This window comes from Podarcis bocagei (genome assembly GCF_964188305.1).
Source record: "Podarcis bocagei genome assembly, chromosome: 5".
NCBI classification, from domain to species: Eukaryota; Metazoa; Chordata; class Lepidosauria; order Squamata; family Lacertidae; genus Podarcis; species Podarcis bocagei.
The window spans coordinates 73,562,001-73,634,089 of record NC_138129.1 but is presented as its reverse complement, the minus strand read 5'-3'; the positions used below and the strand labels follow the sequence as shown (position 1 = coordinate 73,634,089).

Genomic DNA, 72,089 nt, shown 5'->3' with positions numbered 1-72,089 from the left:
TTTTACATATATATAAAAAAAAGTTTGTTGTCTTGATTTCTTATTTTTCTGGTAAGTTTCACCATTTCTGCATAATCCATGAGTTTTTGTATCCAGTCTTCTTTCGTTGGGACTTCTTGTTGTTTCCGTTTGGGGGCAAATAACATTCTTGCCGCTGTAGTCGCATACATGAATAAACTTCTATACTGTTTAGGTAGTTCTACCCCTGTAATGATGGAGGGCACAAGGAGAAGGGGACGACAGAGGACGAGATGGTTGGACAGTGTCCTCGAAGCTACCAGCATGAGTTTGACCAAACTGCGGGAGGCAGTGGAAGACAGGAGTGCCTGGCGTGCTCTGGTCCATGGGGTCACAAAGAGTCGGACACAACTAAACGACTAAACAACAACAACAGAAACACCCCTGTAATTCCCAGAAGGAAAGCTTCTGGGGGGGTTTTACACATGTGATTTTAAACATATTTTCCGATTCATTCTATATCGTTTCCCAATAAGCTTTAACCTTACTGTGAGACCACCACATACAATATAAAGTACCTTCTTTCTCTTTGCATTTCAAACATTTATTCAATTTTGATTCATACATAAATAAATAAAACATATAAAAATGTATATATATATTTTTTTAAAAAATGTATCTCTGATGTATTTTTAAATACTGTCATGCCAAGATTGCTCAGTCGGTAGAGCAGGAGACTCTTAATTTCTTGGTCATGAGTTTGACCCCACATTGGACAAAAGATTCATGTGTTGCAGGGACTTAGACTAGATATCCCTTGTGGTCCCTTCTATCGCGGCAATTCTATTATTCATCACTTTGATGTGTGATATTACATGGTTTATAACATAAATAAATAAATAAATAAATAAATAAATAAACAAACAAACAAACAAACAAACAAACAAACATAAATTTATCTGTTTATCAAGTAAATCTTACAGGACTAATTATTTTGAATTTTCATTAATTGGGTTGTGGTCCTATTTAGGAGGTTTCTACTTTTGAAATAATAAGTTAACAGCCGGCAGCCAGTATAATAGGATAAACATGGCAGGCTTGGGGATGCATCTTAGGGACTTCGGTCTGACCTACCCCACACATTATTCCAGCTACATGTAATCCCATCTGTTGATATGTTTTAATGGAGCCATCTATTCTACTGTGCTAAGGGATTTTGTTGAGATGGCAGAGATGATGAAGCCTCTGGCCCTGATTGGTTGAGCTGATTTGATGTCTTGGAATACTCACGAAATTTCAATGCCTCGGAAAATGCAACTGACTACATAGAATGCTCTGTAATGGATGTGGGAGGCCGGTTTATCTACCAGGAAAAAAATCTCACACAGGAGAAGTTGGGGCAGACTGAGAACTAGAAAACTGAGTTAGTAAAGTGTGGGAAACTGAGTCACTTGGGGCCCTAAGAAGTAGTGGAGCTAAGTAGCAGGAAACTCAGAGACAAAATGATTGAACAAAGAGAATCAGCCCAAGGTGTACATGAGTAGGCTTTGTACAGACCTTCGTCTGACTGTGTGAAGGCCAAAAACAGCACCATCACGATCCCACTCCTTCTTCCTCCACACATTCATTATACCTGATGGATTGTTTTAACAGACCTAGAAAAACAAGGAAACGAGACAAATAGGATGTTGCTGGAAAATCTATGATTCATACCTGCTACTTATAGCAGGGAGATTTGTTTTTGGAGTCTGCAGGGCAATCAGAGGTCAAGTCGAGAGCTTTGGTCTATGATTTCCTAGTCCACAGATTGGCCTTTTTTCTAAGAATAGCTGAGCAGTATGCTCACTTCCAGGATTCCTGCACAGTTATGCATGTGTTGTCATATGCATCCGTAACTGAAGCAAGCTGATTGTTTCATGAAGTTACTGAGATTACATGTCATGGTTCCATGTAGCTGAATCAAAACCTAGATTATCAAATTACTACTTGACAGAAATGTGCCAAATAATTCCATGGCCGTCAATGGTGCGATTGTGCTGGTAGTTTGTTGCAGTTTTACTGTCAGCCAGGATAGCTCAGTTGGTTAGACCGTGGTGCTGATAATGCCAAGACTGCAAGTTCGATCACTGTATGGGACAGCTGCATATTTCTGCATTGCAGGGGGTTGGACTAGATGTTCCTCGTGTTCCCTTCCAACACTACTGGCCAATGTACAATAAAGTTACTTGGATTGGATTGAGCTCTACAATTCTTCAATTCCAAATTTGCCCCATTATCTGGCGAGCATAATCAAATCGTAGTAATTTGGCATTTCATGATTACTTCCTCCCATCTAATTTAGAATGACTTGGGACACAAAAATAAATTTCCAAGTCTCTTTACTTACTTACCGTAATTTTTGCTCTATAAGACTCACTTTTTCCCTCCTAAAAAGTAAGGGGAAATGTGTGTGCATCTTATGGAGCGAATGCAGGCTGCGCAGCTATCCCGGAAGCCAGAACAGCAAGAGGGATTGCTGCTTTCACTGCGTAGCGATCCCTCTTGCTGTTCTGGCTTCTGAGATTCAGAATTTTTTTTTTCTTGTTTTCCTCCTCCAAAAACTAGGTGCGTCTTGTGGTCTGGTGCGTCTTATAGAGCGAAAAATACAGTACTAATTCTATCCAGTTCTTCTTTCCCCAAGAGCCTGGGTTGGCTCATATGGGAAACCTATGGCCCTCCTGATGTTATTGGACTAGAAATTCTATCATCCCTGACAGTTGTCCATGCTGGGAGTTGTAGATCAACATCTGTAGGAACACAGGTTGTGCCATTCCTAATCTAGACAGTCTACCCAGTTTCAGGCTTACAGTGCAATCTTAGATATGCCATCACAGGAATAGGTTGCGTTGACTTTAATGGGACTTACTGCCAGGTAAGCGTAAGCTAAGAGTTTGTGGCACGGCAGATGCTTTGCATTCAAATGGCCCCAGGTTCAATGGTCCCTGGCATCTCCAGGGAGGGAAAGACTCTTAGAGTCTTTGGAGAGCAGTTTCCAATCAGCAAAAACAATGTTGAGTTGGACTGTTAACCTGACTCGGTCTAAGACAGCATCTTACATGTTTAGGGCTGCAGCCTCCATTACAAAAATCCTAAGCAGTCCTTAATGTGGGGGCTTAAACTGAGAGAGCAATAATTTGAACATCTTGCTAAAATCACGAGAAACATTTTATAAAATCTCAGCATATAGGGCTTGACATCTTTACTGTGTTTTCTGCATAGATGCAGTAACTCATATGCTGTTGCTGAGAAATCATTGTAATACGTAGGGAAAGGAGCAGCATGAAACCTGATACAATTTCAGCCTTAGCTTCTCTCTGTGGTGGATTTAAATAGGGCCTCTGCAAGAAGTTTAATGTACCCTTTGTGTAGATTACTCTGATCTCTCGTCATAAAGTTCACCCGCCCAGATAAGTATATTCAAAATAGGCTTTCATTAGTCCAAAATAACATACAGCAAAGCATTTCAAGGGGGATTAAAGCGTATCCTAGCCCAAGATTTGTCTTTAAGACAATGAAAAGGAAAATGTGAAAAGATAATGCTGCGATTCCGTCTGTCTCAGAGAATAAAAGTTCCTCTTAAAATGTACGGGTGGCTTAAGCAAGCACATCAGAGCAGATGAGAGCACACTTGCAGTCCATGAGGAGCACATTACTCTGCAAGAAAGCCCCTGTTGAACTCCCATGGTAAGGAGGTACTTAGCATGAATAAAGGAGGCCGATTCGGGCTCAGAGTGAACACAGAGCTATTCTGCGAAGCACCTTATCAGCGCTTAAATGTGGCTGATGAATATCAGTGGCGTAGCGTGGGTTGTCAGCACCCGGGGCAAGGCAAGTAGTTTGCGCCCCCTAACCCGTGGATTTGCGCCTCCTAACCCTAACCCCCAGATGTTCCGCCCGGTACGGCCGGGCCCCCCCCCCTGCACCCCCCACGCTTCGCCACTGATGAATATTTAGATTTTCATTGTCGACAGGCAGTCCTGAAAGGGATGTTATTTCCCAGCTAAAGTGCTGTCTCGTTTCATAGAAATCACAGGGCATCTGAGATTTTAGCCTGAAGTCGTCCAGCCTGTGTCCACTCTAGGTATGGGCCACCATCCCTTAGCCAGAATTCTTGCACAGCCAGTAGCAGAGCAGCCTAGGTGGACGAGAGTTGTTGAAATGTTTCAGTCTTCTTAGCCAGGCGTGGGCTGAGAATCATGGAAATTCTCTCCCCCCCCCTCCGCCCCATTATTAATGCTGCATTATTTTGTTCTATAGGTACCACTTCACTCACTCCTTTTCTGTGTACGTTTGTTTGATTGTTGTTATTTTTATTATTTATACAGTTTACACACTGCCCTTTATCAGAAGATCCCAGGGCACCTTCCAACATTAAAAACACATTACAGAACATCAGTGATAAAAACACAATAAGCAGCATACTGGTAAAGGGACCCCTGACCATTAGGTCTAGTCGTGACCGACTCTGGTGTTGCGACGCTCATCTCACTTTATTGGCCGAGGGGGCCGACGTACAGCTTCCGGGTCATGTGGCCAGCATGAATAAGCCGCTTCTGGTGAAACCAGAGCAGCGCATGGAAACGCTGTTTACCTTCCTGCCGGAGTGGTACTTATTTATCTACTTGCACTTTGATGTGCTTTCGAGCTGCTAGGTTGGCAGGAGCAGGGAGTGAGCAATGGGAGCTCACCCCGTCACGGGGATTTGAACCACCGACTTTCTGATCGGCAAGTCCTAGGCTCTGTGGTTTAGACCACAGCGCCACCCGCGTCCCTAGAAGCATACTGACAGACAGCCTAATAATAAAATAGTCATCCTATTTTATTCCCCCACACTTTCACAGGCCATTGATTATTTGTTAGTCAAAGAGGAATGTTTTTGCCCAGTAATGATGGCACCAGGCAAGCCTCTCTAGGGAAAGCATTCCACAATCCACAATATGTCACTTTATGATCTGCATGGCATGGGCTCACCTGTCAGGGGGGTGGGGGCTGTTATGTGTTCAGAGAGCTCATGTGCCATTATGGCTAGATGGAGTCTCTTCCATTCATTTCATTCCATGAATCTCCGAAGCAGTTTATTCTCCCGTTGAGCAGCCGCCATATTTAATCCTAGACCATACAAACCTTACTGTACAGAACACCTCTTTCCCCCCTCTCATTGTGGATTTCTACAATCAGTTAAGAGCAGCCTATCATACATGCCACATCCAGAGCACATAGAGATGCAACCTCACTGTTTATTCCACAACTCTGGAAATTCCCTACACTTGAATTTCACCAGCGCATAAGGCTAGGTTTCTTCCACATGCAATATTTTACTCCGGGTCAACATTTTGTATTCTTATATAAGTTGTTTTTTTTAAGTTTAGCAGTATATTTTTTTAACTTGTGTTTTTCAGTAGCAAGCGTATTCTGGTGGCTATGAACTGGCCTCCCCATTAACAGGCTGGGTCAGACTGATCAAATTTTAGATTTTTATTTTTTTTAGCTTATATTTTTATATTGGCTTATATTTTATATTATATTTTTATATTGGCAGAGGGCCCTCTCGGCAGTAAATAAACAACTGTCTGACTTTTAGAAGACATCTGAAGGCAGCCCTGTATTGGGAAATCTTTCATTTTTGATGCTTTATTGTATTTTTAATATTTTGTTGGGAGCCGCCCAGATGGGCAGGGTATAAATAATAATAATAATAATAATAATAATTATTATTATTATCATCATCATCATCATCATCATCATCATCATCATCATCATCTAACAGTTTATTAATCGGAGTACACATGATCAGGGCAGAGCCCAAACCTAAATAAATAAAATAATGCAAATAATACTATGAATTCTAATAATACTATGAAAACAGCAATCTGATTTCGGTTAGCCTGCTCTGAGTATGACGCCGTCGGATTTTATTTGCACCTACTCAGGTACAAAGTTACAGGTTGCCTTTACCATGGATGCATGGCAGAGCCATGTGGCCTCTATCATGTTGACGAATTGCATTGCAATGTGTAGTTCAGTTACAGGATCTCCAATGCAGTCCAGTGCACTTGCAAGAAGGAACTCTCGGCCACCGTCACCATGATGGGAGGGCTAAATCCCTGCTATGTTCCTTGTATGCCTTTGCCCTTTGAGGTCTAGAGCCACCCATCTTCTCCAGTATGGCAGTCCCACTATGGACTGGAGGGTGCAGTCACCGCCACCTTTCACTCGCTGATAATGTCACTGTGCAAGAAAAGGGGTTTCTGCCCCTTTTCATGCATTCCTTTCACGAGAGGCGCGCGGAACTTGCCAAGCCCCGATACAGGAGATTTCCATTTTGTAAATAAAGTTGAAAAATAACATCGCTTCTCCAACAAGAGTTGGCAAAAATTAATAGTAATGAGTTAATTACCATTGCCAGCTGCCTGCAAAAAGGGAGGAGAGAGATGATGGGGGAGAACGAGGTCCTGTAGGCAAGAGCCTTCTGCCTTTCTGCCTGCTGGAAAAAAAATTAAAATCTACATTCTAGAAAACATAAAACAAAACTTTTGTGGCTGTGCATTTTGTTTAGACATATATTACATAGCACCTTTCGATGGCCCACAGCAAAGCTTTTAAATTCTCCATATCCAGCCAAATCTCTCTCTCCTTTCATATTTATAACACATTTTACTAGCTCTAAAAAGGTGAAAAACAATCACCCGGAGGAATCGGCGGTTGTCGAGTTGTACCACCCTCGCCGTGGAAAAAGGACCATCTGCAACTTTTAAATAATGTCTGAATCCTATTTAGAATTTCCAGCCCTTTGGATATCAAGTCTGCGTATGTCTGGCTGATTGATTCACTTTTTAATGAACTGGGAAAGCTTGAACAGTCAAAACCTGAAATCTGTACCTCCCCACCTCCCTCTTCATATCCCCCTGCAGTAGCTGACTGATTATATTTCAAGTCATTACAGGATTAATACATCTGGCCTAAAATATCTTTTCCCCAAACTTCATCAATAAAAAAAAAGTTGTATACCAGTCTTGCTCCTGCTATCTCAATTTCACACCGGATCTGCTCGCTTTTACCTGTAAAGCGTCGGTATCGTATCAGTTCTTCAGAACTGCCAACTCTGCTGATGTCTAAAACCTACTAATGTCAAGGCCTTGCATAAGCTTAGAGTATTTAAGAGCACATCTTGAGCTTCTGCTATGAACCACATCAGCATACTGAACTGGCAGCCTAGGCATGGCTTTATTGAAAGTAATGAAATAAGATAATCCACAAAAAGCCACTTAAATGGAATGAAGCTGGGATGCCTTTCCTCTGAATTCACAGCGCAAGGGGTGTGTGGGGTGTGTGTGTGTGTGTGTGTGTGTGTGTGTGTGTGTGTGTGTGCTATTAAACCATTAGCAGCCTGATCTTAGGCATGTTTACTTAGAAGCAAGTTCTCCCAAGTAAGAGGCTGTGTGATCGCAGCTTAGGACTAGAGGGGAAGAGAGAGAGAGAGATCCATTCATTCAGTTCACACTCCTTATCGTTCTAAAAGGATCCTTTAAAAAAAACAACATTAGAAATTATTCCCCCCCCCCCCCGTGAAAGCTTACAATTGTTTACAAAAAATCATCTCCACACAAGCTACAAGCTGCCACCTTCACTACGTTGTGCAGGAAAGTTATGTGTTTGTTTATAACCAAGCATCAATTCTTCAATATATTTCGCTCTGGAACAAGATACATATAAAAATTCTTACTGAGCTTAATGTTGCAGCAAATAATGCAGATATAGTAAGCATGCAGGATTTATCGGTTGCCATAATGTCGTATCACATATTCTAAATATATATGCGCTGAGTGATATATACACACTCACGTGCAAACCAAATGAAAATATATTTAGTCGAAGAAGTGATGGATTGCGTTTGCTTTAATTATTCTACTCGGCAAGGAGGAGAATCTGAGATCAAGCACAGCCTGGATCGAGAGGTGCTTGATGGAAATAGGGCTAAAGGAACAATACACACCTCTAAACTGTGTGTGCTACCTTTTGCTTTGCTTTCTGTTCCTACAATTGGCTTTAAACACACACACACACACACACACACACACACACACACCAATCTGTGTGTTTCTCCTGCCCACTCATCAAGGTGACCATGTGCCCTTTTGGAGAGCTGTCCAGTCATAAAACCATAGGATTGTAGACTTGGAAGGGACCCTGAGGATCATCTAGTCCAATCCGCTGCAAAGCAGGAATATGCAGTTGTCCCATACGGGGATTGAACCTGCAACCTAGGCATCATCAGCACCTCGCTCTAACCAGCTGAGCTATCCAGCCAATTCAAAGAGAACAAACCTTAAGGAAGGAAAGCAAGAGGGGCCTTGAAGTTGCCCATCCATAAATAGTATCTAGACAGCAGACTCAGCAGGCATGTAGGACACCTGCTGCACTACAGTGAAAGGTAGTGTATTTCCGTTTACATTATACTATTTTAAAGCTATGTCCAAATTAGCATCTATGCGTATAAATTAGCATATGCAAATCTATACCCTCTTTTGTTATCTTGGTGAGACATTTCCTCTTTTTTACATGGCCAGCCTAATATTCTTCCACTTGAGCATTCCCTAGACTGAGGCACTCAAAGATATCGGGTGCCATCAGACAGACCAGTGCTCCTCGAGGTCCACTGGGCCAATAGATGCTCCAAGCAGTACCAAATTTAGTACATGTTGCACAGCAAGAAGCTCTCATCTACTCTACAGCACTGATCTTTCCTGCCAGCATCCTGATGCCCCTACTTTTATTCTGGGTACCCCTGAAATGGTTCCATCAAGTCCTACCATTACTGGCCAGAGGTTCAGATTATAGCTCACTGGTGGTTGACTTTGGATCCCATTGAAATCAATGACGGAACTTCATTGTGATTTAAGTTTCTATTGAAATCAACAGGAATGCAACTAACATAGTTTGGATTAAGGCATAATGCTTCTGACAAGTTGGCCTACCAGGTTCATGTTGTTAGAATTATGGGAGGAATTCAATGCCGCGCTCTGCCATTTCAACTTGCCCAACAGATATGACTTGATTGCAATCTGGCTTTAGGCTCAGATTTGGCACACAAATGGCCTTGGTCACCCTGACTGATTACTGCTATTTGGAGATGGGCATGGGGAGTGTAACACTATATTGGTTCTCCTTGATTTCTCAAGATCTTTCAGTACCATTGACCATGCACTGGTTTTTATGGTTTGGGAGTTTGAGGCACTGTATTACAATAGTTCTGCAAACAACTGATCCCAGAGACTAGCAGATGGAGACTCCTGCTTTACCTGATGGCACTTATGCTGTTGGGTTCTACAAGGTACTGTCTTGTCCCCGATGCTCTTTAACCTCCATATGAAGCTATTGGAAGCCATCACCTAGACATATAGAGTATGATGCCATTAGTATGCAGATAGCATGCGACTCCATTCCCATTCCATCTGAATCAGGAGAAGCCATTTAGGTGCTGGATAGATGCCTGCAAGCAGCAATGAACTGCATTAGGGCCAATAAACTGAAGGTGAATCCTGATAAGATCAAAGTACAGTTTGTGGAGCCAGGAGTTTGGTAGGCAGCCTGTTCTGGGTGGTGTTGCACTCCCCCCGAAGAAGCAGGCTCATAGCTTTGGGGGATGCTACTGGAGACGTCATTATCTCTAGAAGCCTGGTGGCAGAGGTGGTATTAGGGTGGAACAGCTGGTACAGCAAAACTGGGCACCATGCTGTAGGGGCCCCCACAAGAATGCTACAAGAGGCAGATTTTGAGAGCCCAACGTCCACCACTGCTAATGGCTTCAGGAGCACCAACTCTGGTTGGTTTCCCAGGTATGGCTGTTTCTGGACCAAGAAAAGCTTAGCTAGTGACCCCTCAATCTTTAGTCACCTCTCAGTTAGATGACTGCAATGCTCTTTATGCAGGGTTACCCTTGAATATGCTCCAGAAGTTGCAGCTGTGCAGAATGACTGGCACTGCAAGAAAAATTGGACCAGCAATGCAGTCTTCCAAGCCAGATTGTCATGGAGAGTTTCCTTCTGCTAGCCTTATAGAAGGCACACTCATTGTTTCTGAGAATTCAGTGCTGGGTGTAGTGGACAGAAAATTACTAGAAGCCAGGCACTAACCCCCCCCCCCACACACACACACACTCACACTCCAAAGTGCTGTTCTCAAAAGAGCCCGTCTCATTCCCTTCTCCTCTTGTCATTCTACTCTTCTACTCCCTGCACAGAGAGCTCCCAAGAATCCCAAGAGATGCAGCCTGATGCACAACCTAAATAACATTTTAATCGAGAGAAAAGGTGATATCTGAAGGAGTAACATTCTGGCCTCCTATTAAAGCCACCACCAAGCAGGTTTCAGTAACTCTGCTACCAATTTTCAACACCTTTTTGAGCCATAGCAATTAAACTGAAAATTGGGGGGCAGAGTCAGCTCGGCTTTGATGTAATTAAAGGTATTATCTATTTCATTTAAACACCCCTGCGAATGCTCTCCTTAAAGCAACAAATATGAACAGGAGTCCATCTGCAAGGATTTTCTTCTTCTTCCCAAGTCTTCAAAAGAGCCTTTTAGGGATGAAGCCAGAATTATAATTCTGAAGGGTGTCATGTACACTTCCACAAATGCCTCATTACCTATGCCTCATTCAGAAAGGCTGTGGTTGGTAGATCAGAAAGTGATATTATACACACACACACACACACACACACACACACACACATATATATATATATATATATATATATATATATATATATATATATGAGTCAAGCAACTCAGAGGGAGCCGTGTTACAATAACCCAAAGTCTTTAGGTATTCTGTAATAAAGCACCACACTTGTTTATATAATCACAGAATTGGACAGTTCCATATTCAAGTATGATCGATGGCCCAGTACCTGCTTGGAGTATTTGCTGCTGTGCAGGTTTTGCGTTCTTTCTACATTTACAGCAAGAAAGCTCCCCTCCCTTAATTCCTTGGGTGAAATCCAGACTTTATGCATAGAACGACATTGGCCACAATGCAGCAATTGAATACCAAAAGCTCAGACATGGCTTTTCCCAGTTGTCAGCTACGGAACAGCTTGCTCTTTGCATTCCATCGCCGACAATGGGAACCAGCTGTGCACGTGGTTCTTTGGATCCCAGCCATTGCCACCACTGGGCTTGCATTTTTTACCTTGATTCAGAGATGGCGTGGCTTGTTGCCTCTCTGTCACACGAACGCACATACCCCCACATCACAAGGTCAGTGTGCAGGAGGGAGCATGAGTGAATGGCAAATGACCCAGTTTCCCTGCAGGTGCTAAGTGCAGGTGCTAAGCTGCCTGAAGGCCACTTTTGAAACATATTAGCTGGGTGCCCAAATAGCTATTCTGTTCATTGGGGGACTCCAGTCCAGCAGAGGCTCCCACTGGCGAAAGGGAAGGAACACACCATCCAAGTGTCCCTATTTTCGAGGGATGTCCCTGATTTAGAGAAGCTGTCCCGGTTTCTGATTTGATCCCAGAATGTCCCACTTTTCATTAGGATGTCCCTGTATTCATTGGAGAAATGTTGGAGGGTATGGAATTATGCGACACCTGAACCAAGGAGATAAGTAACTATACAGCCTTTAGAAGACATCTGAAGGCAACCCTGCATAGGGAAGGTTTTTTATGTTTAATGTTTCATTATGTTTTTATATATGTTGGAAGCTGCCCAGAGTTGGGGCAACCTAATAAGATGTGTGGGTTATAAATAGTAAAATTATCATTATGGAATAGGACGTCCCTATTTTCATCGGAGAAATGTTGGAGTGTATGAAGAGAGGAAATTTTCACTGATTCCCCCAACACCACCTCCCACGTTATTCTCCAATCTTTCAGAACAGATTTATTGGGAGCATTGAGAAACCACAAGGGTGGAGGGGAAAGGAGCTTGGCCTCTCCACGCCCCTACCAGTGAAAGTATTCCATTGATGGAGTTCTTCTTATGCAAACTTGGGATTCAAGCCTATAAAGATGCTCTGAACCTACCTATTATTATATAATAATAGCGGCACATTGCCAGTGTTAGCAACTCCTGTCTGTAGTAGTTACAAGGCGAAGCCCAGCTTAGAAAGAAGATCATACTAATCTATGTTCCATCACTCCACTCGGAACAAAAGCTAAGAAGTTCATGCAAGCACACAGCACCACACCCTGTCCTTACCTAGTTTAGGATGGCAGCTTAAATATTGCCTATTTGCTTTTCACATTCTAAGCAACTCATAGCAGCATACATTTGCCACTAAAACGCACGTTTAACCTCATATCAAAACTATGAGGTAGATTAGCTTGAGAAAAAGTTAGTGCATGGAACAGCAAGACACATGTCCAAGGAGAGGAAATATGGGGCTATGCAGATGTTAAGATTTGAACTCTCATCAGCTCCAGCTAGAATGGCCAATAAGCAGAGATGACAGGAGTTTATCAGCATCTGAACAGCCACAGATTTCTACACCCATATTCTAGTTTCTATCAGGGGCTTCGAGTTTCCCCCGCTGTACATTCATTAAGTTAACAGAGGCGCGCATTTAATAATTCCCTATGTTCAATCAGCCCAATTAAACCACTGTGGTAAAGACATAATATTTTTGCTCCTTTGATGCTTCTATTTATTCTATAAATATTTGGTCACCCTTCTGCGACTCTTTTTACTAAGCCGGTGCCCTGAAATTCATTAAAATTTTGCACAGCAAAATGATAACCTTAATTATAAAGACAACCTGCATGACCCAAATTACTCGATGCATTAAAGCAATCCTAGATGCCATCGGAGGTTGTTCACATATCTTTGCCCTCAAAGCTTGAGAGAAAGAGAGTGTGTCCATGCATGCACGAAAGGGAATAAAGAGTCTGAGGAAACATACCTCTTTCTCGACAGGTCCACAAATTCATGTTATGTCTTCCACTAACTAGAAGGAATGGAGTGGGGGTTTTTTGTTTTGCGGGGGACGGGATTCTTTGTGCATTTTCTGTGTTGCTGCATCTGCCCATTAAGCTGTGGGCAGAAGGGTACCACACAGACAATTGTGGCCCATTAACAGGTAAAATCCAGTCCAAACTGCATTCATTCCCAGACCAATCATATGTGCGGTGATGAGGCAAGCTAGTGAGACAAGCACAAATCATTCGTTTCTCGGGAAGAATTTGAGGGCAGAGTTTTAGCTGCAGAAAGTTTGAGAGGGCAGAAAGCCGAGAGGGCAGCATCACACACCATATAGAGACAGAACCAAGTGATGCTCACTCTCAGTCTACCTCACAGGGTTGTTAAGAGGATAAAACAGAGACAGAGAAACTCAGGCACACTACACGGCCTTGAGAAATGTGGGATGTAAACATACAAACAAATAAAATAATTGCTTCACTGTTCAAAGCATATTTTGGGTTTGTTCCGGGAATTTTCATTCATACTGTTTCATAGTCAAGTAAGGTTTCATCAGGAGATATGGGGTGGCGGTACTCTTAAGCTGACTGAGGTAAATGGGCTTCAGAACAATGATGTCTGTGCTGGATTTGGCCAACGTTTTCACTAAAAGTAAAAATACCTAAGTGAATCTATCGTGGAAGGAAGTGGCAGAGTGGAAGGCCAATCCTCACTACCTCCTTTCCACACACCCCAAAAAAGAGTTAAACAAATTCACACCCTCATTCTATATGGTGGTGCACTCTTAACTGCCTATTTCGAAGCATTTCGCGTCGATGGAACTTACATCTCTCGCCTGTGGGTGCTTAGTATCAAGGAGTGTGCAAGATTTTTGTTTGTTTTAATAGATCAGGCCGAAGCATGCAAAAAAAGAAGAAAAAAAGATTAAGAGGTTCTTCAATTTTAAGGAAAGCTTTGCAAGTTTTCATTACGTATAAGTGGCCATCTCGGAAACAATGCCTTCAGATCAGTTCTGTTCTAGCCTTTCGTTTAATTGCAGCTAAAAGGAGAAAAAGACGCCCGCCTTTAAAACTCTAACAAGTCAGAACCCGCTTCACATTACTGGCATCAGAGTCCACAGCGTGCAGTCCGTTTTAACAGTCAGTCTGAAGTCAAAAGCACGCTCTCTCGGATGCATCCCCATCCCTGCGAAATTTCAGCAAAGCAATGCCATCTCCCCCCCCCCTTTCCCACAAACCCCCACCTCCATCGCCCAAACATGGCAATAACTTTATACACTGCAGGTTGAACGTGCAGAAATCAGCCCTGACTTGTCTTTGCTCTTAGTATGCTTGCGATGAGATCATTGTGCTCCCACCGAGAGCTCAAATTCTTCAACTTGACAAAAGACATAGGTGAACGTGTCACAGTTTTACTGTTATGCGGAGAGCTCCGATCTGGTAAAGATAACAAGAGCCCGTTCAGCGCTTGCCTATGCTCCGAGTGTGTGTTAATCTAAAATGGCTGCCCGGTAATACTTTAATTGCAGTTTCATGGCAACAAATTGCCACTTAACCGTAATAAATTTTATTGCGGCTTAGCAGGGCTAACAAAGCAGGCATGCACCTGAAAGAAGAGGAGGACAATGGAAATCCAGAACTTTATGTTCTGCACAGTATGTCACGGCGGAGGAGAGAAAGCCACAATGCCAAGGTAGCTCCACACCAAAAGCATTTAGCATAAAGGGAGCTATACATGCCACAATCTCACTTCTCACCACTGAAATGCCTTTCCAAGACTGCACATTCAGTACCAGCATGCTGCAAACTTTTGAGATTTTCAATTATGACCAATAAATACAATCTCATTTAGTAGCAGGTTCCCCCCCCCACACACTTTTTAAAGAAAAACCTGAATACTAAGTAACATAGGTTGGTGGCTCATCCATAGTGTCATTTAACGTGGATAGTAAACTTCTGTAGCTCCATTAGTTTTCTGTTGTCCTCTGAATCACTGCCTTCCCACACTTTCTCCTCTCTCAGTCTGGGTTTTCTCATACTCTCTCCTTTTTGGGAGTATCCTGGCAGCAGAAAATGCAGATTGAGGGAGGGGGAAATGTGGGAAGGCGGTGTGTGTTCTAAATAGTGTGATGTTTATAGGTTGTGTGTGTGTGTGGCTTCTGATACTACATAACCAAGCCAAATAAAACCACAAAGGACCAGAAAGACAGTATATTTTATGGCAAACAGAATTTGGTTTGGAAGCTGTGCCCATGTGCCTGCTAGGATGGGTAGATTTCATAACTAGAATTTCTGGTGAATGACAAAGTAGACCTACATCTTTACAGATACATATACGGTACATAGCATGGATTCTAGAAATCGACTGTAACAAGTGCAGGGAGAGAAGGGCAAGTATGATCAAGTATGGTTAATCTCCACTGCATTTTAAGGGGGAGGAGACACCCAAAACATTTGCTCACGTAAGAGCAAATATCCCAACACACAAACTGACACACAGCCTTCCACCATTAGAACCTGTTTTTATTGTTTGATATGCCTCCAGTTTCGAGAGTGCTTTACCCCAGGCAAGAATACTAGTTAAATATGTTCCATTGTATATTCATAGCTCCATCAGTCCTCCTCCAATTTAGCACATCAAAGCAAAGGCTTCATCACTTGCATGTGGATTATGCTAACATGAGTGACATTTGTAATCTTATAGGTCTCCAACTTAAGAAATGCTTTTAAGCCTGCTATTAAATAGGTAGCTGCGCTTTAAGAAGCAGTCATATAATAGTTTATTTAAAGCCTTAATGAACTTCAGCCTCTTCGTTGCTAAATGCCACACTATATTACTTACAGAAAATTATTAGCCATCATCTTAGTACTTCTAGGTTATATTAAACAACTGTAAACCTGGCATGTACAGCTTTCACAGCAGCAGAATGAGCGCTTATAGGCAGAAAGAATGAATTTTAAAAGGATATCTGCAACAGCACTAATACGGAAGCTTTATACTCCTATGTCTCAGAAGATCTTCTCAAAAGAATTCAGACAGCATAATTCAAAGGACCCATTGGCTCAAACATTGTTAGGGTTCACCTCTGCGGCATAATCTAAAATGGCTTTGTATTTCATTGCTTGGTCCTCAGGTTTTCACCAAAACTGTTTTCAGGAAGTGACACAGAAATTTTTGTTTAGCAAAATGAGAGACAGACAGACAAGTCCTTCCTATGCATATTAAGACAGCAAACTGCTGATTTGTTTGTTTGAGACCTGGTTGTTTGATGGAACACAAAGGAGTCACAGGATCACAATTCCCCCCCCCCCAATGTCCCAATTTCCAACTGAGAGGCAGATTGTAACATCCGAATGCGGCAAAACAGGGTTGGAAGGTTGTGGATCTATGCAACTACATTTCGTCAGAGAAGACCACTGAAATTGATATGTCTAAGTTAGGCCTGCCCTTTAATGTCAAGGGGTCTACTTTGAGGAGGACTAAAGTTAGAGACAACTCACGTTTTCCCAGTGTGTGTGTGTGTGTGTGTGTGTGTGTGTGTGTGTGTGTGTGTATATATATATATATATATATATATATATATATATATATATATATAAAATGACACGTTGAGGTTTGCTACAAAACTAGAAGTCAGCAAGAGCACAAAGGGTGGAAGGCAATAAAATTTCATTCATGGACAAACAAATGGTTTGATATCACAACTGAACCAGCCCAAAGCATTGACGGGCACTCCAGCAAATGAAACCATTACTTTAAAATGTGCAGCTTAATTTTGATATAATCTTCTCTGCCTTTGTATTTTTGCCCAAGATCTGAAGAATACATACACACCAGTTTCCCAGCTAGCAGTAGAATGGATGGGCATTTCTCACTTCAAAGACTATCGATAGTGTGTTTAGGACATCCACATTAATTTCAGTGGTGTTCCTCAGCTTGCATGGATCAGGTTCACACAAAGCTCCCTTAAGCACACTAAGATAAGGCACAGCACCATCGTTCAAACTACTAGACTGCAACTCACAGAAGTTAGCCTCCCACAGGGAAATCCTGCTTATTCCTGCAGGTTGGAGGATGCATGTGTCAGTGGCATTTAGTCAAGATCCAGAACTGTGCATGTTGCATCTTCCATTCGGACTTCCTACTAAGGCTCCAAAACTATCCATTATTTCCATAATGAAAGAGATCCTCCACATATGCTTAACTCTGTCATAGTGCAGAAATTCCCATGTGGAAGAATTGTCCAATGTTCCAGGAAATCAGCTGCTGTATTATCAAACTGAATACTGTTCTGAGACTCCATCTTTTTATGAACAATTCAATATACAACTTAGTCTCACTGGGTGGGTATACTCACCAAGCCTCCTCTGAGTAAGTCCTTGCCTGCTAGAGGTGACTTTCCTGACCCCAGGTAAGCCAAACTAGTGACTTCTAGGGAAGACATTTACAAGGCTGCAACAGGGACAACTTGAGGAAGGGACCAAACTATACTATACTATAACCTGGCATAACTTTGAACTTCCTTAGTTGTACATAATGCCATTACTTAAAATATTTTCTATCTTCACGGCAATCTTATGGTGTTAACTATTTCCAATTTTTATGCCGTATATTATTAATTATATTATTATCATCATCCAATTTAAAAGCCTTATTGTCCAAAAGGGTTGTTTGTTCGTTTACATGCATAATCTCAATTACACGAGGTTTGTGTATTGCTTGCCATGAATATTGTATACCAGCCTGTGCTCTTGGATAGCATCCCATGCCTGCAAACGTTGTGTAACGTGTCAGGTTAACTGGATACAATGCAAGGGCTCTGCGTACCTCACCTTCCAGGGCACACCATTTAATAAAATTTATCAGAAGAGTTGTGCAGCACTTCGCGACAGTACAATCAAAAGGCCTATAGCCGGAACAAAACTGGCCACTCCCAAACACCAGTCATAATGATACAGAAAGGTTTAAAGTGAAGTGAAAATTCTGCCTGAACATGTGCTGTGTCATTACCGAAGTTTTAAAAGAGTCTTCAAAACACTGGAGTTAGCTTGACAACCCACATGACTGCACTGTATACAGAGCGATGCAATAGTGTTAGGAAATATACACTTCCTGTTGTTTACAAAGCCTAGATGACTTAGCTGATGAGAGCAAAAAATGAATCACAATACAGGTTTAATGTTGCTGTTATCTGCATATCTGAAACACTCAGCAATACTTTTGAGTTCTGTACCATTGCCAAAAGTCACCTATTCTGTAGAGTTAAATGCATTCCTTATTTTCATAAACCCATTAGAAAGCAGAAAAAACAGATTCTAAAGTTAAAAGCTGCATAAGAATTCATTTCTGAATGGAAGTCTGCTATATTATTATTATTATAGTGCACTAAAGTCACACTCAATTACAAGTATTTTCATTTTATGTTTTTATTATTTAAATACACCATACTAGAGCAAATGTCTCTGAAAGTATCACAAATAAAAGTTTTCTTCTTCTTCATTCAGCAAATTAGGAGTAGGTGAAAATTTCTACACAGTAGCTGCTATGAGCTTGATTTTTTTTCTTTTTTGTGTCATGGGAAGTAGCAACATTAGGACAAAAAAAACACTTACATGCATACATACATTGTATTTTACAGAGATACAATAAAAGTGTTTGTGATAGAATATCACAAGAGCCCCATCTTTCCTTTATCTCATGTTTTGAGTTTTGAAACACATTTCCTTACAACACTTAAATATACAAAGAGCAAAGAGAATGTTGTTAAGGTAAAACACAGGGTACAAATTCTGACCAGTGCCCTGCTAATTGTTAATGAGGGTAGAAAGCAGACTCAAAAGCTTATCTTAATTAGCTTCATTAGTCATTTTCCCCACTCCCTCCCCACCCAAAGTTGTTCTCTTCTGGTGGACATTTTTCTCCATTTCCTCTACAGTCTCCCAATAGCCCAGATTCATGGAGTCCTTAATGTTCATTTTCAGTCATTTTAATACACCAATAAATGTGGGAAGGGCAACCAAGAGTAAAGAAGGTGCAATGGCATGGAGCTGGCATTGATGCTAGCTACAAAGGTGACTTGTCTACTGGAGACATGGGATCCATCTGTGATGAACAAAGTTTGAGATGAAGGCACGCATTCTGCAGTACTCTGACCTTTTAGCAGACCTGCAAGGAAATAAAAATGGGCATCTTAGCTAAAATGCTTGATTTGAGTCAAGTGTGACTGATTTCGCATTCTCCTTATTTGCTTATCTTATTAAATTACTTTCCAACTGCGACTCAATTAAAGGTTTTCTGCAATACTTATCCAAGTCCCTGAAGAGTTCAAACAGGGGAAAACCAAAACAGACCACACTTAAAATGTAATAATAATAATAATAATATAATAAGAATATCCTTTAAGTTTTGACAGCAGCAAGATACATTTATCACAAAGGAAGGATAGAAGCTTCTGATGGGAAATCCTACAGTTACTTTTTTTCTTTTATAAAAGATGCATTTCCCTTGGACAGGGATGAAATGACACGCCTTGCCTTTGAAGCACACAAAGTAAAGTGATCTTCTAAATTAGGAAAAATTCTGTCTAAAGCAAATAAGATACCCTCCCCTAGGCAACGCTAGTTAACATGCTGCGTAGCACAAAAGCTAAATATAGACATTTTGGAATATTTTCCTCCCATTTAAGATTCCTCATCTGCTATGTTAGTTAACGTTACATAAACTCTGTAATATACGAAGTCAAACATGTGCCTCCACAGTGATGTGTTAATGAATTGTGATAATTAAAAATGCCTAGCTCGACAGAAATCTAACTTCCATGGATAAAGTAGAAACGATCGACAGTCTTCAAATGCAATCTGTTTGCAATTACCAAAATGAAATAATATATTAGATTTTTATGGTTTTTAAATGACATTTTGAGCTTCCTAGGAAGTTTTTTTTTTTTACCCTTTCCCCAAGTTACTAAAAGCCTGAGGTCTATTAGTAACTGCAACCCCCCACTTTCAAGCTAATTAAAGTGGTGGAAGCTTGGAGGTTTAATTCCCCAGAGCTGATGCTCAGTGTGAGAAAGGTAATTTGTCTGTCCAGAACAAAGATTAGGGAGCAGCCAGCAAGCATATTTAATAAATGAGCATCAAGTGTCCTCTACTATGGACAGAGACAATACCAATTATGTAAGTACAAGGGAATTGTTGAGCGATATGTAAACTAGAAGATTCTCTGCAACAGACAGAATAGCAAAACGTAACCTAACTCATGCTTTATTTAAAAGTATAGGAGCTAGAGCCAAGCAAATGCTCTGATCATCGCCAATGAAAGGAAAACTTATACCTTGTGAAAAGGGTTTTAAGGGTAGGGAGTAGGAAAGAAACTCGATGAGCTTTTAGACAACATTCCTCAACTACAAAGTGACAAAATCTGCACAGGACATCATAAACTTCCATCAAGCACCCAGCTTTTTCTTGGGGGGGGGGGGTATTTTACTGTCCATAGTTGGGGTGGTAGTACAATATTTTGTTTATGATAGTAAGGCTATGGTTTAAGAAGTGGTTCATGCTGGAGGCTGGAGGCTTCCCATCCCTGCTGGATGGAGTTGATGTCTTCTGAAATAAAGAAGGACTCTGGAACCAGCTTATTAGGGCAACATCAACTCCTGGCCATCATGCAGAAATGATACTCACCCGGGCCAGAGCAAACAAATCACAATGCAATCAATGTAATTCCAGAGTTTGCTTGGCCGTCTTCAGGTTGTCCATCACCAATAAAATGCCAATGGGCAAAGCAGAGTATGGGCTACTATTTCTATAGGTGGAATATATAGGGTGCTACATCAGGACTGTTTTTGGGCTCCCCTTAACGTTTACTAAAGCAACAAGGCTGTGCTGGGTACTGTAAACAGCAGAGATCAGAAGCACTCCTTGTCCAACGAGTTACAATTCAAATGATAGGGAAGCCAAAGGAAGAGGCTAAAAATGGAGTGTGGAAGAGGGGTTGGAGCAAGTAACACAGGACAAACACACACAACAGCTTCATTTGTGAAGGGCTTTCTGTGGTGCTGGCAGAACAAGCTTACTGGACTGAGAATTCTAACTTTTCCCTCCGAGTAATGCATAGATTAGTAACCCAAAAATATGCAGTGCTAAAAAAGCGCACAATCCGCTTTCTTCCCGGACTCTAGAATCCTATTAAACTTCAGCCATGAAAATTGGGCTTAACTTATAGTACACCACCCTCACACAACCCCACTTGTGGAACTGATAAGCCACTCACTAGGCCATATTAGTGTCACCCGCTGAGAACATCACTTTGTCGTCCATCCCTCCCTGCATCTTTCTCAGCACCTCTTTGCCTCCCTCTTTAACATACTGTAGCTATGCAGTTAATAGCCACAGAATCCAGGCACTGTTCTTATTGAAGTCTTCCTGCACAAAGAGTTACATGTAGGATGAATACAGCTTTGCAGCCCCTGAATCCCTGTTTCTATTCCACACTTATCTTTCCTCTGTAACTGCCAACATTAGTATTACTTTTGCTGAAGCACAGCAAGAACAAATGCACCATAAAGCATATTAAACTTTTACTGCATGCACAAAGCAAACGGATACACAAAAAAGCTGAACTAGATGCAAGAAGTATTCCCTATATTTTAAACAGTTATTCAGAAACAGGGACTTGAGGATAGCACCTGGCCTATAGGGGATTCCAAAACAATATTTAAAGAAGGCAGTCCTCCTAAACTCACTCACACAGGAATAAGCCCTACTGAACTCAGTAGGACTTTTATTGGGAGTATAGAATGCATGAGAGTCCTTAACTACATCTAACATACAACACACTTGGTCACTATTAAATTTAGGGCAGCTTTCTAGAATACACGTACTTATAGCAATGCACCCCTATTAAGGGGCAAGTTCATGTTCTTCTGAACATATTAAGGCTCTAAAGATTCCCTGATGCTGCAGACTTCTAAGTTGCCCAAGGGTTGCTTCGTTCATTTCTTTTTTCTTTCTTTCTTTTTATAAAAAAGACTTTATCTTCAAAATTCCTACTAACAGATAAATGTTATTTTTGCTATCCTTGGAACAGACATTAATGAAGTCCCTATTGTAAATCCATAAAGAATTACCAAGTGAAGTGTGCACTTTGTTTCAATGCAATAACTCAGTGCTGTGTGATTGCCTGGGTTAATGATGAAAAAGTCAAATATACTATCAGAGCTGATGGAAAAATCCATCACCAATCTGAAATTAAAATTCATCTGTGGTCAATAAGATTTAATATCCATGCAAGTGGCGCTGTAAAGAGTAAATGAATCAATGTCATCAATACATAATCAGTATGAAATATGATGTGAATAAAATTATGTGCAAGACTTGTGCATTCAGTGTTTTCTGCACCAGTGTGGAATGAACAGTCCCTTAACTGAAGGTTGACAGTAATTATTATAAATTAGGCATAGCAGTTATCAAAATGCATAGCTATGGGACTTATTAGGGAGATTAAAATAGATCTAAAAACTGTCCAGTTACAGCAGAGGTACAGGACAACTGTGGATTAAAACTGTTCCCTACTCTGCTAGTGAGTAAGCCATATTACACTTTAACACCAAAAACTAAAGAGACATAACGGCCATGAACAAATGGTGCTAACAGAAAGTAAAGCATTTTTCTTGAAAATCAAGCCAACTCTAACTGAACCAAGTAATGTAACTATTTTTCTAATGCTACTGCAATGATTCTACAAACCACTACTGTGCCATTAGCTTATCTGACTCTAGAATGCTACAGTTAAGTACATGCACTTGTTAAGACAGATCCAGATTGTATCCCACAAGTCTTCTTGACGGCCAGAATTGTTTTGGCAAATGCAAATGCAAACAAACAAACACACACACACACACACACACACACACAGGCTTGACCCAAATTAAACTGGAGTCACTTCACAATTCAAGCACCTCAATGTTTGGAGCTTCACCCCGTTCACTACATTCCATCGTGTAAAGCCATTTGAAAGATATTCAGTAGTAGGCTGAAAAATGTATTAATCTTGTTTTAACTCTAATAAGGTCCATTAGCAATTGTTCAATATTCACCTTCTGGTCTGGCAGTAGTGGATTGCTCTGAAGTGAATTCAAATGACCATTGATGAGGGCTGTAGGTCTATCATGTTCGCAGAATAAACTGCCATTGATGTAGTGAAACCTGTCTCCAGGGACCAGGCGATTCCGGCAGGTAGAGCACGTAAAACACTGAAATGGGTGAACAAAAGGCAAAGTTAAAACTGGAGGGAGGGCATTAAAAACGCCAAAAAAATATTATAATCTGAATTACAGCAAAGTTAAGGGATATATGGGACTTTGGCCAAATACAGGAAGCTGCACCTGTTGGAACCCAATAGTGTGTTCAGACCTGCAGCACAACTAATCACTAGGACAACATACGCAACTTCAAAAGCCTTTCCATTTATGACTCAGCCCGTTTTACGAATTTAGAGGAGACGCTGCGCTGCTTTTATTCCAATAGAGATCTGTGCACAGGTGCTGCAATATTTGGGGTAGAGGGCGGGGACAGTGTCAGAAAGACAATTTTTTCCTACCTTAAGATGATAGACATTCCCTTGTGCTCTCATAACCAGCTCACTAGCAGGAATTGACTGCCCACAAGCACTGCAAGCACCGCTATTTCCAAATAACCTGAAAACAAAAAGGTGATGCTTATTATTTACTCCCCCCACCTGAGTCACTTGTGAATCAAGAAGCCAGTTCTGAAAGAGCCATTTCAACTTGTCAAAATCCACCCCTGAAGCTTGTTTACATACTTTGGGGCGTGATAATTTAAGAGACTGCAACACAAGCCAAATTGCCACAGGAGCACCCTAGACCTCTCAAGACTTGGAAGCACAGGATCTAATAAAATATTAACTTGCATCCAGCAACACAAACCAATTCTGTACAACACTTTTTATCAGATTACTGGGTTTGTCATAAAAAAAGGGACAGAATTCATGACTGGAGTTTAAATGCATTGTGTCCTTGAAATTATATGAAGAACTTTTTTGTACTTTAATCATATCTTGAGAGATGAGTCATCAAAAGGGTTAAGAGGATTTGATTGTATATCTAAGACGACATCATGCTCAGTGTATTGAAACTCCAGTAAACCTCCAGCAGGGCAGAGTTTCCATTAGAAACTCTCGGCTATCCAGGTTGATATATAATGTGTATGGGTTAACCTTTTCAATCATGGTGTCAACACTTTAGATTTGCCTCTGCTCATCTCTTTCATCCTAACCTTCTCTCTCTCTCTTGATAATGAAATGCTTGCTCCAACTTCCCTCTATCTGCTCCTGAGTCCACAATTTAGATTACTTCATCTCTGCTAGCAACAAACTGAATGAAATTTCGATTTGAGCAGAAAGTAATTTACCGGGATCTGGACCCATTTGTCATCATATCTCTCTGGGTGTTTGCTGTATCACTGCAGTTTTCCTATGCAATCAAATGAGACCACAACATCTGCCATGGGGGTGGGGGGGGGAGAGAGAGAGAGAGAGAGAGAGAAGAGGGAAAGCAGAGGAAGGAGGGGGGGAAGGACTGAAGGAAAATATACACAATTCTTCTAATGCATTTAAAGGCACAACATACTGATTTGAGCTACAATACTTTAATGAATATTGATCTCCCACTTTTACAGAGTATGTATGCTAGAATTTTAAAAATGGTTTTTTTCTCTCTTGTTTGCTTTTCTGCAGTTTCTCACTGCACCCACAGCTATTACAATGATGGACCATCTCATAGTGAAGGAAGAATGTGAACTAGCTGGCAGGCTCCCACTCCCATGGCTTAAGATTTGGGTGCTTTTGGGGGGGGGGAGAGTGCAATAGCATCTATAAAATAAATGTACTGGTGTCATAATATTAATTATTTCCATTGCCTTTTTTGCCCAATAGTAAAGTCATACATTTGTGCTTGTGTATCAGTCTGGAGGACGCGTTACTACTGAAAATGCTGTGATCTGAATGTTTGCTGCGTGCCTCCGTATCAAGGAGGGGGGAACGAAAATAATTGCTTTGAGTTTTCCAGAATCAGTGCTTGCAGAGGGAGGCTTGTCATGTTCAAACTACTAATTTGCTGTCGCCACTTTATTGAAAATAGCCTGTAAGTTGGTATTAAATGTATCGACTGAACGACAGGGAGAGTAGTAAAACTGCCCCTTAAGATGGCTTTTAATAGGAAGCCTGAGAAACAAATTTTGCAGCAGCATCGATTTGAAGAGTTCAATCAAAACTCCATTTCAAAACTAATTAGTCTGAGATCCGCAACACACTGACACTTTCTTGCGAGTCAGAATGGGTACAAAGGGAAAGCTGAACTAATATACTGTCAAGACCTCCAGCCTAAAAAGGGCTGAACCATCCAGAAAAAAAAGTAGATGGATGCTATTCTAGTATCTGCTGGATCAGGAGGACCACTTCAAACTATTTACAAGGACAACCGATTTCACTGAGAGCTTCACTATGTGTATTCTTCCCACCACTCCCCATTATCAGTCGCAATGTTCTAGAAGGAAGTCATTTAAAGAGGCAGCGAGAAAGGCATATTTAGGTCCATCTGCAGAACTGTGACTAAAGTGGCAGCAAAAATTACAACGGAAGCTTTTCTAGAATGGCAAAAGGAAGATCTCATAGCTGAATATTCTCCTCCCAGAAGTACACACAGGCACACTCCCCTCTTTTAAAGGAGGCAAGACAGAAAAAAAACCCTCTTTCACAGCCTCCTGTGGAAGAGGCGAGGATTTCAAACGCGCCACACAATTTAAAAATCATTTTTAATCATGCTGCTTTAACTGTGACACATTCTCTTCATAAAGTATGTGTGTATCATACAAACTTTCCTGAGCAATGGTGGTTGCGCATCTAAATTAAATTTTAATAATTGCAAGTCAAAAATGTAATCCCAAAAGCTACTTGTACATCATTTTAAACACACACACACACACACACACACACACAGCCAGCCTCGTTCTAAAAGAATTTGAATTTTTGGAAGTCACAGCCAAAACTAACTTAAGGCAGTCTACATAATCTGCAGGGTTAGGCTACTACTGAAGCAAATGTCCAGGACTTTGCCCGTTACTTTTTTTAGATGCTTTTCTTTTCTTTCCTACTAATGAGAATACTCTTATTTTGCGGCACTTTATCAGAAGCTTCAGATAATTTTTGTTTCATCATGGAGGAAGACAATCATTGTTAACTACCCTCATCCTGAAAAGTTGTTTTTATATGGGTTCTGTGAGAGAGTAGAGTTAATTAGCTAATCAGGGAGACTGTCCAGGACAGTATTTAATTTAAAAGGCTGGAGGCTTTAGGTGCTCAATTAAGTAACTATCGGTCTCAGACTGGACTTTAATGGGCTCTTTTCTCTTTAACTCCAGGAATGGGGGAGAGATACCCCAGGTCAGGCTAATTAAAGCCAGGGGACTCTTTAATTGCGATGACAGAAGTGGTTTCAGTTTCCTCTCTTTGGGTCTTGGAGTCCAAAGAGGTTGTTAATATTTCAACATTTGGGCAACACAATCAATCACCAACACTGAGATGTTCCATATATGGATGAAAGGTCCTACATTTTGCAGCATTATGTAATGCCACCTTAAATTAATCCCAACTCTCTTCCTCATTCAAAACCTTTAGAAGCGGACAGAGGTGATGAGATGGGAACAAGAGGATGTGGGGTGGGGGGGCTAGCTGAAAATTTCTTCAACTGGAACACTTTTAAAATAAACTACAGAAAAGTAAGGTGCAGCGTGGGGATTTTTACCATGCTGTGGAAACCAAACAGCTCTGCACCACAAAGAGTTTTGCATTGCCAGTCCCGCAGTTCAATTTTCCCCTTGCACCTGAAAGGGGTGGGGAGAGGAGAGAGAGGAGGAGAAGGGAGGGGGGCGACATATCTGTACCCAGAAGCATCCAAACTTCCTAGCTGAAAGAAAAGCACATCCAAAGCTACTGATCCAGAAGCAATTGGTTTTCCATCAGATTTCCTATACCGGATCCAAATTCTGTGCCAGCTGTATCAGATGTAACAAAGGCTAGGCAAAAAAATTATGCCTACAGCCAAGTCCATTAAAGGTACTTCAGCATAACTACAGCCCAAGCACCTTAAAAGCACCAGAAGCTATTGATACTTAAGGGGGAGGAAGGCGGCTGTGCAAGGGCTGCATTCGAGGGAGAGGGAGAGAGAGGAAAAAATATCAGCCAAATTACGCTTGGTTAATTCAGAGTAACAGATCTGCCCCCAAGTGAATTGGAGGCCTTGAATTAATTCTGTTATGACAAATCAAGATAAACGTTCCCCCTAAATTGCATGCGATTTAATTAATTTTTGAGATCCTGGATTTTTTTTCCAAGCTAATAGTTCACATGCTCCTGTGCTGTCATTGTGCTTGAGTGGGCAGACTTCAAAGTGATATTAAATAACCAACTATTAGATTTACCTAGCACGTCCTATTGGAAAAATGCCATTTAATTACCTAGCCTGTTCAATTAAAGGGACAGCATTCCCTGAATATAGCAGCTTGCTGTTGATTACCAGAAAAATGAACTCGTTGCCTGGCTGCTCCCTCCCTTTCCTCCCCTCCTCAAATGGCTCATACTGTGGACAGACAGCCCACGTGAATGGCAATGAGCAGCAAGGAGAACAGAGAACATCTTTTGCCTGTTGGAATGGGAATCAGGTGCTTGCCGCCCGGCATGTCAAGCACAGTGCCACGAACACTTTTTTTTTTGGGGGGGGGGTGACCATGCTCTCATGATCTAGGCAAGGCTATATGCTCCTCACCTGCCCCCCAAACCCAAAAATATATTTCCACTGCCACCTCAGTAGCAAACACCAGGTGGGATATAAGAGATTATAATCATATTAAATAGACATTTGTACAGAAAGAGTTCTCAAGCAGCACTAGCCCTTTAAGAAAAGCCTAGTTTGTTTCTCCCTCCCCACCACCTCTTTCAACCACCACCACCCCCCAGCCTATTCTCTCTTGCTCTCTCCAAGGCCAATTTTGTTAATTAAATGTTTTGTTTGCGACACAGCTCTCATTCATTTTGGACACGTCATTCCAGGCAGATCTAAGCCAGGGACGAGATCTCATTAGATAAAACCTATCAGAACTAAGAGAAAATGGAGGAGACACTAATTAAAGCTCTTAATTGTGCAGATTCACTGCCACGCTGCTGCTTTATCTAGAATCTCATAGCTGGGAGGGCTGCCCATCACCCTTCTCCCTTCCAAATAAATTCTTCCTTTGCTTAGGGTACTATGGTTGTGAGTTAAGGGGTCAGAGAAGAGTCAATGTATTGCCATCCTTTTACTTACATGAACACCCCACAGCCCTCTGCTGCCAATAAAATCTGTGGCAATCCTTAGATAAGGTAAGGCTGGTTTGGTAAAGCCACTACCCAGATTTAGTTGTAGAGGCCCATAGTGGTAGTTTAAAAAAAAACCCCAGTTGTCTTGTCCTATGAAGAGACTTCAATCAGTCAGTCCCTATCACCTCAGAGGATGAATGATCAATTTGTCTCTAAGCTTTACGACAAACATCTCATTGAAAGTCCCATTAAGATCAACTTAATTTCTGCAAGCAGTCAAAAGAACAAAATCATGACTTATTTCTATATATTTTCCTACATGATCCTCAATAAAAACCACACACACTGAAGAGCACTTGTAAAATGGTAGCATCTTGTTTGTTAGTAGATTAGGACATGTAGCTACTTATGTCTGAGTCATCAGGGTCACAGATGAAAATGCTGGAACTTTATGTACTTGGGTCAGTAGACCTTTGTCCTATGGAACAAATAAGCTTCCAGAAGTGCACACTCAAGTATCCATATTTTATTGGACAAGCTATTCAGTTCTAGTGAAGAGTCAGACTGATGGAACAAAATCAGTTCAAATTTACCATCTGATAAAGCACCCTATTTATAATAGCCTATATTAAAACTGTAATAAGTTTTGGCCACACAAAAACCTGAGGCAGAGATTCCAATAAGCTGGCCTGAACTTGCCTTAGGGGTACAGTAGACAACTTCTCTTTTTAATTAGTAGTGATCAGAAGAGGTTTGTTTGATGGTTTTAGTAGAGAGAGACGAAATCTGTACTGTTCATTGAATCTGAACAGTAGTGTCAATTTTTCCACTTCAAACAAACCTCTTTTTCTAACCGTTCTGCTCTATTTAATTAGAATTCTGTCTCGCTTATGCAGTTGCTTCGGACAGGGATCAAGAACGCATCGCTGTAAGCCTGCACACACTGATTTTCAAGCATTTACTTTAAAAATCCACACACTTAGCAAAATGAATGCTGCAATCCCTTAAAACCTTTCTATTGCCATTTTGTTTTCTGTATTCTATTTAGCTGATTGAAGGTGCTAGCATAAAGAAGAGCCATTATCAGAACAAGAAAGGGTCTCCTTATTGGTGTCACAGATTCAAAATGCTGTTGCCTCCAGAATCAGAACAAAGTAATATTTAGTATGCAACTTAGAGTTGTTACATCGTTAAATGTACAAATTCCAGAAGAAATCGGCTCAAAATATTTATAACTAAGTATTTGAAAATAGGCACAAAGAGATGATTTTAACCACTAAAGCTTGCTCACTCCTTCCAAGAACTGGGATACTTTTTAAAATCTATTCTAAGTATGAAAATGAATACTATCTAGAAAAAAACTCCATATGCCTTTACCTCACATTCTTTATATGCCAAAGAAGGTGGGAGGGGGCTGTTTAATTACTGGTTGCTGAACTAGAACACCTCCTTAAAGCATTCATGTGCATCAGTCTATCAAGTCATTTACTCAAATTAAATGTGTAATCCTTCAAAATGCCTCCTTTCAAAATGAGTTTAAAGGAGCTTGAGTTCACCTGAAAAGATTGAATGGGCACCTGGACCTCTTAAATTCTTTCTATTAATTGCTCTAAAACTAGTGGGGGTGGGGAGAAGAAACAAACACATTTTTGTTATGCAAAGTGGAGGAGATGCAGAATACTGGATGCAATAAGAAATATGCAATAAGAACCATACACATGTTCACTTTCATACTGAAAGATATGCTCCACAGCAATAGGAAAGCATGTATTACCACTGTGTTGGGTGTGCAGAGTTTGGCACAGGAGACGGTCACAGTCCCTCCAACAATTAATCAACTCCTTCACAATGAATACAGAGAATGAGTCATTCCATTTTCATTTAAAGGTGCTTATGCAAATAATAATATAATAAATCAGATACTGAAAGGGTAGCTCTCTCGCTGTTTTAGCCTCTTCCCGCCACTGTTCTAGCAAACTCTATGCTTGCTCTCACCCCATTAGGTTCCAAACAAGCGTCCTTCTGCCCCACTACCATAGTAGCTTTGGGCAGCTAACTGTTTTAAACCAGGATTTTTCTCTTAAAAGTTTAGGGTCACTTTAGAAGTTTTATTCTACCACACCTCTCCTTGAGCCATCTACCAAAGTTTTCTACTGTAATCCAGGAAAATGATTGTTTTATTAAATCAGGCTTCTACTTTTGAACTACCCCTTGCAACCAGAGGTATTTCTGGCCTGCAGTTCCTTCTGCTTCATAGGAAAAGTATGGAGTCGTGTATTCAAGAAACCAGCAAACCAGCCTAACTTCCCCTGTGTCTCTCTCACCTGATGTAGTCGTTTCTGCACAGGATCATGCCGCTCTTAGTGTAGCAGGACGTACCAATTTCTCCCAGCTGGGCTTGGCAGCAGGAGCACTTCAGGCACCGGCTGTGCCAATAGCTATCCATGGCATAGAGCAAGAAGCGATCAGCAATCTTCCCCCCGCAGCCTGCACATCTTTTCCATGAGAGGGAGCCACTGGTGACCGGGGGAGGCTGCGAGCTGCTGCCTGGGTTCACCATGGTCTGGATAAGGGAATAAGAAATGAAGAAAAATGAGATGAAGGGGTTGATTCTCAGACTAAGAGCTCTTGCAACCTGCCCCTCCCAGCCCAAGAAAGATGGGGAATAGCAGCAACTTGTTTACTTTTCAGTGCCTTTGTTCTGGGTTAATTAGCTGCCTCCCCTTCCAAGTTGGCTGGTGGTGCTCAATGACAGTTTTAGCTTGCAATACTGCTGTCAAACTTAGAGTGACCCCCGCTTTGTTTGCTGCCAGGAAAGTACACACACCTGGAGTCTCACAGTCTACATGGCCCTCCCAGATATAAATTGCTGGGCCCCACAGTCCTAAAATGAGAATGGCATAAAAAAACAGCCAGAGTGAGGCCACAATTCCTGACCACAACTCTTGGGGAGTGCAGCTGTAGCTCACCAGCTGCGAATGATTCTGGGGATTGTTTGGTTCTAGTTTACAGGAGAGGCAAGTATAAGCTCCGGAGAAAACTGTGAGAAAGTTGTGAAACTAGTTTTTCAAGGTCTCCCTTTTCATGCTATTGTTATCTGCAAGGGCTCAGCTAGGATCGTCCCTATTTATTTATTTATTTCTTCAAAAGATCAAATGAAAGTGGGGTCCTCCTCCCAAAAGACGCTTTACTGGATAATAATAGATCACTTAACTTTCAGAAGCCTGTTAACTTCCTATACAAACACATCTACTTTTGTCTCACTAATCTGCCCTTGATCAGCAATTTAAATGCTAAGCGCTTTGTTGCCCTTAAAAAAAAAAAAGTTTTGCGTAAAAGCAGAGAGGCAGAACAATCAAGCATGCCCCACTCAGGAAACAGCTAGCATGGCTGGCTGTAAAAGTGCTGCTTGGGGAGGGGTGGAGGTGGAAATAGACACACATGCAAACCCACAAGTGTGTTTCTCACTTTCTAATAAATGCTTTGTACAAGCAGGGCAACAGGGAGATTAATAATGGAACCAATTCATAAAGCTTACTCCAAACTGATTAATTTGCTCTGCCTCAAATCCAGTAGTCGAACAGGCTACTGTTCAGTCATTTGCACTATAAAAAGATCAAGTTATTTACTGCCAATTAAGCAGTGTGTTTTCCCTTTGTCCTTTGTAAGCTGCCCATGCTCAAGCTAAAGCATCTGGCTGTTTGCTAAGACATATACCTCTGAAGCGAAAGAGTGAAGAGGAGAGGGCAAACTTTTCCTGCCACTTAGTTGCCCAACTAAGTTACAACAGAAGCTTCAGGGTCCTTAAAATAGGCCACTTTAAAAAAAAATAAAAGGACCAAACAAAACAGGATTTCCTTCAAAATAACTCCTGATCATATGTTCAGTTGACCACACAATAAACCAGACTGCGAACTGCACCAATTAAGACTGTAACTAAAAACCCCGAGACTTGGGAAAGAGAACCACTCTAAAAGCCATTAGCATTGCATTTCTCTGAATGCATCATATACCTTTATGTAAATTGATTTCTGATGCATTTAACTCATGGAATGGCCTTTTGTTACCATTTCCAGCAATATGAATCTGCATTTCTTACTTCTGATTAAAAGCAAAAAGGATTCCTAAAGTATGTTAAACCTACTTCCCATCTTTCCAAGACCAAAAGCACCCCACACAAACCCCACTGCCTTGCTCCCACCCACCCTGTCTTTGTTGAAAGGTAAATATTATATATAAAAGGAAACGCTACACTGACAGAAGCATCCAGTAACCCCATTAAGCTAAAGCTCTTAAGGACAAGCAATACCTTAATGCTGATTAAATCTAAAAGAGATGAATCAAGAGGACTGACCAGAAAGTGACTCCCTTGATAACTAAGGACGGGCCCTCATCAAGTTTCATTTGGAGTTGGGGGGGTGGGGGCAGAGAAAGAGAAGGAAAGCTTTTAACTTAAATAGGCTTACTCTGGTAATTACACAGCCAAGCAATTTAGGTCCTGGAACAGAGGCAATGAAACAGAAAGGAGAGCTGGCAGCTAGAGGCAAAACACACACCCCCTCCCTCCTTTTAACAACGTCTCTGGTGATTTTAATGGAGACCAAGGGAGGGACAAGCGTAGAGCTTGCAATTTGTAGTACCAAAAAAAAATAAAAATGGATGCTTAATTCACGGCTTGGTTTTAATTAGGTTGATTCATCAGATTTCCCCTGAACAAAAAGGAGGAGAAAAGGAGGGGGGAGAGAGAGAAAGAGAAAGGAGAGTGAGAGAAGAGAGCAAATACCTTACTTAAGATTATTCTTTCTCCCTTTCCTCCTCCTCCTCCAAACCTGCCACTGTTTCAAAATAAGTGGTGTTTTTTTTACTACAAAGAAAGTGGGCGACCGTTCCTCCCACCTCCTCCGCGACTCCCAGGCAGAACCGGGCGCGGGGGGGGGGGGTAGGAGAGAGAGAGAAGCAGCGCGGGGCAAAGCAGGCAGCCTTTTGTACCGCTACGCCGGGCTGCGGGCGGCCCCGCCGCCGCTAGGCTCCCGGGAGGTGCAGCCAGCTTTCTCCCCCCCCCCCCAATCCAGGCGATGGCGGGGGTGGCCGTGTTTACTTCCCACTCCGGACCGCAACGAAGTGGAGAGGGAGGGGGTAGAGAGAGGAAAGGAGAAACAGCTACAATCATCCAAAAGAGGGGGGGAAACAACGCACCACCAAGCAGCACTCTCTTTCTCCACTCCCGCGCCCACGATCTTACCTGTTTCCCCTCTATGGTGCAAGAGGCCGTGGACAACGTGGCTGTAGCTTCGGGAGAGCTCTCGCAGGGGGAGACGGGTTGGTGCTGGTGGGCTGGCCCGGCTCGATCCCGATTGACGGCGGACCAATTCGGAGCAAACCCAGCGCGCTCGCCGGGCTACGCGGAGCAGCAACCCTCCGTCCGGGTCAGGGAACTGCAAGCAGCCCCGGGCTGGGAGGGAGGAGGTGGTGGTGGTGTTGGAAATGTCCGGGAAGCGTTTGCTCCAGCCCTCCTTTCCTTCCTTCCTTCCTTGCTGCTGCTGCTGCTTCGTCCTACTCTCGCTGCTTCCCCTCGAGGGGAGATGCAGAGCTGGGTTGTTGCTGCTGCTGCAAAAGGCGAGCACGGGCGGCGGCGCCGACGCCGCTCTCGCTGCTGCTGCCGCCGCTGCTGCAATAGCTGGGTTAAGTTTTGGCAGATGTGGCCGCACTTCCGAGCTGGCTCGCGCTTCCCCCCCACCCCTTTCCCGCCGCCACCTCCCTGTTGCGGGGCTCGGGCGGCTTCCAAAGCCTCTCGCCGCCAACGGCCAACGCAGGGGGAAAGTCCCGAGAGTGGGGCAGCGAAGGCGCCGGAGCGCGCGGCTGTTGCTGTTAAGACGACGGCGACGACTGAGGAGGCGGCGGCTTCTTCTGCTTCTTCCTTCCTCCTCTCACGACCCTCCGCGGCTCCCCGGGCGGCGCTGCCTCGTCTCCGGACGCGCGCAGAGGAGGCCTCCGTCTACCCGCTGGCGCCTTCCTCGCTGCCTCTCTCCGCCGCTCTTGCCCATGTGTTACTGACAGAGCAGAACCCCAACTACTCCGCGGCTCGGCCCCTCGCGTCACAGCCGCGCCGGCCAATCCGCCCGCGGCTTGTTGAGGCGGAATAATAAAACCTGCCAATCGCGAGCGGGAGGACAAAGAAACGGGGCTGGGGGGAGGGAGGAGGAGGGAACCGAGTCAGGTGGGGAGCCGAGCGGGGCGGCAGAAGCTCGAGCGAGCCAGGAGGGGCCAGGACGTCGTTGTCGTCGTCCGCTTCACTCAGCTCCTCGTCCGGCAGACCGTCTCCTCCTTGGCCGCCGTGCTTTCCATTCCTTCCTGTCATTAAAGGCCCCAGTCCTTCTGCGCGCCCTTCCTCGGGACCAGAAGAAGCACTTATTAACACGCGCTTAAAACTCGAACGCAACCACCCCCCCAAGCACAAACTATGCGTAGGGTCGCAGGCCGCGAGCTCCGAAACTTAAAATCACCTGAGGGAGCCGAGCCAGGAGGGTGGGGGGAAGACGTGATAGGATGAGGTTAGGTTGTGCTGTCGCTTCCTGCGCGCGCCTTTGGGAGCGGAGTCCGTTAAATTTCGTTGGAAGTTTAAACTTCTGGGCAGAACGCGCAGGGGCGTCAAGGCAACGGGGGGTCGCGAGAACAAAATTTTCTCCTTTTCTCGCCCAAAAGTAACAGGCGAAATCCCCTCATGAGGGCTTCTCCTTTGCTGGGAACAACCCCCGACGAAACTTTGAAATATTAAGAGTGGCGATATGCTCACTTTTTATCAGGGCGCTCGCTTGTCAAGTGTCCACCACCTTCATGCAGAGTGTTGCTTTGCAGGTTTCAAAAAGCTCATTCATTTCCAAATAACCCCCCACCCCACCCTGCGAGTAGATCATCTTTATTCTGGCAAAATACAGAACATTTTGTGGTTTTATATTCTGATTTTGTTCCGTGGACCGCCCTGAGACCTCCGGGTATAGGGCGGTATATAAATTCAATCAGTCAGGATGGGGTGGTTGGTGGACGATATTCTTTAATAATTAAAAAAAATCTGGTCCTGAAGTGAGTTCCAAGCAATCCATTACAATCTGTTGCAGCCTAACAGGATGGCCCTAACTTGGCAGAGAGAGAAAAATACCTGAAATACGGAACAAAACCCTTATCAAAAAGATCCACAAATAATACTGTACTGAAAAGCATTGAAAGTACTCAATTAATTGAGGTTCTGCACTCCTCACCCCCCAGCAGATGCCTGTCCCCAGCGATAGCTTGCTGCTTTTTAATGTCTTCTTTTGGGGGGCTGTGGTATATGTTTACCCATTGAATCTAATGTGCACTTCAATTTTCAGAACCTTGAAACCCAAAAAAGTATTTGCTGGCAAATGTAAATGTGACATCAAATCTAATGTGCACCTTAATTTTCTCAGCGTAATTTGACCAGAAAAGGTGAGCATTAGATTCAAGTAAATACGGTGTTTGCATTTATTTGACCAGAGCTTCCCTGGAGCAGAGCAAACCGGTGAACCCCAGTCCAAATTCAGTGGGCTGCTCTATGCTGGCTCCTTTGGTCTGAATAGTTCAGCAACTGCTGCTCCCCTTCACTTACTGGAGATGTTACTGGGTCTAAACAAATGTGTGCTGTGCTGCACTGCACTAGCTAGATGGGTAGCATTCAGTAAAACTGAGGACGACTATAATGCCTCCAAAGCATCAATTTTACCACCTTTTGCCCTGCTGGCCTTCCCCAATCTTTCCTCTTTGTGGCACCACATAGGAGGTTTCAAATGGAGGGGTTTGGAGCAGGGACGTTGGCTCAACAGGTTTTGCAAGTTGGACAGGACTGTGACTTTCCCCAGTGCTAAGCTCTAAGGCAGATCCAAAGAGGATTAGTGCCGATAGCCAACATTAAACGCCGCTGTAACTATTTTCCATAACTCCTTTTCCGATACTACTCCTTCCACCTTCCTGCTGAGTGCTGAAGCAGAGAACTTGACTCTGCAGTGGGAAGTTCAATTTTGAAAAGGGCTTTTACTTTCCTTTAAGTCCTCTAGATGTTTACTTAGAAGTGAGTTTGAGGAGATTTGCTGCTCCCAAGCAAGTGGCCATCGGTTCACAGCCTTGGTATCTGTGCTTGTACGAGAGCTGTATAAACGAAACTCTTCTCTTGCCCTACAAAAAAGAGAGAGGAAAAATAGACTCTCCTTTTCAGTGTCTCTTTTCCTGCATTTAGCTTGCAGGCAAGCCTCTCTCCTTTCATGTTTATCTTCCTAAACTGGACTGTAGTCATTCTGATAAAATTATAGTGCCACCTATGTATTCTTTACAGTGCCTGTGATAGCGTTGGTTTTAAACAGCTCTTAAAACAGATTTTATATACATTCTACTTTTTGAGGGCCATATCAGCACCTCCTACAATTCTGAAAATCACAGCCAGTTTAGGGTTTTTCACATGTGCCTTTTTGTGAGACATGCTATGCTTCTCAGCATGAGCATGTAGAAAGCGCTACCTACCAAAGGGAAAATTGACTGTCTTAATTCTTGGGCAGAAACATTTCCTAGTCTTTCAGATAAACCTAGAAAAATGACTGCCCACATACTTCATGATAGCTATTTATGACATAAGAGAAACAACTTTTGAAATGCTTTCATGTCTGCTTACCTAGATGCAGTTCTTATCATAGGCAGTCAGGTAAATGGATATTTGCCAGTTTTCCTTGGCTGAGAAGCCAAGAGCCTTGTGCATGCAAAGATTTAGCTCCATCACCAAACTACCAAACTTATATTAACTCTGAATGTCCATCTCTCTCCACCCCCGTTGTTGGAGTTTGGTTAATTTGTATTTAGAGCGGCTTCTCTAAGCCACTTTATTGATAATGAACAAGTATAACTCTTCCTGTTGAAGGAGAGAGTGAAGAGGGTACAGATCATCAAGGCAGCAATCCTCAAACCACTTACTCCAGGGCACACTGGCTGAGGTCAATGGAATGGGACTCCTCCAAAGTGCAGCTGGAGGTATTAGCACTGATTATGTTGATATTGAAGGAATATAGGGTCAGGCCTCCTAGGCTGTTTTTTTTCTCAGAAATTTCAGAGAGCACTTTAGACTCAGTCCTATGCTCACACACTTAACACTTTGCCAGCTCTTCATGTGGTATACTACTTAGGACAAAATTTGATCCTTTGATTGGAAAAGTAAAAAAGAAAAAGTTAGCCGTGTCCCTCTCATCAAAGCAGTGGCCATTGATTCTTAAGTACTCCTTGTTGAAATCAATGGGGAGTTCAAGCTTAAAAATTAATGCTACTGTAACTCAGTGTTATTAATACCCCATAAAATTTTAAAAGAGGAATATGTTTTACGTCTGGCTGGCAGTTAACAGCGCATTGTGCCATTTAAAAAGGCAATACCATCGTTCTTTAAAACAAACAACTGAGCCGACTTGAAGAGAGCAAGGACCCAGTTAAAGGAATTAAATATCCAGTTGCGTAAAATTCTAATAGAAAAATGAAATATTAATTCCATGCAAAGGACAGTTGTTGAAGCCCATACTTAACCAAAGCCAGAAGCAAACAGCCGCTGAAGAAGAAATATTGGTAAGGGGGATGTAGGTATATTCAGTGAGATGTTTCTATATCACAGGCAACAGGATCCTATAGCTAATGATCTGCTCAGAGTGACATATCATAAATGCAATAAAATGCATAAACCTGGGAGAGCAATTTGAGAAGTTTCTTAGATGGTTCAGCTCATAGCCTGTGGACCAAATTACAGGGAATGGTGATAGATCATAGGGAGCTGCCTTAGAAAGAGTCAAACTATTGGTTCATCTAGATCAGTGTAGTCTACTCTGACTGGTAGCAGCTCTACAGGGTTTCAGACCTACTTGGAAATGCTGGGGACTGAAGCTGGGACTTTGTGAATGCAAGAGAGATGCCCAACCACTTAGCTACTATCCTTTCCGACGGATCTTCCTATGCTTTAAATACTAATCTACCTCACCCGTGTGCAAAGCAGAGATGGAGGAGAAATTGAGGGCAAAACATGAGGTGTTTAACCTGTCTCTCCTGCACACATACCCCATGCTTAGGGTTGCCAAATTTTTAATTGGTTCCTTGCCCCTTCAACATCAGTTTTAGCTATAGCATTTAGCAGGTGCCATGAAAAACATCACCCAGATTACTTCAGTGTATCAAACCTCTATTAAAAGGACAGGCCAGGCTGATTTTGTGTCTTATCTTTCCTTGGTTAGTTGGCAACCCTGTCCCAACACTTACTTACCTGTTGTATTGGAGCTAGGGTGACCAGATGCAAAAGTTGATGAGGCTCTGGCACCTTTAATATTTGTGTAGAATACAGAATTTGCAGGTACAGCTAATGAAATTCTCTCTATGGCACAACCCCTCAAGGTGGCCAGAGCCCTTTCCTCTTTTGCATCTGGCCACCTTGAGGAGCCCAGCTAGGAGAAAATTTACCATGGAGGAGCTAGTTTGCAGGACAGACAGGCAGGATGAGGGCTGGTGCCCAAATACCCTTTAAATCCCACCCCACTTTGGACACAGTTGGGGCAGACCAGCATTTAAAGACCTGGGGTTGCTGCCATCACATACATTTATAAAGTTTTACATTTTGTACTGTGTTTGCATTTTATAATTTTTTTTATATTCCGTTTTGATTGTAAGCTACTTTGGGTGGGCATTTGTTCAGAAAATCAGCCTTAAATTATTTTCAGTAAAGTAAATGTTTTCCCTTTACATAAACACACTGGGAATATTTATGCGAGGACAGTATACAAATATTATTATTATACAATGCTTCCAGTTCCAGATCACTGCCGAAGAGAGAGAAAGTTTTAAAAAGTAGCTTTGCAGGCTGAAGGACAAGATGGCAACTTCCCATTCCATGTACTAACTGGTAGGGCAGCATTCTCCCTCATACCAAAGGGAATTAGCATAGCTTGGGGAGGCGTACAGGAATGGCTTTGTGGCACACAAACCTTCAGTGTCACTCCCTTCCTCCTGCCCACTCCATTGTTTGCCACCTGAGGAAGCTGCCACACTCTGCCTAATGATAGGTAATTACCGGTATTTATTTTAGGAAGGGTTTGGTGCTCCCACATTATATTATTTAGTAAGGTAATCTACATATCACTTCACACTTCAAAGAAGCCTCTAAGCCATTTTGAACACTGTAAAACTATCACCAACCAAACAGTAGAAGACAGGGGTGATGGCACCTACCTGACCTCCTGACAGGTGAGTCTCTGCTTCTTATTGGGGAGGGAGGGGAGATAGCACTTTGCACCATCCCTTCCTCCTCACGACTTCCAAGATATCAGGTAAGCACCTCTGCCTCCTCTAAAGTTCCCCACTCACCCCTCCTTATTAAAAAAAAATGTTTTTTCTTGAACTTTTTCCACAAAGCTTTTCCAAATGTTAACATAGGCTTAATAAGCCAACCTTGGGTTGTCCTATTGCTATAGCAAAGGGATGCTCTCAGTTTAGCTCTCAGTGTTCGAATGAGGATGGGGAGTGTCCAAGATCCTTTTTGCCTGTGGTCTTAACTTGGCCAGGAATAAAACACCTGAGGGAGGTACCTTGTAAGCTGCATCTGTGGAATGAGGGGCTGTGCTGAGGGTCCAATGGGAAGCCCCCGTGGCTCTTAACTGAGCCCCTGGCCTATCCTTAATATAGAAAAAACAAGGTCTTGCTTTGACAGGCAAGAAGTACTTTCACATGCCAATAAATCAAAGCAACACGGTGCTGCTTTTCTCTGAGCCACTTTTGTGACAATTGAAAACAGTTGGCCCTTTGCTCAAGACAGGGAAATTGCATTATCTGCATGCAAGTGATCGCAGGAGAGTTTTGGTTTGGTTTCTATGGTTGGGGGAGGGGTTGGAGCAATGCACACGGCCAAGCCCGCAATTGCCCTGGCATGATCAAAGAACAACTGTTTTCCCATGTCCTGCAATTGACCAAAACAGCCCCACTGACAAGAGTAAAGGGACACGTGAAAGTAATCAGTGATCACAGCGCATTGGCAAGTACCTAAGGCAGTAAAGTACCCTGAAACTTGCAAAGTTAATGTGTTAACATATGTTAGCAGGAAGATTTTAGCCAGAGATACCTCTTTACAGATGATGTTGGTGATGATGCAAAGACTAACATTATCCCTTTTGAAAATGCGAGAAAATGAATGATTATAATTCAGTCTAATAAATATATATAGATACAGTATATAGGTGGACTTGAACCACAGCGCCACCTTTGGGTGTCCTTTATTTCTGCAATTGTGGCCTCAGCAGGACCAAAAGAGTAGCTCAATGCAATATAATATTTTGGGGGATATGTGATAAAAAAGTATGTGTCTGAAAAAACATAAGGAAAAGCAAAATTACTTTTCCATGTTTTTGACAGCACCACTAAAATGTTGCGTTAAACAAGTGTGTTTCAGATGAGAGAATGCAGTTGATACTTTTTTCTATTTATGCATATTGCGTCTTTTTATATAGATTCATGGGAGTGCCTTTAAGAGACTCTTCGTAGGCAGATGGTCAAGAGATGGAGCTTTCTCCATCACTCTGCATCTTTGTAAGACCATCTGTCCTTTGGGCAGGGGGCAGGTGGAGGTGATAAGACACTTCAGTAGCGTTGCTACTGTTTATCCCCCCCCCCGTTATTACTGACCCTTTTCTTATGCTTTTAACTGGAAACCAGAAATGCAGAAAATATGCAGGCTATCCTTTCCCATCACTTTCTATCCATACCAAGGAACATAGGATGCATCCCTAAACTGAGCCAGATCCATTGCTCCACCTATGTCAGTGTCACTACACTGACCGACAACAGTTCTCCAGGGTTTCAGAAGGGGACATTCCCAGACCTACCTAAAGAGGCTGGTTTCTTCCAGGGACACTCTGCATGTAAGGCAAATGCCCTACCACTGAGCTAGGGCCCTTCCCTACCAGCTTCAGCAGCAATGGTGCAAATACTCAAATATGTTGCATCCTGCACCAAAATGTCAGCATGACCTGCTCTTCTCATAGTAGCTTCCTCTGCAGAGTTCACCAAGTGAAGCTTTCCTGGCATAAAAACATACCCTGCTGACTTGCAAAATAAAGGCGTGGAAGAATGAGGACTGTGTCAGGACCTGTAAATACCTGCCCTGTGTGATAAGCCAATGAAGCAGAGGGGACAGCTCCTCAGTAAAGAAGTTTCAAGCACTGGACTGATTCCTTTCATTCAGGATGACCATTGGTACCTTCTGGACAGAAGGGTTTTCTTTTCCATCTGAACCTTGTTTGAACAATACATTTTTCCTGGGGACTGATGCATCCTTGGTTGCTTCTAATTTTGATTGATATTGAAAGTTGTCAACTAACCACAGTTCCCTAAATACAGAAAACTGGATTGTTTTAACTATAATTAGTTAACAAATTAGAATATCAAACCATGGTTTGATCCTGGTTTGTTTGAATCAACCAGAATTAGGGAGGGGGGAGACACAGTATCGTGCGTTTTGATGTCGGACGGAACTGTGGTTAGCTTAAAGGCAAAAGCACAAACTTCATCTTTAATCATATGTGAGGGAATTCAGGAACAGCACATGAGTCCAAGGCTTGCAGACACCAAATCTCCTAATGACAAGCCATGGTTTTCCATTATGCTTGAACCAAGACAGTGAGTCTGTGTCTATTAGCCATGTGAGAAGCAAACACCAATACAGATACATCACTTTTCAAAACTTTCTCCCTGCCAAGGAAAGTGTTCTTATGCCTTTTAAAATGTGGAGCTGAATTATGTGTTAAGTGGCAGATGGGGTGATTTGGGGCACATAAATGTCATGTGGGTAAGAGATGTTGAAACCTCCTACCTGCTACTGCTCTCCCTATAATTCCCTCTTCTGCCCCACAGCTTTTCTTTCATCCAGTTTCACTCCTGATACTGGAGTCAGGCTTTCGGTGGAAATTACCTGAAGGAAAAGTGGGAGGTGATGGGGATTTCAATACCCCTTCACCCATATATCTGTAAATTGCAATTCCACCTACAGCTATATATGGGATTGGGGGGAAGCAATCATTAAAAGCAGGGCTGGCCCAAGACATTTTGCTACCCGAGGCAAAGGACAAGATGGCACCTCCCTCATTGCAACTGGACTGGCAGCTAAATCTTACTTCAAAACTGGCATTAGCAGTGTCCTCAGCTATTCTTGGGGGCAGCTGGTTAGCTTGGAGGCCAAAAGGCAGGCCGCACAGCACACATAGCTGTGTCCACCAACACCTTGTTGCCACTTGTTCCCCAATATCTACCACCTGAAGTCTCCACCTCACTATGCCTAACAGTAGGGGCAGCACTCTTTCAAAGACAGACGTACAGTGGTACCTCGGCTTAAGAACTCAATTCATTCCAGAGGTCCGTTCTTAACCTGAAACTGTTCTTAACCTGAGGTGCCACTTTAGCTAATGGGGCCTCCCGCCGCCACCATGCCGCCACCACACAATTTCTGTTCTCATCCTGAAGCAAAGTTCTTGACCTGAGGTACTTACTATTTCTGGGTTAGCGGAGTCTGTAACCTGAAGCGTCTGTAACCCGAGGTACCACTGTATGCTACTTTTGCAAGTGGTTTGGCCACAGGAAGAAAAGTGACAAACCTATTACTATTTTAGAAGTTCAGTGCTGCTTACAACCTACAATGTTGAATAGCTATCTTTAATTATATTCTAATAGAAAGACCTCTCAGGTAAGCTTAGGTTATCTGTGTTATTAAAAATCGCTGTTGGTGTTGCACATCATTTATTTGATTATTCAGAAATCTGTTATCTATAGAGAGGAAAGTAGCCTTAGGATATATTTACATTTTTAAAACAACAACAATCTCCCTTCCAAAATATTTTGAGAGCTACAAACTTCTCTATGTCCAGACAGGGACACTGACTTAAGCATCTCTCCCCTGCCCCCTCCCCCTCATCTATAGGAAAATCTAGAAAAGGAGCATTATCCAGTCCAAGTTAGGAGTCTTAAGTTCTTATTGGGAGAGATTTGGAGTATGCTCAGCTCTCTCACTAAAATCAATGAGACTTAACAGTGCTGAATGCTGGCTGGCTTATCCTGGCCAAATGGCTAATTTCTGATATACAGCATGATACTGTGCATATCTACTCAGAAGTAAGCCCTATTAAATTCATTGGGATTTACTCTTATGTCATCGTGCACAGAGTTGCAGACTCTGATTTCTTTCACCACTTAGTTCAATATAGTGCAGTTCAGGTTTAAACTGCAAGCACAATTACACAGGAGTAAGCCCAAGAGAGGGACGCGGGTGGCGCTGTGGGTTAAACCACAGAGCCTAGGACTTGCCAATCAGAAGGTCGGCGGTTCGAATCCCCACGATGGGGTGAGCTCCCGTTGCTCAGTCCCTGCTCCTGCCAACCTAGCAGTTCGAAAGCACGTCAAAGTGCAAGTAGATAAATAGGCACCACTCCGGCGGGAAGGTAAACAGCGTTTCCGTGTGCTGCTCTGGTTCGCCAGAAGCGGCTTAGTCATGCTGGCCACATGACCTGGAAGCTGTATGCTGGCTCCCTTGGCCAATAAAGCAAGATGAGCGCCGCAAACCCAGAGTCGGCCATGACTGGACCTAATGGTCAGGGGTCCCTTCACCTTTATCTTTAAGCCCAAGAGACTCTATGCACTTTTGAGCAAATATGCATTGGATCGGGCTACCCCCCACCCCAAATAATAATTCAGGAGTGGAAGTCAGAGCCATCCAAATCAATGGGCAGGATGGGCAGGAATCTGTCTTCCCCATGTCTTCCCCATGTTTCCAGACCGCATCATAGAATCATTGAATCTTAAGAGTTGGAAGGGACCCCAAGGGTCATCTAGTCCAACCCCCTGCAATGCAGAAATTTCAGCTAAAGCATCCATGACAGATGGCCATTCAACCTCTGCTTAAAAACCTCCAAGGAAGGAGAGTTCACCACCTCTCTTCTATCTTTGCTAACTACGGCTGCACCCCCCCCCCATACATTTAAAGCACATTTGTTGAGGGTGCTGGAGTTCCTACAGTTCCCAGTGCTCTTTGGGGAGACGCCATGTGCTTTAAATGTATGGTGCATACACAGCCTTAAAAAAAATGCAGCAAAAGTTCCAGCAAATTTTCCAAAAATATATTCATACTGAGTGAAGAAATATCCCCCTCTGCTTTCCTCGCCTCGTTCATAAGGATGTGAAAGTGGGGAGTTGGAGGCAGAGAGAGAATTCAGGTGATTTGAGGGCGAGCCAAAATTGTGAGGTGGGGTACAAAATTCACCACTGCAAATTCACTGAAGTCCCTCTAGTCATTTGGCAGCTGCCACTCTTTTCGCTCAAAAGTTCCCAGAGTGTGAGGGCATCATGTCGCTCTTATGGGCGTGTTTGGAAAAGGACAGCTGGGCCCCATTTACACTATATGTTTAAACTCTATTATACCAATTTAAACCATCATGTCTTCCCCCCCAAGAATTCTGGGGACAGTAGTTTGTTAAGGATACTGAGCAGTGCTGTTTTTCTAGAAAAAGAGGTACAGGAACTCACCATAAACGCCTCCCTTATTCTCTTATAATGGCAATGGCGCTCATCTGTGAGGTGCCAGTACTGAGTTATGGGGATTTTTGGCTGGAAAAAAGCACTGATGCTGAGAGTTATTCGGAGACCCCATTCCCCACATACAGCTACAGTTCTCATAATGACTTACCGTAGCAAGCAATCCTCCTTCCCAGGGAACTCTGGGAATTGTAGCTATGTGAGGGGAATATTGGGTAGATAGGGCTCACCACTAAAACATTTTATTAAGGTTTGAGATTGACAGTAATAACAATAATTTCAATAAAATCTAAGAGCGGGCTTTTGGACTTTGCCATGGCCCTGCCCCCAGCCCAGCCCACATTGAAATCTTTTATCTCATCTTCCTCCTGCTACGGACCCTTGACATGGGTGCTGCAAAACAAAATTTCACATAATATTTTCAGTGAGTAAGTTAAGCGGACAAATAAAACACGGACTTTAAAATGAATAAGTAAATTTGGCTAATTCAGTTGATCCAACTGTTTTTTGGTTTAGTGAATGCAAGATACATGTCACAGTGGCATGAGTCATCCTTTTTGGCACCATAACTAAACTGTTTTGGATCAGTCACTACTGTTTCTTTAAGCCTGGCCTTAACTCAGAATATTCCAGCAGTAAAATCTAATATGTTAGTCATTTCATTGTAAAGAACAGGAAATACCATAATCGTTTTGAATATTTTCAGAATGCAAAGTGACATGGATTTCACTAGTTAATTTTAAGACAGTATTAGCTTGGGGGGGGGAGACCCTTGCCCCCAGGTTTTATATTTTTACTCACTCTTTCGCTGCAGTCTGGAATGAGCTCTGAAAATATGCTTAGAGAGTAGCTAATAAAGAACAATATCCAGGAATAATTTGTTCCACAGGAAGAATAAAAAGTTAAGCAACTTTAGCTTTCTTTTCTAAATGTTTCTGCCAAGCAAATTTTAAAAATTCAGAGAGGATATTAGCATTGTACCCAAATGACTGCATACCCATCAACTGGTTCATTTTGATTTGACATGGTTTCATTTCCTTTCTGACCAGTTAAATCAGGCTTCCTCAACTTCAGCCCTCCAGATGTTTTTGGCCTACAACTCCCATGATCCCTAGCTAGCAGGACCAGTGGTCAGGGATGCTGGGAATTGTAGTCTCAAAACATCTGGGGGGCTGAGGTTGAGGAAGCCTGAGATAAATATTTAGGGCAGCATTAAAATACCTTCTTACAACTAGTGTCTCATAGTTAGTAAGTTATCACATATTTCCCTGTTATCAGCCCAGAAAGGGAATGAATTATTTACTACCACATTGCCAGTGACTATATATTGTGAAGTTTTAGCAATTTCAAAAGAGAATAAACAGTATTTACGATTGATGTCTCATTTTTTCCTGCTAGGAAGCAAGAAAGGCAGCAAACTTAATGGTAAAGTGGTACCAGGATCATCCCCAAGGATCTTCAGGTAGGGCTGGGAATGAAACCCTGGACAATACTGTGTGGAGAATATGGAACTAACTAGATGAACCAACTGTCTGCCTTTGTTTAACACAGCTTCATTTGTTACTAAAGTGGGGCCATTGTGGTAGTTGAGCACCTGCCCTATTGGTCCTCGTGCCTCTCTACTTTTCCTGGGTGTCTCCCAGCTGCTTCCCACTTCCTTCCAGAACATTGCGTGGAGACCTCATTTGAGACAGGCGACTGTTCTCAAGTGTGTGGTTTACATGCCAAAAACGCACTCCACTTTCAACCCTTTTCAGGGTCTTTTGAAGATGGCCATAGATGGTTCGGTCGCTGTCAGAAAGACACCTGGAATCCTCTTTTACATGTCCTCTGCAGACGAATTCATCCTGAATTCTGGGGAAGGATTGTAGCAACTGGTTTGCATGAAGAAGGTCCAAGGTTGAGGCCCTGGCTTTTCCAGGTAGGTCTGGGAAGGTCCCCTGCCTGAAACACTTGCAAAGCCACAGCCAGTTAGTACTGAGCTAGAGTGACCTAGGGCCTGACTCCATATAAGTGTCATGGATTTGTTGGACGCAACAGAATGGTGGGAGGAATCAGCTGGGGAAACTCCAAGGGATGAAGGCTCAGAGTCCAGGGATTGGTGGTGGGACAACGGTGAGTGGACAGAGGGAGAAGAGGGAGAAGATTAGGAGGAGGAGGTGTCAGAAGCTGAAGAGGTTACAGGGCTTAGTGAGCGAAGGGAGTATATGGCAGAGAGAGTCCAGAATCAGAGGCAGAAGCTGATGTCGGCATGCAGAGGGTCACAAGGCCAGCTGGCTAGCCCCAACTGGGTCGTCTCCTTCCAGCCGTCCCACTGCGAAGACCCATCGCCCTCTGCTCTGATGTAAATCAGTGACCCAGGCTTCAAAGCCAGGGCACACTATGTCAGCAGAGCAAACTGCACACACAGAATAGGCATGAGGCTTGTGGAAGCATACTACAACCACAGATTTATTAATCATAAATCAGGACAAAGAAACATGTCGTCCCTCTCTTTGTCTTCTCAGAGAGACAGGGAAAAGCAAAGGCCATACACACAACGGATGTTCCCAGCATACTGTGCTGGAATGTAAACAGACATGTGACACGTAACAACCCCATGTCTGCTCCTTAAGGTGGAATTGAAATTCTCAACAGCTGAAGCAGAAAAGGAGGGAGGCCAAGAGACAAAGATGAGTCTGGCTGGTGAAGAGGTGCTGGAGTCTCTCCCTCCTGCTGTGACAAGCTCCCTCCTCTCTGGTCTCCAAGAACCAGGAGAGGCATGAAAAGAGCAGGGGAGAAGTTAGCTGCACACTGGCACAGTTCCAGATTGCTTAGGGATAACCCTGGAGAGGAGGGGATTTAGTCAGCTGTGGGGAGGCAGGGATCTTCAATCCCTGCTTCATGGAGGCAAAACCAGTTGGAGATGAGTTGCTGCCTCCTTAGACCTGACACTCCTGTGCAGATCCTGTTTGTGCTAATAGTTAAGTCCAACTTGCTCTGTGAGATTTACTGCTGGCTTTCTCCTGTCAATAAGGCAACTCCCTATGTTGCATATTGGCTTCCTGCTTGAGCTACACAAAGACTTACGGGTGGCACACACTGTTTCAACAACATTTTAATATGAATCAGCTCCACAAGATGTGTCACTTCTAAAACTATTTTTCATTTTTGCATGTTATGTTCCTTCCCCCCCCCCCCCGGCCCCCTCCATTTCATTAGAGGAGTCTCTAATTGGAATCTGAAAATACGTCATAACCTAAGTGACCCTCCTTAAATCAAGCAGAAAGATGGTTGCGTAATCTGAGGTGTTGAGGCATGCTGATTTTTTTCTTAATCAATGCTCTGCAAAGTAGACTTTTAAAGTTGAGAACTTATCTAAAAATTAAAAAAGAAAAATCTAGAGTTTTCTAACACCATCTGATCTCTTTGAAGCAGCTAGAATGCCGGAATAAATTATCTCAAAGAATTCCAGTACTGTATTTATACTGAGATCAGTCTGGGGAAATGGATCCAAAAAATTATGAGAGGGACAAATCCAGGGCAGATGATGGTGCTTTCAAATCAGGGGGGAAAACTATTCTAAAGGAAACCAGAGTTTTCATGGCATCTAAAAGTGAAAGGGAAGCAGTATTGTGAAACTAGCAAAAAGCATAAGAAGTTTCTTCTGTAGAAATAGACTTTTATACCAGCTCTACAATTCTATGATTCCAGAGCTGTGTTCTCGCCCCAGCTCTCTTTGACATATTATTCTATATTCTTCTCTCTGTTGCTTCCATATGCCTTCAACTCAACTGACAATGGGGTGTTCAAGGAGTGACGGGAGTCCATTCAACCTGCCATGTCTCCATGCCAAGACAAAAGTGTGGTGGGTTATTATCTGAGAGTGACTGCAGACAGTCAGGTTGTGTATCTACAGCAGTGACTGGAGGAGGAATGACCACTGGGAGGAAAACACCATGGTGCATCTTCAGCAGCACAACCAGATGCTGTTCCAACTGCAAGAAAACATGTCTCTCCCATATCAGTCTCTACAGCCACAGCAGGCGCTGTAACTCTCCAATGGTTTGACTTCACCTCCAAAGGCACAAACTCTTCCACTGTGACAACCAACCAATGATCCTAGATGGCCAGCATGCAAATCATAGACTGAAAGTACATTTAAAGCACATTTCCCCTCAAAGAATCCTGGGGGACTTTAGTTTGCATCTCACAAAGCTACAATTATCAACACCCCTAAACTACAGTTCCCAGAAGTATGTGCTTTTATGTGCATGTGTGCAGTCTTGCCCGATATCCAAATATTGTTTGGTTCAAAATGAAGGCAGACCCAAGTTGCCTCAGAATCAAGAAGCAGGATGATTACCCCATTGAAAGAAAGTTCCAGCTTGAATCTCTCTCCTTAACCACCAAGAAACTCCTACTTGAATCTCCCATGTCTATTCTCTGGTTTTGAAAACATTTGGTTATAGTTGTCAGGAAGAGCCATGTAGCCAAAGAGAGAAAGGACAGACAAACCAGCCAATCACAGACAACTAGGCAAATGAGGTTTTCCAATCCCATGCAAATGTAGGGAGAATGACTTCATATTTTCTCCATGGCCGTGAACCCACATTCTACCCACGACCCTTGTGTAAGATAGGCTTCCTACACAGGAAACTGAACTTACTCATATAACATCTGGAGGTTTGCTAATAGTAGTAGGGGGAAGGGTTGGTGCTTAAGAAAAGATGGAGCTGGTCTAATTAAGCTGGCCAAATTTAAGAAATCAAGCCAATTTCCATTAAAGGAGTCTTAAATTATGTCATCACCAATTTAGAGCTTCTAAAATTAAGATAAGTTAATGCATGTGACAATAGGTCACCAGTGATTCAATAACTCTTCTGCTGCCTGCCCGGGACTGCAAAAAGAGGCACACCAGTCAAATTGTTGTGCAAGCCTATCCAATAGGCCAATCCAATGGAAGTTGTACCATGCAACGCCCCAGGAAGGGAATAATGCCTGAATGAGACCTAACTGCAGAAGACTGCACACACTTGCCACTTTGCGATTGCAAAGTCTTGTGACAATCTGGCAATTAAAAGCTACTCTTAATGGAAAAGAACGCCGTCGGATAATGGCTTCCTGCCGTTAAATAGATATCGTGGCAAAGTTGTGGTATTAATAGAAAGTCAACATGAAGACAAAGCCAGGAGATTTATTTTCAGAGTCAGTATCCTGGATTCTGAGATTCTCTTGCAATTGCTTTGCATATTTCTATTTTACTACATGACTGATGAAAATGGAATTATTTTTGCCTTGATGTATGTTGGTGCAGCAAAGTGACAGTTGCTCATCTTACCGTTACTGAATAGCTGCACTCTGCTTGGCTGAAGGAAAGAGATTTATGTTGTGGTTCATCCAATCAGAAAGCAGCTAATCCATTTAAGCATGGCCTGTATATTTTATTCACCATAATTGTATTGCTGTTAAGAAAGGAAGGCCTGGTGTTTCTGGTTTCTAGGTAGCCTCTGATTAGAAGTTTATAAACTCGTAAGTAAAAGAGGAGAAACTCTATATCCACCATACTTGCCACATTCCAGTTGGATATCTCCAGAAACAACTTAATGTTGTGTTTTCGACTGATAAAACCCTGAGGATGGAATCCTATGTTTGCTTATTGCGGGGGGGGGGGGGTTCGTTGAAAAAGACTGGGTTGCATCCAGAGTGCAGGGACAAGTATGCAAAGGGAATTTCTTCATCCCTTCCTCTCCAGTGCAGAGTGCTGTACCCCCCAAAAAACTTCCTGGGAGTCAGGGGGGCTTCTCCTGGGCAGTGGGAGTGCTGGCGGCAGTGGGGAGAGGAGAAGCAGGGCAAACTGGGCAGAGACAGGTTAAGAAGCCAAGAAAAGATTTCTGAAGATCAAGCCAGCACTAGAGACTCAAGAAGAAAGCCGGCTGGTGAGGAATCAAAGGACCAGGCTTCCAAAGGGTTAGGCCCAAAGTACATACCTAAGACACACTGAAGAGTGCACTTTTAATGGCATGTACAAAATGCCATTTTCAGTGGCTAGCCCACAATTACGGAACTTAGCAATGCATCAAAATGGACTGGTGCTGTCATGTGGAGGTAGCTTAGGATAGTGTCAGGCTGCTGCAAAGTATAGCACCCGATCATCATGCGATCTGTCATCTGGCTTAGAAAGTTTCCACAAAAGGCCATCTGCTACCAGGAACAGATTTATCTCTTTTAGCTGGGGGATGAGTATATATTAATCTCCCATTTATGTTCCTAGGCCAAGTCCCACCATAACGGAGGCAGGTTGCAGGACTCAAACCTGGGTTCGTGTGACGCCCTGGTTCAGAGCCAAGCAGCCTAGAAATCAGTGGATCGTTACATGATAAAAATGCATGCTGGATCTGCTATGAGACCGTTGCAGATAAAAGAGTCCCCGGTTGAAGGATTCTGTGCTTTCTCTTATCACTCCTCCCAATAGTGAACACATCTTGTGAGTACCAGTAGGGAAGCAGCCCAAACAGGCAACTGAGACGCAAGAGGCAAGTAACAGCATGATCAAGGGAGCCCCAAGTTTTGCAGAAGTAGAGGGGATTTTGGGGAGGGGGAAATCTTAGGGGGCATCTTAGGGAATCTTACACTCAGTAAGAACTGAGTGTGCTCCGTGGGCACAGAATGTTTCATGTGAGGAAATGGAAATCTAAGGGGAAGAGGGGATGGAATGGAGTATTCTAGGAAAGGGCATTAAAGGGCATCATCATCATCAATTAAATTTCTATACCGTTCTTCCTCCAAGCATCGCAGGGCAGCTTAAAATATAAAGGCACAAAAATGCATAGCATAGTAACAAACAAAAACAACTCTCTCTCCCCTCCCTCAAGTTTAAAAGGCCCTAGATCATGACCTTAGTTTATTCCACGTTTGTCAGATGGACCTTAATTAATGAGAGTAAAAGTAGCTTGCTGTACCGTTGTTAAGAAGTTGCATGTGATTGCTTTAAAAAGGCTTGTGCCATGTGCCTCAGCTAATCATAAAGCAGCTTACTTTAGAAATGTGTTCTTTTAAAATAAAAAATAAGAAAGAGTTCTGAGCTTTTGAAAGCAAACTAGCTTTGGATTGGTTCGAGTTCTGCTTTAACTTTAATCAGTAATTAAGGGTCAGCCATCCAGTAAACTCATTAGTTTACACCAATTACATTGGGTATAGTAACTAATGATTCCGAGGATCATGCCACTTATTTCCAAGCTTTCAAAGTATAATTATGGTGTAAATCAGATAGAGCGTAAATCTTTTCCATACGTTTTGGTTGGTAATTGAGGGATAAAATGGTTTCCAAATGTATTCTCTCCCCCCCCCCCAACTTTTCGTTTTTTGTTCTGCAATAGATTTCTCCTGGGACTCTTTAAAGGATACGGAAAAGGTGATGTCAACAGCACTATATGCTGGGCAAATGGAGACAGGACTAATTAATAGAGATACAAAAGAAAATATTTCCCCTTTCAAATTTTTGGTTCAGACATTAAACGCAAGCGCTGCACCGCAGTCCTGAGATGAAGGAAAGCAGGTCAGCGAACACCTAAGTTTCATCCCTCCCTCCCACCAAAAAATAGATAGGTAGGTGAATTTTAAAATCTGTTATGTGTAATGCATAACTGCTAATGCCACTGCTCCTGCTTTTAAAATGATTTAGTCTCTGGAGCATTTCCCTTTGAAGTTTAATATGTAGTTTCATGTCTGCACAACATTTTCAATGCATTAAACAAATTAGTCTCTGGTTACAAAAGTTTTTCGACGTTTTCAAGTTGCCACTTAACTAAATCCATTATGTGTCAACGAAGCTGATCATTTAAAAGAGCGAACTTTTTGGAATGATTAATAAATAAAACAGCTTCTCTCAACCTAAGTGTTTACTTGAAAGCAATCCACTTTAGAAAGACATTAATATCCCTCGAATTATTATTAGAATAATTGCTTTTACTCGTCTTAGAACAACACACTTTCCCCTCCTCATTTCCCTTCAGCTCAGACAGCTTTTCACTCAGATGGAAACTTCCTATTATTTGTCCCCAGCCCACCCCCGCCCAGCAAAATGAAGAATAGGAATTATACACTTTTCACTAAGGAATAATTAATATGTCTCAAGTATTAGAAGAGAGAATTGCAGTGTGACTTTGAATGGTAGCCTCTGAGGAGTAGCATTGTTTGTTCTCTCCGGTCTTTAATGAGCTTTAGTAAATGGCCAGGAAAAATTACCTTCTTTCTGTAATATGAGAGAAGTGAAGAATGAAGGGAAGCTATAGAATCCCTAAGAGAAAAGCAGGCAGAGCTTGGCAAACATACACGCCCGATTTTACGGCTGTGCTTCTCTTTCTGTACCGTGGGTTTTTCTTTTTGGGCTGTGGTCCCCAGATAAATTTCCCACTCCTACTGCAATTAAAACATAAAGAATTATTTTTTTTAACGTTCGTACATCACCAAATGAAACAGAATCTCACCCACCCCACCACCCCATGGCTTTCCTCAATATGCTGACAGGATCTGGATTGTGTTGGGGGACAATTACATTTGGCTGAGTGCTTGGGAGTCTTTTTTCCTTGTAAAAGTCTGTAAAAGTTTCTGTTTCTTTCCTTATTTTCATATTCGGAACCTGTAAGCTGCCATGTTTTTGGAATCAAATAGGCCGGTCTCCTTAGCCTCGCAGTTGCCCCCCTGTGAAGTGATTTGGACGTTTCACAAGTGGAACCTGAAATAAAATGTCCCATGCAGAGCAGGGAAGTCAGAGAATTTCAACAGAAACAGAAGTGGAAATGGCTTATTTATCCCATGTCCAGCATAAATCCAGAAATAATAATAATAATAATAATAATAATAATAATAATAATAATAATAATAATAATGTTAAAGCTTATTCGTTGCTTTTTCTGTCACGGAAACTCAAATGTAATAACTATGTAATTTGCATAATTCATTAAGTAAATTGCATGTTATGTAATTTGCCACAGTGGACAGGCACTAATAAAATTCAAATCCTTAAGCAGTTTACACTAAAAAAAATACAATGAAAATACGAACAATATTTGATAAAATTATCTTTAACAAGTTCATTAAGGTAAAGCAGCCATAGGAGGCAACTCCTAGGGCCTGGGGGTGGGTCTTTGTCCCTCAATAAAATATTTGAAGGGGCCGCCCCCCTTAAAAAGTTGATGGGCATTGCTATTCAAATGGTGTGTGTGCACTGCCTCAGGGGATCAACTATGCGGGGTGGTGCTTACCTCCCCCGACCCAATATTTTGTTCAAGTTGGCACCCCTGGAATCAGCCACTTAGGTTGCTTCTCTGTGCATCTTGAAGCATCATGAAACACATGATCAGAAGAACATGCAAAGATATATCGGAAAAGGCAACCTCTTTATGAGTATGAGGTCCAAGTCCCTGATCTCATAAGAGTTCCCTTATACTGAGCCAGACCACTGGTCCCCTCTTCCTCAGTATTGTCACTGATGGGCAGTTGATCTCCAAGGTTCTCTCCCAGGTTTATCTGGAGATGCCAGGATTTGAACCGGGAACCTTCCGCATGCAAGGCAGATGCCGGGCCACTGAGCTACAGCCCTTTGTGTTACAGCAGCCAAGTCAATCGCACGGCTCCATCTCTTTGGTGGGAATGTGGGTGGGACTTCTCCAAAGCAGCCAATCGGCACGATAGTCAGTTGTATTATAGCTCCACACATGCAAATGACCACACTCCTTGGCGCATGCTTTTCCTCTTCCCAGTGCATGGCATCCATATGGGTAAATGATCTTCAGGGCAAATACATCCAGCAGGAACTATGATTAGGACAACGAAACACAAAGTTCCTGTACCTCTTATGATAGGAGGGAGTTTTGGCCAAAGCGGAAGTGAGCAAAGCTGAACCTTTCAGTGATACAGGTGTGGTGCCCTTTGCATTCAGCCGCTCAACCTATAACACCGGGGGGGGGGGGGTTTGAGCAGGAACTGGGAGGAACCAAATTCCCTTACCCTTTTAAAATTAATTATTATTTGTTTTCCCTCTGGGGCAGCTGGAACAGCTATACAGTGGTACCTCAGGTTAAGTACTTAATTCGTTCCAGAGGTCCGTTCTTAACCTGAAACTGTTCTTAACCTGAAGCACCACTTTAGCTAATGGGGCCTCCTGCAGCTGCTGCGTTGCCGGAGCCCGATTTCTGTTCTTATCCTGAAGCAAAGTTCTTAACCTGAACCACTATTTCTGGCTTAGTGGAGTGCGTAACCTGAAGCATATGTAACCTGAAGCGTATTTAACCCGAGGTACCACTGTATACCCAATGCCGGACCCAAATCTCCACCTATATCTGTAATCAATAAAGTTGTGGCCATTTCTAACCCAGAACATTGCCTGCTTGAGTTTATTAATCTCATTTTACATTGAGCCACTGCCTGGGGAGGAGGTGGTAACGCTGCGACTGGGCCTGCAATAAAAGAAACAAATTTTGTGGTGAGTTCCCCCACCTTTCTTCACTTATTTAAATATGGCAACCCCATACAGTGGTACCTCAGGTTACAGACACTTCAGATTACAGATGCTTCAGGTTACAGACTCTGCTAACCCAGAAATAATACCTCAGGTTGAGAACTTTGCTGCAGGATGAGAACAGAAATCGTGAGGTGGTAGTGGAAGGCCCCATTAGCTAAAGTGGTACTTCAGGTTAAGAACAGTCTCAGGTTAAGAACGGACCTCCAGAACCAATTAAGTTCTTAACCCAAGGTACCACTGTATAACACTCATGCAAAAGCACCGAATACTGCTCTAGCTCACTGCTTAAAAATAATTAGTCATACCATACTTCAAAAGCTAACGCCATAAAAGAAAGACTTGCTAACTATCTAGAGATGGAGTCCAGCGGCTCTGGAGCAGGACTTTCCAAGGTCTTGGCATCGCCACCAAGAAAGATCTATCTCTTGTAGCTTCCTACCTCATTTAATGGCTGGACAGAACAGAGAGCAGGGCCTACAAGGCCATTCACAGAGGCCAGGCTGGTTCATATGGAAAGATGCCGTCTCCGAGATAAAGGAAAGGTGTGTGGGCTGCGCTCAACAAATGAGTTGCAAATGTACCATTCTGGGTGCCAGAAACTAATTAGTCAGAAAGATCCTCAGATGCAACACAGCTTCGCTTTCCAGAACTGCAAAATAACAAGCATGTTTCAGACCAGAAGACACACACAGGAACTCTTTCTTCCTCCTGTGACTTTCCAAGTTATATCTCCCCGGTTGCCTGTGAACATCCACAGTGTTATTATTTGAGATTGTTATACTATCAGCTTTAAAATTTTATAAGCCATGCAATAGCACAGGTGTCAGCCTGAAAACTTAAAGAGGGTTAATAAAGAAATCCTAGATAAAATGTGAGGCAACATGGGGCAGGAGGGTGGGCATTGTTGAGGCTTTTTAAAAATAGAAATAGACACAGACACATACAGATAAAAACCGGAAGCCTACCTCAAAGCTGCTGAAAGGATTATGTTACGGTTCCTACGAATCTTCCCAGATCTTTGCGTTTGTGCTCTGAACTAGACACCCTGACTTGTGAATTTATTAATTGAAAATTATACCACTTTATATTTTTAAAAATTATCTAAATGGGTTGCTTAATAATAATAATAATAATAATAATAATAATAATAATAATAATAAAGTAATAATAGTAATAATTTATTTATACTCCACCCATCTGGCTGGGTTTCCCCAGTCAGTCTTGGTGGCTTCCAACAAAAGATTAACAATACATTAAAACATCAGTCATTAAAAAAATTCCCTAAACAGTTCTGCCTTCAGATGTCATCTAAACGTCAGATAGTTGTAGCTTAAAACGATACACGTGCAACATTCAATGACATTTCCTAAAAAACTGATACAAAGAAAACACGAATAAAGCAAAGCAACAAGCAAAATGAAAAAGTAAAAGTCGGAGTCCAGGAAATCTTGAGTGAGCCTATACAGACTTTCTCAAACTTGGGTCGCCAAATGTTGTTGGACTACAGCTCTCATCATCCCTAGCTATGAACACCAGCGGTCACTTTTAGTCTTTATGTGTTTCAATGCACATTTTTCAGGTGCTGTAGGCTTGGCTGCTTAAATAGGCTAGTTTTCACCTTTTAGTTTATGTAATCCAGGGTGCTTTAAGGCAGACAGGGTTCTCAATGGCAAATCCCCCTTTTCTCTCCTTAAAACAATGATCGCACAAACAATCTTGTAAAAGGTAAAAAACACACACTCCAAAACCATTTACTTGCTCAAAGTTGCAAAATAACAGTTACAGCAGCTTTGTTCAGACAGGCTTAAAATGGTAATTCAATTACAAAGACATGCTTAAGATAAGAGCCTGAGCTGTAACTCAGACTTAGTTGTTCTCACATTTCTGGCTTGGTGATGAGATGAAGACGTAAGAGGTAAGAGAGGCAAAAGAGGATGCGCCCATGCAGGTAAGGGGAATATATATGTCTATGTAGGAGTGGCTCTCAGAGTCCTCTCTAGCAAACTTACAGGAAAACTCTGTGAGCTACAGCTCCTATCATGTGCCTATCTAGCAAACATGCATTGCAAATATCCCACACCGCCAACTCAAAATGTCTGTCTTCCCAAGATACTGGTCCTTATCCACCCCACCGCTGTGCCTGGACAATAGTCCAGATCATGCCTCTCCCAACTCTGGTGTTACAGAGAAGTAGAACTGCATGTCATCAGCATATGGCTGACACTTTTTTCCTTTGGCTATCTATATGATTGCAATGACAAACCTAGACAGCATCTTAAAAAGCAAAGACATCACCTTGCCAACAAAGGTCCGCATAGTTAAAGCTATGGTTTTCCCAGTAGTGATGTATGGAAGTGAGAGCTGGACCATAAAGAAGGCTGATCGCTGAAGAATTGATGCTTTTGAATTATGGTGCTGGAGGAGACTCTTGAGAGTCCCATGGACTGCATGAAGATCAAACCTATCCATTCTGAAGGAAATCAGCCCTGAGTGCTCACTGGAAGGACAGATCGTGAAGCTGAGGCTCCAATACTTTGGCCACCTCATGAGAAGAGAAGACCCTGATGTTGGGAAAGATGGAGGGCACAAGAAGAAGGGGACGGCAGAGGACGAAATGGTTGAACAGTGTTCTCGAAGCTACCAACATGAGTTTGACCAAACTGTGGGAGGCAGTGGAAGACAGGAGTGCCTGGCCTGCTCTGGTCCATGGGGTCACGAAGAGTCGGGCACGACTAATCAACAACATCTATATGATTCAGAGAAATCAGGAATCACAATTCAGAAACAGCAATGGGAAAGGTTTGGGGATCTTTGGGGTTTTTTTATTTAAAAAAATGGAACTGCAAATGGCAGATCGCTGTGATCTGCGGATGACACAAGAAAGGAGTTTCCAGAAATGTCGATAGACTAAGACTTCATGACTGATGGAGAAAGCCAAGGCAGTATGCTGAAGTATGTTGCCTGTCCACCTTGAACATAGAGGATTATGATTTACGTGGCACTTAACCCCCACTATGCAGAGCAGAGAATTAATTTGCTAAGAGGAGGCCATCAATGGGCTGTGCCCCCACACAGCTCTTTTATGTCTCTCTTTTATCAAACACTCTGCAACTTCTTTTAAAAGTTTAATGCATAGTGTGGCTTGATTTTAATCTCCTGAAATGAAGATGTGTTCCCACTAAGAGCCTCCTGAAACATCCCTGCGTAGCACAGAAAAGCAAGGTTTTTAGAGTCATGCCATGCATTTTCCCCAACCCTAATCTTGTCCTTATAAGACACCCTCATGCTTGAGCAGGCAGCCTTCCTCTCTCCTCCTGCCTTCTGTTTCTCCCCATTTTTCCATTCAGCTTGCATCCTTGCATTCCAGGGATCAAGCCATAGGCTAAATTGAGAGACTCACACAGTCTGCCAGATCACAACTTCCTTTTCGACAGGAAAATTAACTGTGAACCCCAACATTTGGGATGCCTCTCCAAACTGGTGCCAAAGTCTTGCAGGTGTGTGTTTTTTATTTTTGTTTGTTTTGCAGTGTTTTGCACCAATTCCGAGGGGGAAATCAGAGTTACCCCATAGAATTTTAGCACTGCTGTGATGCTGCAGCATTGCGCATTACTCCAAAAAAAAAGGGGGAGAAACAAAGACTCCCAGCTCCTCTCTTTGGTATCCCATGTTATCATGGAACCACAAGATGAGTTACTTCAATATCTCCTTATCTCTCTGCCTTCAATCCTGGAACCTAGTAGATCCTTCTTGGGTCATCTTGGGTATTATTATTATTTTTTTAAAAAAAAACTTTTTTAAACTTACAGTGGTACCTCGGGTTAAGTACTTAATTCGTTCTGGAGGTCCGTACTTAACCTGAAACTGTTCTTAACCTGAAGCACCACTTTAGCTAATGGGGCCTCCTGCTGCTGCTGCTGCACCACCACTGCGCAATTTCTGTTCTCATCCTGAAGCAAAGTTCTTAACCCGAGTTACTATTTCTGGGTTAGCGGAGTCTGTAACCTGAAGCGTCTGTAACCTGAAGCGTCTGTAACCTGAAGTGTACCTGTAACCCAAGGTACCACTGTACAGCAATATAAACTTCTGCATACCAAGAGAATCCCCAACAAATAAAAAAACCACCCCTTTAATTTAGGGTGGCCCCATTTGACTTCCTTTACTCCCACCCCCGGTAAAGTTTTATTAACACTTTTCACATTTCAATAAAAGACAAACTAATTACAGAAAAGAGAATAGAAGAACAGAGAAAAGATAGAATCCTGCCCCACAGATATATTTTTAACTTTTGTCCCATACAGAAAAGCAGCTCACACCCTCTCTTTTTCCAGCCTCTCACCCTGAGAGATTTCCCCTTCCTGTCTCTCACGCAGGGTCCTTCATCTATAGCCCCACTTGACTTCCAAGCAGGTAGGCATTTGACCACCTGTCTTTACTAATGGAATTGCCTTCTTTCAGGTGAGACTGTTTGCCCATCTAGTCCAGAACAGTGACTAGCAGTGGCAGAAGAAGAAGAAGAAGAGGAGTTTGGATTTGATATCCCGCCTTTCACTCCCCTTCAGGAGTCTCAAAGCGGCTAACATTCTCCTTTCCCTTCCTCCCCCACAACAAACACTCTGTGGGGTGAGTGGGGCTGAGAGACTTCACAGAAGTGTGACCGGCCCAAGGTCACCCAGCAGCTGCATGTGGAGGAGTGGAGACACGAACCCGGTTTCCCAGATTACGTGACTACCGCTCTTAACCACTACACCACACTGGCTCCTAGATCCTCGGGTCCTTCACATCACCTGCTGCCTGTTCCTTTTAATGCTAAGGACTGGACCTTCTGCCTTCAGAGCATGTCCTTTACCACTGAGCCTTGATCTCGCCCTCATTCAACTATGATCGCTTGAGTCCTGCCGAGGAAAGGGACCAGTAGTACCCCAAGGAAACACTGCGTCATTCAATCCTCTCCATTCAAGGAAGTCGGCAAAGTATCACCTTTGAAATGCCAAAGCGGCCATGCCAGAGATAAGAAGATACAGAGAGATCACTCAGCAAACATACCGAGCCATTCCCCTGGAGGCCGCAGGTTAATATCCAGCCAGGTAAATTGTAATTAAACACAGCCATTTTATAGTAACGTATGGGAAACACACTGTTCGTCTCTGTTCACTTCCAAATTGGCAGATATCTGCTTCATTACTCTGTGGCTGCCAGCACAGCTTACAAAGCATCAGCCTGGCTTGGACAATGACCTTTGTCTGTCAACCTTAGAAAGGGTCTCTCCAAATTAGGGATGATTAACACTCTGGGGAAGTTTGTTCTGTAAAGGTGCTGTAGAATCTCTCCAGGCTTGGGAGCCACAGTTTCCATCTGGCAAGTTAGCCACACATTAAAACACTATTGATTTTTTTTTTCTTCCTTTGGAAAAAAGAATACAAAAGTTCTGGGGGTGGAGAGGGGGGAACGACCATCAGGAATGGCCTGTTTCTGTTCTGTTTGTTTTTCAGACGGGCTACTTACCTAATTACTGGACCTTAAAAAGAACACTGAACAGCAAGGCACATTGGGCCTATCAGGCACACACTGCCATAAAAGTTGAAAGAGTGGAAGGAGGCGCATGGCAGAAAATCAAAAGTGAAAAAGTTAGCATTTGCTAGAAGCTGGGTATTTATAACTTAACAACTGTGGGTTTGGAAGAAGACTGGGGTGTAGGGACCAAATGTAATGGTTCCTACCCCAACGCAGAGTTAAAGGTGCTTAAGGCTTTTGAAATCAACATCTTTGCTGTGGCAAAAAACATGTTTTCTTGATGTAAACATGACTAACATAGGACCGTCTGTAGCCTGAATACAATATTTTTAACCCACTTCCCCCTTTACTTCCTGAACCTTAAAAAAACACAACAACCTTGTGTAATTGCAAACAATGTATTGTACTTCACCAACACAGTGGGACAGGGGTAGCCAGCATGGGGAGTTGAGGGCCTACCATAGTTCCCACCGTCCCTGACTATTGTCATGGACTGGTTGGAAACAAAGGAATGGTGGGAGGAACCAGCAAGGGAAGAAGGCTCAGAGCCCAGGGAGTGGTGGTGGGATGACTATGAGTGGTCAAAGGGAGAAGACTGGCAGGAGGTGTCGTCAGAAGCTGGAGAGGCAACAGAGTTTAGTGAGCCGGGAGAGTCTGTGGCAGAGAGAATTCCAGAAGCTGAAGCGAGAGAGGGGGGAGACCAAGAGGCAGAGATGGGTCAGGCTTGTGAAGAGGCATGGGTGTTGTTCTCTTCTACTGCATCCAGCTCCCCTCTCCCAGAATCAGGAGGGGCATGAAACAGGAGGAGCAAAGGCAGGCGCAGTCTCTGATTGCTTGGGGGGGGAACATGGAGGAGACATAGGAGGTTGCAGGGAGAGCAGTCTTGGCAACTGCCTCACGGGCACAAGACCTGATGGAGATGAGTTGCTCTGCTCGTTGGGCTCTGTAGATCCTGTTTTGCTAATAAAGAGTTAACTCCAACTCACTCAGTGTGATTTACTGCAGCTCACTCCTGTCATCTATTGACTGCTCTGGCGAAGGCTGGCTGGGAGCTGGAGTCTAACAACGCATAGAGGGCATACTGTTAGCTATCCTTGCTAGCAAGTGAAGTAGCCAGCAGGAGCCAAGAAGGGAACCATAGCTCGATGGAAGTACACAGTTTCTGCATGCAGAAGGACTCGAAGTCAGATCCCAGCATCTCCAGTTAAATGTTTGTATTTATGTACTGGAGCAGATAGCACAGTGTTCCAGCCTCATCACCAGTAGCCTGCCCTGCAAAACACCAACGGTCTTGCTGCTGGAAGGGCAGTGGAAATGAATGTCCCTCCTGGCTGCTCCTGTTTATATGACACATTTTAACACTGGGTGGGATTCAGCCAATCCCACTGCTCATCAACTTGTGGAGGCCGTCTGTCCAAAGCGGAGAGCTTCCTGTACCCCTGGAGACTCCTGTTCATAAGTTCCCCACTTCAGATGGGCAGCCTCCAGGAGTTTAGGCTTAACTTCTAAGCCAAATTCCTGAAAAGGGCTTTGGAGCTGTACTTCCACAAGTGTCTTTTTGCTCGTGAGAACGAGCACAGCTTGGCATGAAAGGATTTAAAATGGTTCCCTCAATCATCTGAAATGTTTACAAATTACATTCTGTACACATAGGAACCCGCATAATGCACAAGCAATCTTGCTAATAAAGCAGCAATAAAAATCCAATAACCACCGCAATTGCAGGGCGATAACAAAAATGACGGCTGCAGAAACTCTCTTGCATGATTCGCACAATATTCCCCAGTTATTTATGTAGATGTAGTCAACATAGGTATGACACCTGAGACCCCAGCCTGGCTCCAAGTATTTTGGGGTTTTTTTGGGGGGGGGATGATCTCTGTGCCTTAGTCGCCTTGTGTACTTCTTTGCAGCCTAAACTCTCCATCGTCACCATTTTAGTGATGCTAGCCCTGCCACTGATGTTGATATGTCAGAGGTCGGATTGCATCATTAAGACAGTGGTGCTGGCTAATCTGGCTATATGGCCTTGAGCTCTGTTTAGCACTTCTGCTGGGCACCAACATGCACTTGATTCATACCACAGCTGAGCCAACATGCTTTTTAAAAAGCTATTTTTGGAAATATCTCCCCACCCCCACCCCCCAAAAAACCAGTTTTGAGGCTTTTTTATTTTTAAGCATTTTTTTTAAAAAAATCACCCTACTTGCCATACGTTCAGGTTTTCCCGGACATTTTGCCGATTCAGCAACAATCTGCCCAGATGCCATTTTGCAGCCCTAATCTAACCCAATATTGTCTTTTCCAGGTGGCCATGGCTCCCCAGGAACTCAGGCAGCAGTCCTTCACATCACCTGCAACCTGGCCCTTAAAAAAACCAACAACCTGGAGAAGCCAAGGGGTGAACCTAACCCCTTTTGCATGACGACATGTGCTCTTCCACTAAGCTGTGGTCCCAAACCCCTCCTTTAGTTTGCTGGCACAGAACCATGATTTATTATATACCACCCTTCATCAAACCATCTCAGGGTGGTTCACAAGATGAAAATACAAGATAAAAGCACAAATAAACAACAAAACAACAACCCCTCCTACCTCCCTGAAAGGTGTTGACTGGCCCAAGGTCAGCCAGTGGGCTTCATGGCTGAGCCCTGGTCTCACAGGTCTAGCACTCTAATCCCTTGCACGCTGGTTAGATTTCCGCTAGACATTTCTTTTCTAGCCTAGACAGCCACTAGCAGAGCTTTTTCAGAACAGTAGACTATGTCAGGAGCTCAGCCTACACTCGAGTAGGACCCTGGCAGAGACACATGCCCAACTGGCATGTTCTCTTCCTCCTGGTCATTCGTTCAGGAGCTTCAAAAGCTTTCTTCTGCCCGAACATCACAGTGACCGATGCCAACAGACATCGGCACACTTAGGGATCTGCAGAGTCTTCGCAGTTGCGTAACAGACCTCAGCGACTCAGCATTTTGGCTAATCTACTTTATTTACATATAAACACACAGAGAGCACTGCAACATGACTCCCTCTCTCTCTCTAGCATCAGACGGCAAAGAGAAAAAGAACAAAGGACAATAGTCCCACTTCACGGAACACAGTAACACAAACATCCTGTCTCCGTCACTTCCCACTCTGTGGAGTCAAAACATACACCGTCATGTGATAGACAAAAATCCCATGACTGCAGTCACGGAGCAGGAATTCTAACAGACCACAGGACCATGTAGGAGCACCAGAACTGCCTTAGACTCCTAGGGCCATAGCATTGTAAAGCTAGAAGGGATCCAAAGAGTCGTCTAGTTCAGACCCCTACAATTCAGGGATCACAGTCTTATTCTAAGTCAAAACATCTGTCCCTCTAAGTCAGCATTGTCTACATGGCTTGGCGGCAGCTCTCCGACATTGTAGACAGGTCTCTCCTAGCCTTACCTGGAGGTGCCAGGGATTGAACTTGGCACCTTTTGCATGCAGACCACTCTGAGCTGTGTGGCCTGTATGTATCCCGAGAACTGAGAGCATCTCCTGTTCTAGCCACGCACATGCAGCCTCGAGAACTTGTTTTTGAGCTCTGCAAACGGTTGGCGGATTTGAAGAGGGAATGCAGTCACTTCAAAGAATTCAAGCTGCAACAACGGGGTTTTAATCCATTGCGTTCCAACTAACAGCACAATCCAAACCCAAGAGACGCTGGTGGGGGGAAAGTTTGGATTCTGTAGATCTTGGGCCTTCCCAGCTCAGCCGGTGAAACTCACACCAGTATAATTTGCCCCCAAAAGGGTCGTTCCAGCAGTGTGATGGGGACTGGACAAGGGTGAGGTGGTGTAAGGAGAGCCTTGCACCTATTCCAAACCCCTTTGGGGGCCAGTCACTTGACCTAGCAACCTGACGGAAGTTAACCGGGGAAAGGGCGGTGTAAGTAAAATTCCTCCTCAGTGGTGTAACTGGACCTGAAATAATTGGTGCCAATGTAGGTAGGTAAAGGTAAAAGAGCCGTGGACAGTTAAGTCCAGTCAAATGTGACTATGGGGTGCGGCACTCATCTCGCTTTTCAGGCCGAGGGAGCCGGCGCTTGTCCACAGACAGCTTTCTGGGTCATGTGGCCAGCATGACTAAACCTCTTCTGGCTCAACAGAACACCATGATGAAAACGCCGCTTACCTTCCTGCCACAGCAGTACCTATTTATCTATTTGCACTGGTGTGATTTTGAACTGCTAGGTTGGCATAAACTGGAACAGAGCAACAGAAACTCACCCCTTCACGCAGATTCGAACTGCCACCTTCTGATCGGCAAGCCCAAGAGGCTCAGTGGTTTAGACCACAGCGCCACCCGCGTCCCGCTGATGCCAATATAATTTACGCCAGCTATCTGTAGTTAGGATTGCTCTGCAAGTCAACAAGGCTAGTTTAAAGCCCAGGATTGGTCCATTTATTGATTAGCATAATAGTTGTCTCGATCCTCATATATCTTCTCACTATGTGCTGCCCTGTATGAATGTTCATGCCAGAGTATATTACACCTGCTCTCTAGCAACTTTGCTTAGGACTACAGGCTAAACAAGGCTGCATCGCTTGTCGAGCAACTTGGGGCAGCAAAAGGATGGGAAGTAAGTGCCAGAGATGAAGTGCCTCCATTATTAGCATAATTGATAAATGTGACAATTAACGTCAGAAATTGTGACAAATCCTCCCTCGCTCGCTGAGACTTCCTGACAGCTGGGGTAACTGAATGTCCTCGCATTGCCAACCTCCTAAAAAACATGAGTCATTCCAACCTTCTCCCCTCCGCCTCAAAATAACAAAAAGTAGATCTGAATTTATGAGATTCTTAAAACAGAATGGATTTTACATTGTTTCCTAATGGCATCAGATTATACTGTGGGAAGCCCATCAATGCTCTTGCTATTCGGCCACAAAGAAAAAGAGGGGGCCTATGTGGGAATGGAGTTTGATGTAAATCAGATGGGCCCCTATCACACATCTGGTCTCTGCACATCTGGACCTGTGCAGATTCTTTCCTGGTTTCTGCATGCACATTCGACAGGTGGGACAAGAACGCAAGGCAGTTGCATCCGCAAGCATCACTTGCATGGCACCTGTTGAAATTCTCTCTATTAAAAGTGCAAGAAGGAGTCTTGTCCTCTTTCCCAACTGACCGGACTAACAGTCCTCTAGGAAGTTTAACTCCAAACATATTGCAACGAAAGAACAACGCAGGCCAAAGTTCTCAGGAAGATAAGCTCTATCACATACTGAAAGCCTCCCAGTATCACCTCTTAGGGAAAATTCCTCACAAGAGCGTGGACTCGTAATCTGGTGAACTGGGTTCAATTCCCTGCTCCTCCACATGCAGCTGCTGGGTAACCTTGGGCTAGTCACACTTCTCTGAAGTCTCTCAACCCCACTTACCTCACAGAGTGTTTGTTGTGGGGGAGGAAGGGAAAGGAGATTGTGAGCCGCTTTGAGACTCCTTTGGGTAGTGATAAAGCGGGATATCAAATCCAAACTCCTCTTCTCCTTTTCTTTTTCATTCTTTTTTTGGTGGTGTGGAAGGCCTACTCTCTTTAAAAAGCTCGACATATTCAGTCGGCCCTCACACATGTTCACTTCATCAAATCTAGCCCTCTTTGAAAAAAGTTTGGACACCCCTGACTAAGACAGACAAACAAGCTCCATACCATCTGAAAATGGCCATCTCCAGCTTCAAATTCCTGCGCAACACTTCAAATTTAAATAGATAAGGGGTAATTAATCTTAAGACATTGAGACTCATATTGGCCATGACCCAACCAAAGTTGTATCATTTCAGACCTTGAACATTTCAGCCACAGTGCGCCTTAAATTGTATGTAAATTCAAAGTATTATTTATGAATTTGAAGTTTGGAATGTGTTTTTTTCAGAATCAGGGCTTTTTTCTCAGCCAGAAAATCAGTTCCGGCACCTCTCAGATGGGTGCCATTGCCATTATAAGAGGACAAGGGAGGCATTCGTGGTGAGTTCCAGCACCTCTTTTTCTAGAAAAATGGCACTGCTTCAAATCATTTTCCTACCTTTCTTCAGGAGAAAAATGCTGCAAAAGGTTGAGGTTAAGCACATTTTTGAGCCAGATTGACTAGTATAAGATAAGAGGCTGGAAGACCAGTGTGGTCTATTTATTCTCTATAGTAGGAGTGTCACCTTCCATTCAGATTATGGAGATATAAGATTGGAAGGTGAAATATACTCGGAGTCGAGTGTGAATTTCATGCTCTTTATTCAGCTCGTAGTAGCAATGAATGAAACTTTCCCCAAAACGTCTAGCTATATATACATTATTTACACAATGGGCCCCGCGTGATTGGCTAATTCCGGGCTGCTCCTGTAGGCCAATCAGATTGCGGATCCACTTCCTCCAGAAGCCTGATTGGCTGCTCCTGCAGGCCAATCAGGTCACTGATTCACTTCCACCTGGAGCTGCATTGGGTGGCTCCTGCGGACCAATCAGACTGCTGCATTCTGGATCCTATTGTTCTAGGATTCAGCTCAGTACATAACAGAAGGGATGACCTGCAACAAGTGTTTCGGCCAAGGGACCACAAGACAAACGGGGTGAGCAACAAGCTGCTTACACCTCAGTCGGTAGAGCATGAGACAATTGTGGGTTCGATCCCTACATTGGGCAAAAGATTCCTGCATTGCATGGATTGGACTTAGATATCCCTCCCAATTCTATGATTCTACCAAAGTAGAAAGTCCATTTAGAAATGGAAATTGAAAAGAAGGGCTTAGTTCCTGGCAGGTCGGGAATACTCAGACAAGAGAGATTCTGAAGCCTGACTTACACCAAACTTCTCAGAGCTGAAGGAGAAATGGCTTGCCTTCTTAGGTACTCAACACTGATTTGCTTCTGCAAAACAGGGGGAAACAAACTGTCAGACGAAGACCACTTGGGTGGGGATTGAGCAACAGGTTCTTTCAAAGTCCTCTAGTCTTAACTTTCTTTATAAAAACCCAATAATCATAAGTCCTGTCCTCCCGTTTCCTCTTTCAAAATGTGACGAAAAGTATCCCGGTGGGCGGATTTAAAAAGAGCGGTTGCTGCAATAAATATTTCTTTCCAGGACGTACTTGCTGTGGCGGATTTCGCTGTCTCCTAATGAAACACAGGTGCCTTCTCCATGCTGCGACCTTCCTTCCCTCAGTCCTACGCCCTTGTGAATGGGATCTCATCAGCTGGGAGGCAAACTGGGCCCTCTTAGGCGCCTCCTAATTGTTTTAGGCTTAGGACTGCACCTACAACAAAAGAAAGCATTCCTCAGCTGAACCTGAGTAATACTTAATGAGTCCTTGTATCTTGTGATAAATTTCATAATTATTCAGCCCCTACTACTAACGCCGAAATTCATCAGTCAAAGCAAATTAGCCGAGATTCATTAGAATAAGACATCGAGGAGCCACATGTACTTTATTAGCCTCTTACACCAATAGTTTTAATTGGGTACATATTTCACAGCTTTGGAGCTACTCAACTGAAGGGCTCCTTTTATCTCTTTTATTTACAGTAACAAGCTATCAGACAAACAGCGCCATAATTAAACTTGCATGCCGCAAAAAAATAAAAAATAGTGTGTGCTTTTCTCCATTAACATCAAGACTATTGAAATCTTGAGGATTTTGTAAACCTTATTCATCCAACGCACAAAGAACAAGAAGCAATTGTGCACACCTTGAGCAAATGACTTTTTGCAGTCTCTTTCCCCCCCTGCTTAGTAGTTTCCCTCTATTTCACCTTCAAGTTGTGGGGTGCGGGGAAGGTGGGTGGATAGATCTCTCCATTAGATATTTTAGTGATGAGAAAAGTGATTAAAATCCTGAAGATTTTTAATTATTAATACGGAATGTAAATGATGTTATAAAAAGGGAAATGCGGGAGAAATTTTACACATTCATGGGATTTTTTCGCTCATGCATAATAATAAGTTGAAAACACTTTGGTTATAATACTTTCTAAATTAAAAGGGAGAAAATAGCTGTTTCACAAGTGTCAATAAATGATAAATGGCGCCATCTGCTGGCTAACGTGCGAAACGCGGTGCTCCCGTTAAATCGATGCTTAAAAACTTGCTCTTTGTCCGCCAGAACATTTTGTATATCTCCAGAGACGCATATGCCAAGAACTGAACTATGGCCCCGAATCCTCATTCTAAGCAGTTCTCTAATGAAGATAATGAAAGGGCAAGTTATCTGAGATCCTAAGACACAGCCGTAGTGCAAATGGCTGAAAGGGCAGCGCAAGTGGAAGGCTGTGTATCGGGTATCATGTTTAATTACACCTCTTCCCTGTCTCCTCGGTTGCAGGGAGCGCGGTGCCAGCATCCCTCTCGGAGCGTGGGCCTGTGGAGGAGGGAGAGTTAATGAGCTCTTGTCTCTGCTCCTCTGGCACACGAACCGTGGCACTCGCGAGGCATCTCCTGCGATAATCCCATTGCTTTAACACATCGCTATGCAACCCCCCATGTCCAAACACGGAGGGGTTCCAGCACATTCCTCCGAACGAAGGTCACTGGAGTCTGAGGGTGCGTCTGTGTCGAAAGGCAGAGTGGGAGGTGGCCGGTTCAGAGCAAGACCCAAAAGTTTCACAGATCCTCCAAGTTTCCTTGTTTTCCGGGGATGTCCCTGATTTGGAGAAGCCCTCCCAGTTTCCAATGTGATCCAGAAGGTCCCACTTTTCCTCAGGACGTCCTATTTTCACTGGAGAAATGTTGGAGGGCATGGAGTTATCCGACTCCCTGAGCCATCTGGAGGCAATCCTGTACAGCTGTACCTTGGTTCTCGAACGGAATCCATTCCGGAAGTCCATTCGACTTCTGAAAATGTTCAAAAACCAAGGCGCAGCTTCTGATTGGCTGCAGGAGCTTCCTGCACTCAGACGGAAGTGGCAGAAGCAGTGTTTGGGTTCCAAACAACATTCACAAACCAGAACACTCACTTCCAGTGAGCCAAAACGTTCGAGTCACAAGGCATTCAACAACCAAGGTACGACCGTATTGGGACGTTGTTTTTTTTAATGTTTTTATATATGTTGGAAGCTGCCCAGAGTGGCTGGGGCGACCCAGTCAGATGTGTGGGGTATAAATAGTAAAATTATCATTATGGATTGGGATGTCCTTATTTTCATCAGAGAAATGTTGGAGGGCATGGAACCAGTGGAGCTCACTATTGTCTGCGCCAACCAGCAAGCAGTTCTGCAGGAGTCCGGGCAGAAGTCTTTCTCAGCCCTACCTAGAGATGCCAGGAATTGAACCAGGAACTATTTTCATCAGAGAAACGTTGGAGGGTATGGTTTCAGACCCAAGAACCTGAACCGATAGGCCTCACCATCTGCTTCTTCAGACTCTTGGTAGGCCACACACCCATCTCAGGACACTCCTTCTCCCCACACTGCTCTCCTCGCCGACTCTGTTCCATACATCCTTGAGCGTTGTGGCCTAGCTGATAGCTATCTTTCAGCCTTAATCATGTTCTTTTGCTTGGATGGATGGAGGATGAAGACAGCTGGGCACTGGGTAGGAATGTAAAAGCCTTGTGCATGACTGGGATGTAGCCTACTATACAAAGATAGGACTTGCATCCGTTGCTTGGCCAACTTTTGCCTCTGGCTCGGACTGCCGGTGGACCTACATTTTGAAAATGCTGTTTTTCTAGAGAAAGAGGTGCCAGACCTCACCATGAACACCCCCAGTCGTTCTCTTAGAATGGCAATGGCGCCCACCTGAGAGGTGCCACAACAGAGTTCCAGCAAGTTCTGGGGACCCTGAAGCTTGAACTGCCATGGGGGCCCATTTGCAACAAGGTCTGGTTAAAGGTAAAGGTAAAGGGACCCCTGACCATTAGGTCCAGTCTTGACCGATTATGGGGTTGCGGCGCTTCTCTCGCTTTACTGGCCGAGGGAGCCGGTGTACATCTTCCAGGCCATGTGGCAGCATGACTAAGCCACTTCTGGCGAACCAGAGCAGCACACGGAAATGCCGTTTACCTTCCCGCCAGAGTGGTACCTATTTATCTACTTGCACTTTGACGTGCTTTTGAACTGCTAGGTTGGCAGGTGCAGGGACCGAGAAATGGGAGCTCACCCCGTCGCGGGGATTCAAACCGCCGACCTTCGGATCGGCAAGTCCTAGGCTCTGTGTTTTAACCCACAGCGCCACCCGTGTCCCTTGGTAAGGTCTGGTTAACTCCTGCTAATCATGGGGTTGTTTCACGACCGATTGCCAAACCTTTGCCACATCTGTCAAAACTTGGAATCATGGAAATAAAGACAACGAAAAATGAATCCATTTGGCTCAATTCCGTGCAACTCCAATTGGGTCTACTAGAGCCCCCCCCCCCAAAAAAAAATTAAGCAAGGTGGACTCAGGTTGCTTCTGGCACTCTTCTGGGACCAGGGCACCTGAAGCATCAGCTTCATGAGTTTCAAAGTAGATCCGCCACTGTCATGGGACCCTTGGAGGTTTGCTGGCATCTGTCTGTCTCGGCAGACAGTGGAGGAGTGCGCCTATTCGGGGAGAAGTCAAACTGCTGGAAGGTTGCAGCACAGAGCTACAGTTGCTGTGGCCGTAGAGACCGATACAGGAGAGACATGTTTTGTTGCAGCTGGGGCAGATGAAGGCGTCCGGTTGTGTTGCTGCAGATGCTCCACTGTGTTACTTCTCTCTGTGCTCCTCCCTGCGGTCATTCCTCCTCTGATCACTGCTGTGGATACATATCTCGGCTGTCTGTCTCCAGGAGCTGTGGTCTTCCCCAAGGGATTGCCACACGGCGGGGTTAATGTTGCCAGCCTCCATGTCACATTTGCAGGCCTCTTTACAGACCTGGGGGACGTGGGTGGCGCTGTGGGTTAAACCACAGAGCCTAGGACTTGCCGATCAGAAGGTTGGCGGTTCGAATCCCTGCGACGGGGTCAGCTCCTGTTGCTTGGTCCCTGCTCCTGCTAACCTAGCAGTTCGAAAGTATGTCAAAGTGCAAGTAGATAAATAGGTACCACTCCAGTGGGAAGGTAAACGGCGTTTCCGTGTGCTGCTCTGGTTTGCCAGAAGCGGCTTAGTCCTGCTGGCCACATGACCCAGAAGCTGAATGCCAGCTCTCTCGGCCAGTAAAGCGAGATGAGCACCGCAACCCCAGAGTCGGTCACAACTGGACCTAATGGTCA

The 72,089-nt window shown here is 43.4% G+C and overlaps 1 protein-coding gene and 2 long non-coding RNA genes across 6 annotated transcripts in view; 1 reads left to right on the top strand and 2 right to left on the bottom strand.

The window, feature by feature from the left end:
• The window catches only part of LOC308586927, a 17,329-nt gene extending 6,173 nt beyond the window's left edge, over positions 1 to 11,156 (bottom strand). The window contains exons 1-4 of one of the 3 annotated variants that reach the window (XR_014008133.1): positions 10,908 to 11,156; positions 9,297 to 9,386; positions 6,395 to 6,481; positions 1,516 to 1,613 (exon numbers count right to left, since the gene is read on the bottom strand). This is a non-coding gene — a long non-coding RNA (uncharacterized lncRNA). Of the gene's footprint in view, positions 1 to 1,280; positions 1,614 to 6,394; positions 6,482 to 9,268; positions 9,488 to 10,907 lie in introns of those variants that run through there. The other 2 variants (XR_014008134.1, XR_014008135.1) reach the window with 2 other exon arrangements.
• Positions 11,157 to 18,326: 7,170 nt separating this feature from the next.
• LMO4 (LIM domain only 4) lies at positions 18,327 to 34,865 on the bottom strand. Its single transcript, XM_081194125.1, has 5 exons — positions 33,530 to 34,865; positions 30,612 to 30,850; positions 23,518 to 23,614; positions 23,015 to 23,170; positions 18,327 to 19,083 (listed from the first exon to the last, which is right to left on the bottom strand). The coding sequence occupies exons 2-5, from the start codon at positions 30,845 to 30,847 to the stop codon at positions 19,075 to 19,077; spliced, it is 498 nt and encodes a 165-aa protein (XP_081050251.1). The 5' UTR covers positions 30,848 to 30,850; positions 33,530 to 34,865; the 3' UTR covers positions 18,327 to 19,074.
• Positions 34,866 to 35,628: 763 nt separating this feature from the next.
• On the top strand, positions 35,629 to 54,774 carry LOC308586931. Of its 2 annotated transcripts, XR_014008145.1 has the most exons (4): positions 35,629 to 39,555; positions 46,279 to 46,342; positions 46,717 to 46,801; positions 47,388 to 54,774. It is a non-coding gene; the product is annotated as an uncharacterized lncRNA (long non-coding RNA). The 2 variants fall into 2 exon arrangements; XR_014008144.1 differs by having other exon boundaries at positions 35,629 to 39,214; positions 46,717 to 54,774.
• Positions 54,775 to 72,089: the final 17,315 nt, after the last annotated feature.

What these genes read in the sequence shown, in the direction of transcription:
- LMO4 (XM_081194125.1), bottom strand. Translation starts at nt 30,847, where the DNA reads ATGGTGAACCCAGGCAGCAGCTCGCAGCCTCCCCCGGTCACCAGTGGC. An exon ending in TGCAGAAACGACTACATCAG is followed by an intron (nt 23,615 to 30,611) that starts GTGAGAGAGACA and finishes TTTTGTTTTCAG; the next exon opens with GTTATTTGGAAATAGCGGTG. An exon ending in GGAATGTCTATCATCTTAAG is followed by an intron (nt 23,171 to 23,517) that starts GTAGGAAAAAAT and finishes CACCCATTTCAG; the next exon opens with TGTTTTACGTGCTCTACCTG.